General features: G+C 38.6%; 1 protein-coding gene and 1 long non-coding RNA gene across 3 annotated transcripts; both read right to left on the reverse strand.

The window, feature by feature from the left end:
• Positions 1-20,892: 20,892 nt before the first annotated feature.
• On the reverse strand, positions 20,893-49,317 carry LOC5579058 (WD repeat domain phosphoinositide-interacting protein 2). 2 transcript variants are annotated; one of them, XM_001657208.2, is made up of 5 exons: positions 48,853-49,315; positions 34,809-34,972; positions 33,834-34,748; positions 22,988-23,112; positions 20,893-22,699 (listed from the first exon to the last, which is right to left on the reverse strand). In XM_001657208.2, the coding sequence occupies exons 2-5, from the start codon at positions 34,874-34,876 to the stop codon at positions 22,536-22,538; spliced, it is 1,272 nt and encodes a 423-aa protein (XP_001657258.1). In that variant the 5' UTR covers positions 34,877-34,972; positions 48,853-49,315; the 3' UTR covers positions 20,893-22,535. The 2 variants fall into 2 exon arrangements, with proteins under 2 accessions (XP_001657258.1, XP_021697434.1); XM_021841742.1 differs by having other exon boundaries at positions 22,564-22,699; positions 22,931-23,112; positions 48,853-49,317.
• A 433-nt stretch (positions 49,318-49,750) lies between these two features.
• Positions 49,751-50,462, reverse strand: LOC110675105. The gene is made up of 2 exons (XR_002499284.1): positions 50,094-50,462; positions 49,751-50,017 (listed from the first exon to the last, which is right to left on the reverse strand). It is a non-coding gene; the product is annotated as an uncharacterized LOC110675105 (long non-coding RNA).
• Between the last annotated feature and the right edge of the window lie 1,403 nt (positions 50,463-51,865).

Here is a 51,865-nt window from a genome sequence, read left to right on the forward strand (position 1 = left end):
TGCACTGTGTTTTAATTCCTCGTTTTCATGCGCTTTTTGAATAGCGCCCTAACCGTTGATTTTAGCGATATAGTTTGTTCGGAGAAGTTTCTTGGTATATTAAGGCGCAACTTTTGACGAAAAAAATTTTGTGATCAATCCACCTAGCAGTGAGATAGAAAAACTATTTTTTCAAAACATTTAGATAGACATATGGTGTCTTCGGCAAAGTTGTAGAATTGGCAATTTGAAACAACTTTGTCGAAGACACAATTTTTCTATCTCTTATACTTTTTGAGATATATGCCGTTGTATGTGAATGACCCCTAAAAATCATATTTTTTATCATAACTTTTTTCCAAGATTTTTAACATTTTTTGTGTTTTCTACAAAGTTGTTTGTCATAGAAAAACCCGTGTTTTTGCTGAACATATCATCACCCTATCTTTTGAAGTAACAAAGTTATTCATGAATTACTCTTTTTTCAAGGGGTAGTTTAGGCCTCTATAACTGGCTTCGGCGCAAAATGGCGCAGACAACTCTTACAAATCATGAAAGAACCATATCTCCCATTTTGGCAGTTGATAAAAACTTTTGTCTATAAGCGTCTTTGCATGAGTTTTTACTATCAAACAAATAAGCCTTATTAAAACGAATTCGACTGATAATTCTTTTACTTTAAGAGATAGAGAGGTGCAATGTTCAGCAAAAACACGCGTTTCAAGATGTTTAACAACTTTGTAGAAGACATGAAAAATGTCAAAAATTTAAGTAAAAAGTTATAATCGAAAATGATTTTAAATTATTTTTTCATACAAATTTGTGTACTTTAAGTTAAAAAATTCGTAACTCTTTTACAAGATTTTTAACTTTTTTCATGTCTTCTACAAAGTTGTTAAACATCTTAAAACGCGTGTTTTTGCTGAACATTGCACCTCTCTATCTCTTAAAATAAAAGAATTATCAGTCGAATTCGTTTTAATAAGGCTTATTTGTTTGATAGTAAAAACCCATGCAAAGACGCTTATAGACAAAAGTTTTTATCAACTGCCAAAAGGGGAGATAAGGTACTTTCATGATTTGTAAGAGTTGTCTGCGCCATTTTGCGCCGAAGCCAGTTATAGAGGCCTAAACTACCCCTTGAAAAAAGAGTAATTCATGAATAATTTTGTTACTTCAAAAGATAGGGTGATGATATGTTCAGCAAAAACACGGGTTTTTCTATGACAAACAACTTTGTAGAAAACACAAAAAATGTTAAAAATCTTGGAAAAAAGTTATGATAAAAAATATGATTTTTAGGGGTCATTCACATACAACGGCATATATCTCAAAGAGTATAAGAGATAGAAAAATTGTGTCTTCAACAAAGTTGTTTCAAATTGCCAATTCTACAACTTTGCCGAAGACACCATATGTCTATCTAAATGTTTTGAAAAAATAGTTTTTCTATCTCACTGCTAGGTGGATTGATTACAAAATTTTTTTCGTCAAAAGTTGCGCCTTAATATACCAAGAAACTTCTCCGAACAAACTATATCGCTAAAATCAACGGTTAGGGCGCTATTCAAAAAGCGCATGAAAACGAGGAATTAAAACACAGTGCAGTGTGGTGTACCGGTGGAGGAAGAAACGAAACCTCTAAACGAGATCCCAAACCCGAAATTAGTGTGGGAATAGTGCGGTGAGGCAATTTTGCTGTCCCGCTGAATTGAAGTGTCCGCGGTGAAGTGGTGTGAGCGAAAGGCGTCCAGCATGCGGCGGCATAGGCCGTCGTACCGTTAGAGAACGTAGGCTATGCAGCCCCTGGGGATAAAAAGGTAAGTCTGCATGCTCTCTTTGGCCTTTGGTAAACCATTAATACTACGTGCCATATTAAGATTTAATTGAAGTATGCCTGCCGCATGAAATTATCAAAATGTTCCTTACGAGATCCTGGTGACCCCTGGCTGGGTCTAGGGGTTGTCTAACTGGATTCTGGAGAATCCTTACGTTTTTTGACTCTTTTGTTTATAATATCAGCTTCTTAGAATTTTCAGTGAATTCTTGGAAATTGAGCGAAATTTGGGAATTCCTATCGGTAATTACTTAGGGGTTTCTCGCGGGAATCTGAGAATGTATATAGTGGATGCTGTGCAAAATCTGTCGATTCCTTGTAAACTCCTAAGATTTCTAAGGCAGCCTGTGAATTTTTAGAAGAATACTGCGGATTCTTAATTGTATTTTGAATATCTTTGGTAAGATCTTGAGGATTCTGAATAGGTTTCCAGCGGAATGTGGGGATTGCTAGTGGCACTCTGGAAAGTCCTTATGAACTTTTGACAATTTCGATCGGAAACTTGAGAATTTTCGGCAATATCGCAGTGCAAGTTTAAGCACTATCTTCAAAATTATCAGCAAGCTCTTGGGTAAATGTGAATTCCTATCTGGCTCCTAAGTAAGATCCAAAGAATACTAAGATAGTAGTTTCAGATGGATTTTTCATCCATATTTGAAAGACAATATACATCGTCTTAAACCAAAGGCTGCACTTATATTATACAACGAACACACGGAACAACCATTCAATGAAGATGAAGAATTAATGATTCCTGAAATTGAAAAGATTCCTCCGACAAGGGGCGAACCTTCACGAAATCGAACCTATACTCCGTAGTACAATACGCTTAAACGATTGACGCCACTGACCTCGCGGCTACGAAGCCCACATTTCTATGGAAAATCCTATTGAAGGTTTTGTTAATATTATGTTAAAAAAATATAATAGTTTTTTATTGGTACAGCAAATGATTTCAGCTGTCTTTGTGCACTCTTTGACTGTAGTCAATCATGTGATATCAGATACCTTAATATGCAAGAAATTTAATTTAAAATAATCATTTTCAAATTATCGAATATTTTGAAATTTGGCGCTTGGGATTAAAATAGAAACCTTTTTTTCTTTAAGTTTACTTAAGTAGAATCATTCAGTTTTGAAACATCTAGAACTTTTTTTTTTGTAAATACGTTTCAATGAAATTTCTGTATTCTTACACTACTTTGAGGAATTGTTCTGTTCTTGAACAAAGGTCGCTTACGCGATTATTGTTCTACATGACCTAGGTATAGAAATAGTATACATAAAGTTTATAAAACATCATTGAAGATATTTCAGCTATAAAAAATGTGTAGAACGCCTGTCAAAATAAATCTGACGAATCTTCAGATTTATAACATAGTCCTATCCTACGGAAATCTACTTCGAAATGGACCGTTCGGAAGTCTGGTCATCATTTGGTTCCATAATTATGATGGAACAACGTCAAAATGATATTTGTGAAATTGAAAAAAATGGGTTCCGATTTTGGCACGGTTCCGTTTTTGGCAACTGAAAATTTCGACTTTGTTGCCAAAAACGGAATCCCACTGTATCAACTTCCGAAGAAATTCCTGAAAAATACTTAGAGTAAGACTTATACTGCCGTGAATCGCAAGTCAGTCCCATCTGTAAAAAGTAGGCATTGAGAAAATAGGCTGTGAAGTTTTCAAACTCGTTTTCCATACGAATATTCAAAAAATTCCAGGGGATTGGAACATGTTTCAATCTTAATGAAACTTTCACAACAAATTTTATTATCTTATTATCTCATTAGTGCAGCTAAAAGAGCATCGAAAGAGATGTTGAAAACTGAACTCAACTCAATTTTGACGAAAATGCAGATGGGACTGACTTGCGATTCACGGCAGTGTAATGCCAAACAATAAATAATCATATACATACAGTAAACTTGAAGTCTTTAGCACGTTTGTTTGTTAAGTGATTAGGAACAAATTGCTGAAGACATCAAGATTTGACGCAAGTTTTTTTTACTCGCCCACTTTTTCTCTTAATGCATTTTGGTTTTTCAAATTCAACTTTATATGTTTTTAATCAATACCCAATAATCAATCCCGGTTTCCTATTGGGCTTTTTTGTGTTCCTGCTTGGTCTCTTTTTGGTCTCTCTTAACAAGTATAAGGTCTAAGGCACTTAATCACTAGCAGCAGTTTATTCTAAAGTAATTTTTGGAATAGACTTTGGTTCTAATCCATAGGGCTTCATTATGTATCCTCCATAATAAATCAAATAATCGTTAAGATTCAAATAATTGTATTTTATCGATTATATTGCAATGCGGTACAGAATAAGTTCAGTTACAGTTTGTAATTATTATGAATCATAGAAATCACTGTTTTAAATTTCGAGTCAGTTCCAAAATTTTGATCAATCCTAATCGGGCATAATAAATGGTGTTCTCAACCATCAGCAACGTGTAATAACGCAGATAGTAATACTCCCTCGAATCCAGGAAAACGCGAATCCAATAAATCAAATTTTGCACCGCACGAACGCTTATATCCCATGCCATTATCGCTCCTTGGCGAACTCGTTCCACGTTCCCTGGGGCAGCTATTGCTCCGGCTGCTCCCACCACTTTTTCCTTCGCGGTAAAGAGTGCGGTTCTCCAGTTGAGGTTCCTCAGAAGCTCAATCCATGTCGCAACGGATGCTTTCGCTTGATCCAATCGCTCTGATGGCTGATGTTCCAATACTGGGGGTGGACTCTTTTGCACCACTTTTGGTTTCGGTGGAAGGGGATTCGAACTGATCGGTTCCTCAGGCGGGGTAACGTGTTTCTCCACGCTGGACAGCGACCGGGAGGGCGCCACTACAAACAGCTTTTTCGATGAGGAGATACTGGCCTCGGATTCGCAAGATCTCACGCAGGCGGGATTTTCCGCGGAAGGTGACGATGGCTTTCCAGATGGGTCGCGATTAGGATTGGTAGAGCAGTTGACTGACCATTGGGACCACTGCTGTAACGGGATGAAGCACAAGGGACGCGTGACGGAGGCGTTGTTCGCCAGCATTTGGTACTGGTTGACGATCGCCAGAGGCTTGTGTGTCCGAGCGAGCATGGTGGCCATGGGAATCCAAATTCCAGGTATTAACGGCAGCGTAGTGATTTTGGTAAAAAGGATTTGTTCAAGTGAACTTGGAATTTTTTTTTTTGGGCGTTACGATAACGCAACAGATTATTTTAAGGAAATTTGACGGACATTGTTATGTTGAAAAAGTCATGGCTTGCCAAGAAGCTGACAGTGATCACCAAACTGCGGCCCTGTGGGTGGGTTTGTGGGGTCCACGAGGCTATTTTCGTTATAAGACACCGTCCACAAACTACGTAACGATCGAAGGAGAGGAAATTTTTTCTCAAAATTTTCTTACAAGAAAACGTTACGGAGAGGGGGGGGGGGGGGTATACAATTTTAATTTTAAGCTTTACGTAATAACGTTTCGAAGTTTACATGCACACGACGCACACGACCAACACGTGTCAAATGGGCAAATTGAAATTAAAACTGCGACAGGAACCACGTGCTCCGGTGGGGACTCACGGAATTAGGTAATACGCTGAATTACGTCACTTTACGGCAGGGATGCCAGGTGATTTTTTCCAATGTCTCCCAATTGCATGTAAAAATGTCTTCCACTTAAAACTATTCAATTATCATGGTAACTTTATAAGCTCTATAAATTTTCGGGTTAAGGCCCAAGTAGAAATGGAGCAACTGTGGAAACTGAACAAATCAGTTTTTTGCTTCAAAACCCCCAATTCTGAAAAAATAAATACACACAGCTGTTTTACTTTCAAACTAAAACTGTTGTATTTTTTTATTTGTTGATTTTAAAGCAAAAAACTGCTTTTTCAGTTGTGAAATTTAGCCAATTTCTAGCATACTGTTTTAAAACCATGCTTGTTAGGCAATAACTAACCTGTATATGGCTTTATTTTCAACCAGATTTCAATTTGATCGGCAGTCTCCTTAATTATGAATAATTATTCTTGAGAATTCATCTGGAGTTCAACCCAAAAAATGGTCTAAGAATACCTTCACAGAATTGCTACATGAACCCCTAAAAATTAGAGTGCCCATTTCCCGACCATTTTGCTCGTCCCGGGATTCGGGACAACAATCTATGCTTGTCCCGGGAACTCCCGGGATCCCGGGATTTCTTAATTTTTCAATGAAACTAGCATTTTGGTTGAAATGGAAGTACAAATTTAACAATACATTTTTTTAATGAAATAAACAGATAATGTAACTTTTCAAAATAATATGTTAATTATAGAAAATCACATTTCAGATAAGACTTTCTTGTTCTGATTAAATAACCTAACAAAAATAAAAACTTAGCTTGACTAATTACGGTTTTTCTATGGATTTTTTCAAATTCTCTATAACACCTATGAATGGAAGTATGATAAAAGCTTAAGTCATAATTTTAAAGCAATTTGCTTCTAACATTTGAAAAGTCATAAAAACTTTAGAACAAAAGAAACGACTAAAGATCATTGAAGGTATTGTAGATCATGCTAAAAATTACTGAAAACTATTGACTGAAGTTTACTGCCGTGAATCGCAAGTCAGTCCATCTGCATTTTGGTCAAAATTGAGTTGATATCAGTTTTCATTATATCTTCTAATGATTTTTCAGCTGTACTAACGAGAAATCACTTTTTGTTCAGTAAAATTAGAAAAAAACACCAAGTCGAATTGTCCCATAATGAAAAAGTAAACACATGTCAGTCTCACTGCAGATTTTCGCATCGTGTAACACAAAAATGATAGGTTATATGGTCATCTTTGTATTTTTCTTGGAATGATAACGGATTTTATTATGAAAGTTTCATTGAGATCGGAACATGTTCCAATCTCATAATTTTTTTTTGAATATTTGTATGGAAAACGAGTTTGAAACATTCTCAGTCAATTTTCTCATTGCCTACTTTTTACAGATGGTACTGACTTGCGATTTGCGGCAGTACACCTGTTTCAAATTGGTTATCTCAGAATAGGCTTATAAAAACGGTTAATGTTGAAAAGAAAAGCATTAAAACTTTGCAACTAGAAAAATTAAAAATATGTGTTTCTGATTTGGTAAATTAATCTTTTTATGAACAATAATTATTCGTTTATTTTCTTTTTCATTATGCTTCTCTACTTTATCAAGTAAGGTTGATAGTGAGAAAAAATGTCATTGTTTTTCATTAAAATTTAGTGGTTTTCATCAAATTCTACGTACATTTCGGGAATCCCGGGATTCCCGGGATGTCAGAAATAAAATCCCGAAATTTGTCAAATCCCGCGATTTTTTGTCCCGGGATGGACACTCTACTAAAAATATATATACATTTATTTATTCACGTAATTCTCCAGTTATGTTTCATAAAATGTATCTAAAAGAATATCGAAGGATTTTTCCAAGATAATATAAATGTATTCCTTTAAGCGTTAGCGTTAGCGTTAGCGTAGTTACGGTATACTTCGTAGATTGGATACTAGCAACATTCATGTTTCTTTTTAATAATCTCATCCTGACTACTTTCAAGAACAAGGCAGGGGAGTATACCTTGTTCAAATCATAAACAAGAATACTAAAAGCATGAATATCGCTATTCCCGGCCACGCCCGTCTTTACCGTAACTTGGGATAGGGGAAGGAAATGTTGATGTAGCACTTACTTAATGAGAGGCCACCGACTCAGCGACACCCTCATAAGTGCTACGGAGTTGGAGGTTGGGGAAGGTATATTGTCAGGATTCGCCTAGAAAGCTGGCGATAGACCATAAATATTTGTTGTTTAAGCGTTTTCAAGTTAATCTTTTGAATGCCGGCAATCAAAAGATAAAACAATAGCTTATTTATAGTATAAATAGTATTTCGCGAAATGCTTGTCGGTTGTGCAGTAATATTTTTGCTCAATAACCAGTAAAAAGCAAAACCGATCCCTCCAGGGTCATCGGATTGTATAAAATAACGAAACGCGTAAAAAAAAATCACGCCTATTGAAAAACTGTACTGGGTGGTACTGTATTTTTAGATAATCGAAAAACGAAAGGAAGCGCGTTCGAACTAAACACTCTAGGATAACACAGTCGGTTTTTCTGCTCAAAATTATACGAAAAGCAGAATCGATCCCTCCAGGGTCATCGAACGGTTAAAAAGCATCCACAACCGATTGTTAGTTGCGTAACACCCGCCCGGACAGAATGCGCAATCTGAACATAATTATCAAACTCCGAAAACAACATTTTCCGTTCAAGAAACGATCAGAAGTTCCACGACGCGGACAAAAACGATCCGGAAGGCTCACAAAAGAAAAAGTATCATACTGGAACAAACTCAAATGTATTCCTTTAAGCATTGCAAAAAGGATAAACACGCCCACCTTTTCCTCCAGCAATCTTCAGAAATTCTAGCGAAAATATAATAATTTTTCATGGGTTTTTTCAGAATCTGGCAAATTTCTCAATCGGTTTTACAATAAGTAGTCCATGTACTTCTCTATAAATTCTTCTCGCGATCTTAAAAATTTCGTGAACAGTTTTCAAACAAGTTACCCTAGAATTCCTTTTAGCATTCTTTAGGAACTATTTGTTTCCTAAGGGATTCCTCCCTGAATTTCCTGCCATAGATTCCACCATGGAATGTATTCGCTAAAGATTTCTCTCAAGGTTCCTGATGAAAAGCATTTAGGGATTTGTCCACAGATAATATATGAAATATCTCTGGAAATCCTTTTAGTTTTTTTTACACTTCAATCGTCTCGCCGTTGTATATTGTATAACACTGTTTAAAAAGACCTCGTTTTTTCCGGAAGAACTGCCAATAAATTTCCGGTGGAGTTCCAGATGAACTTTGGAAGAATGGTTGGAAAAACTCTGGAGAAATTCCCTAAGAAACTGTGGAGGAACTCTGGAGTAAGAATGAAGGAACATTCGAAGAAACTCCAGATGAATTCCTGGAAGAATCCCGGAAGAATTTCTGGAGAAACTACGAGAAGAATTTCTGGTGAAATCCAAGGAGCTCCCAGTGGAGCACGAAAAGAATTTCCGATTGAGCCATCCAGAAATTCCTCGGGATATTTTTTCCAAGAATTCCCTCAAGAACTCCTCCGGGATTTTCTCCAGGAATTTCTCATGTGATTTCCAATAGCAATTCCTCCGTGGATTTCGTCATGGATTTGCACCAGGAGTTCTGGTTCAATTTCAGCATGAATTTGGTCCAGGATTTTCTCTGGGGATTTTGTCTAGAAATTCATTAAGGAATTCCTCTGAGGATTTTCTCCAGAAATTCTTCCAGGGATTTTTCCAGAGATTTTTTTTAGGAAATTTCCTCCATTAATTTCTCTAAGGATTTAAACCAGAAATTTCTCCGATTATTTTCTCCATGAATTCCTCCGGGGATTTCAAGGATTCCTCCGGCGATATCCCTAGGAAATCCTCCGTAAATTTTCTCCAGAAATTTCTCAGAGGATTTTCAATATCTATTACTCTAGGCATTTTGTGCAAAAATTCTTCCGGGGATTTCCTTCAAGAATTTCTCTGGAAAAATCCCCAATTGGGTCCTAAAATGTTCAATGAATTCTCGTTTTAATTCAATTTCGTATTATTGAATAAAAACGAGAAACGAGAGCATGTTCTTGCAACTACTTTAGCAAGTTTTCCCGCTCAAATAACGGCTATATCATTTTTTAACTTCAATTTTAAAAATGGTTCCAAATATCAACCTTGACACTTGTGATCTTGTTTGACATTCACTTTTTCGACAAAAATGCCACAGGGCATATAGTTTTAACACTGGGGTTGTTCCTATCTGACATTTCGGAAGGGACACGGAAAACAAAATATACCCAAAATTCGAGTTTAAACCAAGGGGTGTGACAAAATGTCAAAAATCATAAAAAAATGTTTTTTGTACTTAAACCAATGAAAATCATTTAAAAATTGAGTAAACATGTGTTTCTGCCCTAAACTTAAGCGTTTGGTAATAAAATTGAGACAGGGCTTTAGGACCCTATTCTTCTGAGGATTTTGTCCAGAAATTCCTCCAGGGATTTCGCCAAGGAATTTCTCTGCGAATTTCCTTCAGAAACTTCTCTGGCAATTTGCTCCAGGTATTCCTCCGGAGATTTTCTCCAGAAATTTCTCCGGAGATTTTTTCCAAGAATTCTTCCGGGGATTTTCCCCAAGAACTCCTCCGGGGATTTTCTCCAGAAATTCCTCAGGCAAATTGCTATTCCTCCAATAGCAATTCCTTCGGAGATTTACTCCAGAAATAAACCCCGGACGCCCTCAAGGGGATTTTAGTACTTTGGATTTCCTTCATAGCTCCTTTGGAATTGTTGCGCAGTTCTTTCAGGAATTCCTCCAGTTTATTTCCGGATTTCCCCCATGAATTTCTTTTCGAGTCCTCCAGCAAATCTTCCGGAGTTCCTTCGGCAGTTCCTCCGGAATTCCTCCTGGAGCTTAGGAGGAACTTCAGAGGATATGCTGGATAAAATCCAAAAGAATTGCTGAAAGAACTCCGGAGGAATTACCGGTGAAGCTCCAAAGGAATTCCTGAAGGAACTCTAAAGGAATTCCTCCAGAAACTCTGGACAAAGTCCTAGAGAATCTCCAAAGGAAATCCTGGGGGAATTTCGAAGCAATTCCTGGGTGAAATCAAGAGGAGTTCTTGAAGAAACTTCAGATGTGTTTCTGGAGGAATTGGAGGAGTTCCTAGAACCACTCCGGGGAAACTGCTTGACGAACTTAGGAGAAATTCCTGAAGAAACTAAGGGGGAAATTCGAAGCAATTCCCACTGTTGGAAAGGAACACTGGAAGAACCTTCCAGGAATTACGGAGGAACTTTCGAGGAATCGCTGGAGGAACTCCAGAGGAATTTCTGGAAGCAATCTAGAAGAATTGCCTGTGGAAATCCGGAGAACATTCTGAGAAATTGCTGGAACAAATCCAGAAAAATTGCCAGAGAACATCTGAAATAATTCCTAGAAGGACTTAAAAAACATGGAGAAACACTGGATGAATTCCTGGAGGAAGTCTAGAGAAACTCACTGAGATTTGTTTTAGAAATTTCCTGAGGAACTCTGAACAAATTCCCGGTGGGAATGTTGTGATTTTTTCGAAGCAACTTCAGAAGAGCTCCTAGAGGAGCTCTGGAGCATTTCCGAAGAAATCATCCGTGAAACCCCCATGATTCGATGTTCCATTTTTCGATATCGACACATGAAACCATACAAAAACCCATACAACTTTCCAAAGCATTTCTGTTCCACGACTCGGTATTTTCATGAGTCGGTGGTCCTTTCAGATATCGACTGAGGGAGGTTTGACTGATCTTGAGGAGCTATGGAGAATTCTTGGAGATATAAAAAAATCCAGGACGAACTATGAAGGAAAATTTGAATGAATTCCCGGTGGAGCTTCAAAAGGAGGCATTGTAGGAAAAAATCTCCGGATAAATTCCTGGTGGAAATCCCTGAAGGAATTCCTTTAGCAAATCCACGGAAAAAAATCTGATGGAAATCTCCGGAAAATTTTCTGGAGGAATTTTCTGAAGTAAATCCCTGGAAGAAATGCTATTGAGAGTCCCCTGAGAAATTCTTGGAGAAAATCCCCGGAATGAATGTTGGTGGATATCCCCGGAGTAATTCCTGAAATCCCCGGAGGAATTCCTGGAGCAAATCTCCAAAGTACTTCCTGGAGGAAATCTTTTGAAAAAATCTCTGGAGAAAATCCCCGGAGGTGTTTGTTAATGAATTACTAGATGAATTACCCAGATGAAATCTCTGGAGAAATTCCTGGTGCAAATCCTCAGAGATATTCTTCGGATAAATTCTCCGAAAAAGTCTCCGAAGAAATTTCTGGAGAAAATCTTAATGGATTTCTAGACGAAATCCCTAGAGGAATTCCTGGACGGATCAATTCTGGAAAAAAATCCCCGGAGGAATTGGTGGAACAAATTTTCGAAAAAATCCCCTGGTGCAAATCTCCAGAGAAATTTCTGAAGAAAATTCTAAAAGGGATTCCTGGAGGAAATCCCCAGAGAAATTCCTGCAGCAAATCCCCGGAGGTATTCCTGCAGCAAACTCCCGGATGAATGCCTGAAAGAAATCCCCAGAGGAACGTTCCTGTTGGAAATTCTGTTGGACAAATTGGAGGAACTTCAATAGAATTCCTGGAAGAGCTCCTGGAGATATGTGTAGGCGAACTTCGTTGTGAATATATAAATATATTCCCGTAGAAATTCGTAGTGAAATTCTTGGACGAATTCTTGAAGAATTTCTCGGATAAATACCCTGATGATTCCTAGAGGTATCCTGTATGAGTTCCTGAAGGATTCTTCAAAGAAATACCCGAATTAATTGCTGGAGAAATAGCTGGAAGAGGAATAAATATTGTTTAAAATCAGCTCCTGTTTTTACTTACCTCAAATGAGTAGGAACTAGGATATGGTGGCAGTATCAGCGAGAAAAATCCGAACTGATAATCAAACATGTATCGAACCAGTTTTGACAGGGTGTCCATTCAAAATCAATTTTCAAATTCCCGGATTTTTCCCGGATGCCTAAAAATTTAAAACCGGATGACATCATGGATAATTGTTTTCAAAATACGGATTTCGAGGCAGTACCTTCAAATTCATAATATTTTTGTTTTCACTTTAAAAAAACTTTATGCAGTTCGATAATATCAGACACCGTTGCATTGGTCAATATGTAGATTGTCGTGTATATATTGTCGAATAAGGGAAAATATTAACAAGTTCTGAAATATTACCTATAAGAGAATGTTAACTACAGTTTCATAAATATTGTAACAAAGTAAAGGATTATTTAAACCTATATCCCTTAGAAGGGTTTTCCGAATTCTCCAGCTGCTTGCTATTGGATGATAAATATTGAGTTTGAAGAAGTAATCAAAACATTTTCAACTCTCCATTTTTTATACAAACTGCTAAAAATTTTGAAGGACTAAAATTTATCAAAAAGTTCTCAAAAAGCTGTGGTTTGAAAACAGCTTCAATTTACAAACAGTTTTGGACAAACAGATATACAGTTTATTGAAAAATCTAGACCAAGAAAAGATTTTTAGCAAACTTTACAGAAAATTGTTTATTGTAACTTGTGCCAGGTCTTTGATTTTTTAGTAATCATCAATTCACTTTTCTTACCAGAATAATCACTTGTTTATTTAAAAAAAACCCTTGATGAAAATATTTGGCACAGTAAAAATAACCTTTCAATTCTTACAGTGCTTTCATTCGAAAGGGTGAAGGATGCCGTACATAAATTAAAAATTAGCAAAATAAAATTTTGAACATGATTCTGAAGCTTCCTCTCAGGTATAGTACCAATGAATTACATAGATTAGCCAATGTTGAAACATTGGAATAAATGTCAGGTCTTGTGTTTTCAATCCAGCTTTTTACGAGCGTTAATGGCCGCCACAATCAGGCTCGCTTTCTGGTAGGGATCAAACGATCTGACATTTGGGTTGGGTCGTTTGACAGCTAATCGATAAGTTTTTGATCGATCTTATCGATTTGCTATCAAACGACCCAAGCCAAATGTCAGATCGCCTAGTCCCTACCAGAAAGCGAGTTTCTTTGTGGCGGCCATTAGCGCTCGTAAAAAGCTGGATATAGAGAATTATTTTATCAAATTAAAATAATGTCAGACGACTTTTTTTGAAAGTTGTTTATGTTGCTAGAACATATCCGTGCGAAAAATGTTTGTTTTTGACACAAAAAATCTATTTTTACACTAGTGAGCGGAAATAGGGGCATGAGCGGATACTGGTGCACTGATGGTATATTCAAATCGCGATAACTTTTTTGTTTCTTGATATTTTTGCACCATTTCTTTCCATTTTCTCAAAATACTCTTCTATTTTTGGATTCTGTGTTGGTATTAATCATTGGTTATATGGTTTTGAAGATATTCCGGTATTCCATGGGATACCGACATTTCCCATTCAAAATTTCTTTAGCCGCCATTCTAGTTTTAGTCAATTTATCAAAAAAAAAAAAAAAAAAAATGCGGACTACACAATGTCAGGTAATAAGTAGCTTCTTTAAAAAAAATCATTCAAATCGGTTAATTGTCTCCGAGAAACCCAAAAATTACAATATGATGTTTATGAAGTTTTGAAGATCTTGGCACGGCCGTGGTACCAAAAACAGAAAAGCTCGTTACTCAAAAACGGTTGCAAAGATTTATTTTATTTTCCAACTCGTCAAGTTTAGTTTCGAGAAGTGAATAACCGAACATGAGAAAATAAATTGTAGCTTGAGATATTCCCCCAAGGAATTTTGGAATATCTCCGGATACCAATGATCAAAATCGATACAGATTATTGAAAAAAAAAGTTTTAAAAAGAAAAAGACAATTTACACCGTCTTCAGCTCAAGGCTGCACAGACTGAACGATCACAAACATAAGGCAACGGACAACACGAAACACCCAGTAGCCCAATGATGAATTTTTCGTTTGACGAAAAGTTTCCACCGACTGGAGCGGGAATCGAACCCACACTTCATGGCACAATACGACTGAACGACTGACGCCGCTAACCGCACGGCCACGAAGCCTACTGAGAACTTGTGCAAAAATGGTGCAAATATATTGAGAAACAAAAAAGTTATAGCGACTTGAATATTTCTTTAATGTAAAAAATGAGGCTGCTGGTAAAGGGCTTAATCCATCAATTATTTCGCTATGTATTCATACTGGATCTCACAAGCAATTCGTTATGAAAAACAGTAAGAAATCGGTAAATCTACAGAAAATCATAAGAAATCTCGTCAGGGACCTTACAAGGACTGTATATTAATTAAGCTAGTAATCCAAACAAGGCATCACCAAAAATCAGTATAAGCGTCTCTAGTTATCCACCAACTAGGAATCCCTTATGAAACCCAGGAAAGCCCAGGATTTCAGTAAGAAACCACTCAGATCTCATAAGAAATTCCACAAAAAGAAAAACAATTCAGTTTTTACCAACTGGATTTTTTTTAAGAATTTCATGAAAAATAAAATCTTCTAGAGAATTCACTAAACTTAACCCTCATGGAATCCGCTAATTATACGCCTCGATTTCCGTTAGAATTCTTGCAAAGATATTATCAAGAATATGCCATGAATCTTATTGGAAATTTATCAAGCATCATACCAAGACCCTTGCCAGAAATCTTTAAATACCTTTATAGAAACATTTTCATGGATCCGATTATATCCCATAAAATTTTTAATGAATCTGCTCAATATCTTCAACCAGAAATTCACAAAAGATCTAACAAGAAACCGGTTAAAATTGTGAGAATTTTTTTTCCCAGATATCTCCTGAAAATCTGCTAAAAAACTAACTCTATCAACTAACAAAAGACCATTATGTCAGTTATGATACAAATTGTTAAGCAGCCATGTTTCCCTTACAAAATTTTCTAGTTTCGCCCTTAGTGCTTTTCCCGGAGTGTTTACAATTTCCCGGGTATTTCCCGTATTATTCCCGATAATTTGGAATTCCCGGGTTTTTCCCGCTTTTCCCGGATTTTCCGGATGGATGGACACCCTGGTTTTGGAACAGTTAAAATCTTGGTCCAAATCCGACCAAAAATGAACCTGCTCCAAGAAATAGACCCGAAAACTGGTATAAAATAAAATTGGAAAATATTTGCAACACCGGTGCAAGCTCCAATTTATAACATGGTTTAACGATTTGGACCACCGGTGAAGTTGCCCTAGGTTGAAGGAATTCTGGAGGAGTTTCAGAAGAAACCAGTGAAAAAAATATTGACAGATATCCCAAAGATTCCTGGGATAATTCCAAAAGCAACAATTGTAGCAATCTCAAGAAAAAATCATATAAGAATCTGTTTACTTTTTTATGAATTCGTAAAAAAAACATGAGAAATACTAAACTTAGAGAATTTTCAACGGAATTCGGAGAGGGATCGCTATAGTTTGATTTAGACGTGCAATAATCTTTTAGAAGGGCTTCTTGTAATTTCCAACTCATATGGTTTTTTTTTTCAAATCTAGGAATTTTAAAAATGCTAATAATTTAAAATTGTCTTCCAAATGTTTTCAAAAATTCTGAAAAGTCTTCCAATAATCTTCTGTCTTCCAAATGTCTTCCACACTACTCAAATGTCTTCCAATGGAAGACATGTCTTACAACCTAGCATCCCTGCTTTACGGAACAAAGCGGTCGTCTATGCTCTAGCCATGCGCATGCTCTATATGAGCCCAGTTGGTACTGAATGGTTGTAATCAGGGTTGGGAAAAAATCTGAAATTCACTCTACAGTAGCCAAACAAAGCCAATCACAGTCAGCGAAGCCAGTGAAACTCACGCCTATCGCTGCTGTAGGCAAAATGCCTTGAAAATTGCAAAACACTCGTTGCTAAGGGCAACCCAAAACTACTGTAGAAATTTGTTCTATTTCCCGCTACATTTCCCGCATTTAGAGCCTTCAATGACACTAATGATTTAGAAAATTTGTGCACCCAACAGAGGCTACTTGATGAGATTCACGTTTTTGAACTACTGTACTGGGAGAGCCACGTGATTTTCGCGAAAATTCAAGCCTACTACTATTACCATTCCCAGCACTGTACTATGGTTCGAAGGCGGTCAAAACCTCAAAAATCAAAGTTGTTTACTCCGAACGGAATTATTTTTCTCGACTTTCTTAACATATTGGTGGTTGAAATCCAAAGTTTGAAGCGGATTCATTGAGTTTTGAATTTTATACAACTCTTTGAGTGGACCGTGGACATGATTTTTAAAGAAAATTAATAATTGCGCTTCAAAATTCACCAGCTGTTTATGATTTTAAAGAGAGCTCAAATCCCATGGTATCTTCAGAGAAGTTGTTTGTAGATACATAAAGTAAACCTGAATTGAATAAAAATTTCCATTGAATATATGCAAAGTAAATTAGACAACAAATTCTTCAAAAAACATTTTTTTTTATAAAAGTACCCTAAGACATTAGTAGCCCACGAATGCCCGCGATGAGAATAAGTTCATTTGAAAGCTAAAAACAAGAGCTTTAAAGTAGGGTACAAATTATTTTGCGAAAACTTGCGATAGACTACTTTTGACGCGTTTGAAGGTTGCACGGAGTGCAATTTTAGATTAATGTTAATAATCCTGTAATACGCCAGTACGTGCATTGCAATCGTAGTAGCCATGAATAGCATTCCGAGAAAAAAAAGAATGGACTAATGCACGAGTCCACTAATTTGTCGTTTGAGCGGTGCCGAATTCACTCGTTGCCATGGTCACATAAATAACACGGCACCGTTCAAACGTCAGATAGTGAACCCGTGCATCGGTCCATAACTTGCACCTATCTTTTTCTTCCTATTCTTTCTGGCGAACGTCCCAACTGGGACAAAGCCTGCTTCACAGCTTATATTTCTTATGAGTACTTCCCTGCCCATACTCGCATAACAGTCCCATTTGAATTTCCGTCACTTTTGAGTTTACTTCATGAATCATGTTAATTATTAGTGTACTTCTTGGTATCGTACTCAAAATTGTGTGTTTGTATGGAAAAAATACGAAAAAATACCAAACCATGTGCGTTCCATATTGAAAGTACCCGCATAACAGTCAGTCCCACTACTAGATTACAACGAAATTCAAGCAAACTTATTCCTGTTATGATTTTTGTAATATTGCATCATAGTTTTCATCCGATAAGAAAAAAGAATACTAAAAATGACAGTGTTTTAAACCATCTTTATTCCATAAAAATATTGTTCTTGTTTGACATGACTCGATTCTTTCTCAGAATGTATCTGGTGCGATAAATGATAGAAACATCTAAATGTTAATCCTTGCGAGAGGCTAAACAAAAAATAAAATAAATAGCTTCTCCAAGGCAAGCCTACAGCTGTCATTACTCTCGTCCTCTGACCAATTTTGAACGAAATCTCCGGTATGTTCATCTTCCACCGACATGGAGGGTAAGGCTTATTGGGCCAACATGGGAATACGCGCATCACAACTGGTAAAGTCGACATGTCAAACTGTGTGAGAAGAAATAAGAAGTCAGCATTATGTATATCTAAGAAATGTCCAACAGCTGTGCCGCAATCAGATTAACCAAAATAAGCTGCTGGAATATATATGTTTCAAATCCAACATAAAGCTGCTGCAGGTGAATCCAGAATACTTTTCTTATTGGCCGGCCGCAACGCTTCCAGCAAACCCAGGAATGTCTTCAGTACTGTCACACCACCGTATAGTTTAATATTTTGTTGGAACTATTGAAATTAAAAGTTGAGAGCCCTAACGGTAGCAAAAGAAAAAAGTGCCTTGGAATCTGTAGTAAACTTGGCATTAAATGTGTCAAGGTGCGCGATAACAAAGTAAGCGAGCCCCTAATAATGGGACTGGTATGCGGGTATATTTGAATTTGGTGAGAAAAGTACTCGGATAACGTGTCCCACTAGCTAGTATCTTGGATTTGTACATTGTAAATAATCGCATTAATAATATACTAGTTGTTGAACATTTTCTTATACTGCATTGATAATGTGACGAGTAATCCCATCTGATTTTTCTGCTCCCAGCAGCGGCGTTACGAAAACTTTTTCAATGATGTTCAGATGCGTTTTTCTCGAAATGATGGTTTTCCTAATGGGACTGTATTGCGAGTATGGTCAGTTCCGCAGTTATTAACTGAGAACTTTCTTTGCCAATTTTTGCATGTGTATATCGTCTGGCAGGTACGATGATATTTTTTTTTTTTTTGCTGAATAGCTGCGCGTTTACTGCTACGGCTCTCTGCGTCACTATGCATACAATATTTTGGTATCATACCTTAATAGAACATTGTCCACACCTCTATTTGGTATTATTTATTTATTTATTTATTATCGTCAATCAAAGTAGACTACATGTTAACACTTAAATCTATATACTGCTGTATCTTACAGAGTTAAAGTATATTCTTAGGTTACTACGCGACATTGTTAAGTCTGTTGTTTCGCAATGTTGATTATATAAACTCATCATTCGGTTTAGAGGAGAAAATTTTGCATAATTAGTACGACGGTGATTAATAAAAAACAAGTTACGATTCCTCAATTGCCGGGAAGGAGTATAAAAATTTAAACTGTTTAATAGGTTAGGAGAATCAATACGATGCGAAACAATATCGTTCACGAATGAAACCATAGCGAATTCGCGGCGCTTTTTCAATGTCTGAATATCAATGAGCATGCATCTTGATTCATAAGATGGAAGAGGGAAGGATGTCCAGCCCAATTTACGAAGAGCATATAACAGAAATTGCTTTTGAACTGATTCAAGACGTTCTTCATGCGTCTTCATAAAAGGAGACCATACAATACTACAATACTCTAATATAGACCTCACGTAAGCGACGTACACAGTTTTAATAGTGTATGGATCATTAAAGTTAGAACCAAAGCGTTTGATAAAACCGAGCATATTTGTTGCTTTATGTATAATGGCGTGGAATTTACGTGGACACCCCGCACATGTCCACAATACCGAGTCGGCAGAAGCGTCCAAAGCACAAATTTTGCAGTTCATGACGTACGCAAAAAATAGAATAATTAAAACAAAATCGAGTCGCGCGCGGGTTTCAGCGAATAAAAAACACGTCTACTTTGATTGACGATTAAAATGCAACATTATTATGGTATTGAAGTGTTTTTAAAGAAAATGAAGTGCTTTTAAAATAAATTCACCAAATAAAATAACACAAATTATCTCTACATGGTCGAACGAAACTATTTCCTTCGAATACAGCCTCCAGATAAAATTAAACAAATTGGAAAAATCATTCTCTACGTGGATTTGCTTTTGTTGCCTAAGTAAGTATGAAAACAGACTAAGGCTGTCCATTAACCCCCTCGTAGTCATTTGCCCATACACAAATTTTAAAATTTGTGTGGACCGTGGTCATTAACCAGAACCCCCCTTCCCCCCAATAAATGTCCACGTGGTTTATGGACGACCCCTATAGACTTGACAATCATGCTGAAACTGATGGAATGGATGATACTTGCATTGAGGAAGGGTTAGGTCTGAGATATTCATCGATAAATTTGCATGAATTTTAACAATTTTTCAGACTTCACATGAGTTGCAACATATATTTTTGAGTGGTTTTTCTAAACACAAGTTCACCATAGTGATGTTTTTTTACAAGTTTGAATAATCGGCATATTAAAATATAAAGTTATAAATTTATACGAGATGAACAAATTTGCTTATGATAGTTTTTGTGTAGAGCTTTCATATTTTTGGATAAATCGTTTATAAGTTTTCGTCTAAAATTTCACTTTAATCAAGTTGTTTTTACTATTGAAGTTGTGGATGGAAAAAAAAATACTCAAAACTTTATGTTGCAATTAAAGTTATGCCTGACACGCTGTGAAAATTTCATTTAAATCCGTCAGTAACTAACTTAGAACTAGCCTGACCAAGGAAGATAGAAAAAATAGCAAATGTATTGTTCAAACCTGGATATTCTAACTATCTGTACAAAACTTGAAACATTTGAAAATAAAAGCAAAGACAAATTAAAGACCTCCATGTCCCTTGTAGTTGCCCAACCGAGGGACCAAATGCAGTACTAGAAGTGGTACCCAATCTGAGCCCGAGTGGGACGGACCTGATAAAAGTCCATAATACTTAAATAAGGCATAAAATATGTCAAATATATGATTCCAGCTATTTTAAAGAGAGTTTGAGGTTTTGGCCGACATTTGTTCTAGATCGAACCACTGTGCACTGGTTGTAATGAACATTTCCACTAATTATAAGGCGAATAATTAAGTTTGACGTGTTTTCAAGAAGCATTTTGGAAAAATCTCACTTGGAATCTCTTCAGTAAGCATAGGTCATTGAACTCCAAGACATATATTTCCATTCATGTTTCAACAAATCATATAAAATATTAAATAAAAATATAGAATAACACATAATAGTAATGATTTTCAATTAAGTCATATAGCCAAAGAGTTTTCGGATATCAATCAACTAGAGAGATAGAATGACTTTTTATATCTTTAATCATTTAAATAATCATATATGAAGTACAACTTACTTTCGCTACTACTTAAAACATTTTTTCCTTGCACTCTCTTTTTGTTTCCGTTTCATTCTTCGTCACTTGGCCATACGCTTCAAGGGTAGCATTCGCCGCACTCTCTGGCACAAATATGTGTATTCCGTTTTCTGTACTCTGTCTACCCTACGGAGGGTATTCCAGACATCCTCACCGTCTGAACATCCTCCCTCCTACACGATACGTAGATCTTACAAAATTAAAAATCCTAAGCACAATCAATAATCCTAGGCGTATATAAGGGGAGGGACTGACCGGCTCAGTCGTTTCATTTCATTTCAATCTTTCAAGAAAGTGTAGAGAATATAAACGATCTGCGAATCTTGTTGGCTAAATACCTATTGATTAACGCCAATAAACGATTCCTATTGATTAGGCGTCGCTCTGATTCCTCTGTGGGAACTTTTTCGAACCACGCAAATGCCGAAAACTTTATTTCGTCGGCTAGATATATATATTTTTTGCTGTTTTCTTCAGTATTTGGGAAAGTCGTCCCCTAGATGCCTAGACGCATATGCCGATGGGCTTCTACAATATCACAAAGTAAAAATCTGAATTGTGTTACGGGTACCTTTTCACCTATTTACGCTATTGCCAGACACTCGCATAGATACTGATTCCGCCTACGAACGTTCGAAAGTTGTAGATGTGTATGCCTTCAACGTCGATATGAATATAAAGTGTTAGGGTTTTGATTTACCAAATCGGAGCGAAGGCTAAATCTATAAAGCCGTTTTGAAATTGGTCCAACGTAAAATTTGACGCAATCAAATCGAAAGTGTTGAATGGCATATAGTTGCGAAATCGCATGGAAGCTTATTATAGACTATAAGTGCAATGTACATTGAGCCAGGAACAGAATTTAGCCTTACAAAACCTCTAGCTTTTTTGGGGAGTGCATTTCTTTCTGGTTGATGTCTTTGGAAACCTATCGTGGATCCATTTGCACTTCAATTCAATTGATAAAATATAGTTAGAAATTGTTGCTGCATAGGTGGCGTTGTGATGCGAATTTCATAGAAGAACAAATGAATTCAAGATGGATCTTCAAAGGCACCAACCCAGAAAAAAATGCACTCCCAAAATAACAAAAGGTCTTGTCTGATTTTCTGCTCATTAGCGGTGCAGCACAGAGCTGGACATTTTTTTCCTACAGAAAGGACTGGAAATGTTCAAACTTGTGGGATAAACTCTTTATTTTCGTAAATCAAAGTTGGGTAAAACATTTATCCTCCAGCACGAGGTATGAAAATAATATAAACTTTAAAAATATGTTACACTCTGGTTTGCTTGCGTAAATGGGAGACATATCCTATTACCGGCACTATTGATTGACTTCGGCAGGTGGGTTTTTTGAAAGCTATTAAAAACCCCAATACCAAAGCAAATCCCGGAGGTGCCCAAGTAGGTCTTTACCCCTTTTCCGGGGTATTAAATCTGCTAAGCGAAGATCAGTACCTTGTATCTCCCTAGAATCCTGCATGAAAAGCCGTCACACACTTACAACCTAGATTCGCCCCACTACAACACGTCGTCTCAATTCGCTGCCCATCGTCGCCGTGGTCCTTTTTATTGCTGTTGGTCGTCCTCGATCGATCCCCCGGCGGCGGTGGCGGTGTTCGTTGGCTGGCCACTGCTACCGCCAGAGGCTGACCCACCTTTGACGGCGGCCGCATAGCTGGCACCACTGCCCCCCACTGGGGAAGCATTCGGAACACCAATGGGCAGGGACTCTACCGAGAGAAAAGATACGGGAGGTAACGGGCAAACTACGATATGGGCGCGGGTTCGATCGATTGGATGATAAGCGTTTAGGAAATAAAAGGATACCGAAGAGTGATGCACAGAAAAAAGGATAGTTTTAGATTGGAACAGGTGTGCCAATTTTGAAGAAACAGACAGGGAAGGATGCGCGCAATGTGTGTTGGTGACTGTTGATAGGTAGTAGTGATGGCTTTACGGACCTCGCGGATCGGTGATGTGAATTCAGTTGTTGACTTCGAGAGGAACGCTTTCATTACCTGGCCGGGTGGTGTTTGCGGGTTCGATGGTTCGGAGATCGTGCTTCTTGACAAGCTGACACTCACCGCCCTCCAAGGGAAGCTGGTACACGTACAGATAGCCATCTTGCGACGCTACCAAAAGTCTGAAAAGAGAAGATCTTTGTTAGCAACCGGTTTTATTTTTGAGAACCTACCCACTCTTACAAGCCTAACTTAAAACTTCTACGTTCTAGATATAGTAAGGCGGGGCAGTATGGTCATACGGGGCAATGTGGACCACCTCTCACTTCAGCTTTAAAAAATAATGTTGATCCCGAAAATCGTTGGACCTCATAAAGCAGGGTTTCTCAAACGGTGGTCCGTGGACCCCTATGGGTCCGTGACGAGCTCTCAGGGGGTCCGTGAAGCCATTGAGAATAAGTGTCGTTTCGGACCACCCTATGTCACCATAGGAAAAAAGCTCTAAATCGATCAATTTAAGAGATACAAAAAAACTTTTTTTGGCAAAGTTGCTTAAAATTGAATGGTCTACAACTTTGCGGAAGCATGTATAGTATAATTTCTACAAATAAGAAAGTTAGTTACACAATTTCTATGAAAATGTGGTCCACTCTAATTTTTAATAACACCAAACAAAGGAGCTTACTAACACAAACAACTTTGTAGAAGACCGTTTTTATCTAATATTTCATTCTAAAGCTCAAAATGCATCTTTCCGCGTAAAACTGATTCCTGGACCATAGTGCGGTGCGGTCTAACAGGTACGTACAGCCTTCCAAGTGAGTGTAGCGTGTTCTCGGCGGAGACCTACGCCATATAAATGGCAATGTCGATTGCAAATGTACGTCGCGATAGTAATTCTAACGGATTCGGCAAGTTGCCTGCAGGCCTTGGAAGCAGGTAAATCCAAGCACCCTTGGATCCAGGAAATCGAGTGTCGCGAGAATAAAACCGGTCTGACCGAGGCTGACCGACTAGCCAACGAGGCTAGAAGGAAACCGGCCATCGATATAGCACTTGCAGGCGAGGATGCACTGAGAGCCATCAGAAAATCAATACGTCAGCAATGGGATAGACAGTGGTACGAATCCCGAGATGCGAAGTTGAGAGAAGTGAAGCCTGACACAGTTCGCTGGAGAGATCACGGTAGCGCAGCCGATCAACGTGTGCTATCTTGACAGAGAATCGGCCACACGCGACTCACACACACCTTTTTGTAATTGTAATTGCTCAATCCACACCCTGGCAGACAATTATCCGCCCATCTAGACACGGGCTGGGTGAGGACCTACCAAGCCTCCCCCGTTAACATGTCCTATACCGTTTAGCACACCGGGATCTTCCACAAGCAGGCGCCGGAATTAAAGCGGTCCCACAAGCTTCAGATACATTAAATAGATATAGTCCCTCTGGCACTAAACCGAATAGCGGCCTTCATATCATCACTAGCACTGCCTATCCCGCACGCCAAACAAAATGCCGGAAGTAGCGTGCCGTGTAGAACATCCGATGTTCTACACAGCACATCACCTCCGACACCATGCTCAACGTACAGCAAAGACATCGCTAATAAAATGCGGAATGCGTCATTCGATTCAGTGCCAGAGGGACTATAAATGTAACGAAGAGGAAATGAAAAGATAGTAGAGATGGTTTAGTTGTTGGATTGCTGAAACGAGAAGAAATAAAGTCATTACGTTAAAACGTGGTTTTTATAGTTGAATAAATGTATCGATAGTTTCTCATCTGTTTCTTTTCCGTGTCGTAGTTGCGTCGATTCTATCCACCTCGAGTTTTGTCGTCTCCGCTCGAGCAATGAGGACCGCGATGAAATGAAAATATAAAAATATGACCATTAGTGTTTATCTATTATTTAATGTGGTTCTCATTTGCTTTTAAATACCTAAGTAACATGTGAACTCTGCCTCTATCAGAAAATTCCAATGAATTATATTTTATTCTCCTGCACTTTCCCTAACACAAAGTATTCCTATTTAGTAAGACATTTACAAGTGCAAAAGCGCAAATAAAAGTGTGGGACCTCATCGAATCATGTTGATGCCCTCAGAGCACTCATTCTTCGATTTGCGAAAAATGAGTCCGCTGAAAACACCGACCCGACTCGACGCAATCGCGCACCTCTACCAACGCCTCCGCACATGTAAAAACTTCTGCGATAAACCTGTGGTGTGAAAGAAATGCGCAATATTATTTTAATTTCAATCCTAACTGCATGACCCGTAGGCTCTATGCGTATGATTGTTCATTATTTTAGCTAAATATACCAGTTATTTCTGTACATCAGAAGAAAAGAAAAACGATTAAGAATATCTTGCAGCGTAAAGTTTAAGTGATCAAATATTAATCCTTTCTTCGAACCTAATTTCATTATACATTGGGTTAAATTTTATCAATTTATACATGTGTATTCGAAGAAAACAAATCACGAGCATTTATTACCTCGCAACACATTCCTAAGTGATCAGATATTTATCATTTTCTACAGCCTAATTTAATAATACCTAACCTACATTGGGTTGTAACAAAAATTTGATCTTGGGATGTAGATTTGCCTCCTAATCATTGTTTCGACAATAGTCACATGCTTACTATCCCTTATGGCAGTGTTGTTGATTCTATTGTCTATCGCTCATCAGTTTCGCGCTACCCGGCAGGGACTTGGTCCTATGTACCCAATACTCTGCTGTGTCTTAACTTCACGCAATACATTATGTAGATGTGTGATACAGTTTGCGGAATATTATGATTTATCACTTCATCCAGATGAAAAATTCTGTTATGGTACCATATTCACATATCAGATAACTCCCACCTGGAACGATGTAATACATCGGAGACATGTAGATTCAGATGTATGTAGACGATCTATGCCTAGTTCGGCTCTGATCGACAGGCAATCAGTGTATTCAGTTTTTCAACTAGCTTGAAGCGATGAACGTATCAAGACAAGCTCTCCACTATATCTGCTAGCAATCACCGGTCGTCGATAGACATTTCGGTTCTTTTCTGCTAAAGAAAGACCCGATTGTATGCCAAAGACTATGGCTCATGCTTTTCAATACAGCTGGAAAAACAAGAACTACACCCAGCACCAAATAGTACGTAACTATGAGGCGGACCGGAAGGTTTGATGAGCAATCCCCACCAACGTGTGCTATCTTGACAGAGAATCGGCCACACGCGACTCACACACACCTTTTTATTGAAAAAAGAACCTCCGCTCACATTTTTGAAATTTTTACAAGATACTGAATTGTTCAAAAAATTATAAGGTTAATTGTTAAATTGAATTTTAAAGTCCGACACGAATGCACCCTTCTGGTGTAAAGCGTCATAAATACACAAACAAACAAACAAACAAACCTTTAAGGGTCCACGAGACGTTTATAAAGCTTCAAAGGGGTTCGCAGCACCGAAAAGGTTGAGAACCACTGTCATAAAGTATGCCTCAACTAGCCACCACCGTGAAAACCATGCAAAAATCTGATTTTGTACTTCATATATTTATGAAAATCTGCAATGTAAATGCTACTACGAAAATCTTATAAGATTTTGGATGTAAAAATTAGCTTTGCATAAAGTTTTATTGATGGTTTTCATTTTTTTTTTTACAGCAGTTCGTTCTTCGGTAGCTGGTCAAAGCTTTCTTATCACGATAATAGACAATCAATACACGTCATTTTTGCTGTTTTAGAATTTTCAACTGGTTAAACTTACTTAAACGACAATGTTTGAAAAATGAAGCTCTTTGAACAACGATTTATTGAACTGTCAGCAAAACATACAATTTCATTATTGAAATCAGACTTCAACCCAGTTTTTGTACAAAACTCTCTCATACATTTTGTCTTTTTCTACATTATGTCTTGCAAACGGTTTTCAATTAAAATAATGAGATTTAGGTAGTTAACCCTCTCTTTCCCATGGTAGCCATAGCACAGGTGATCCACGTTTCAAATCACAATAAAAAACTTTGAAATTTTCTGGGGCCCAGATACACGCAGCTATTCAGCAAGACCAAACTGATTAGCTTCATCGATGCAGATTGGGGAGAAGATATGGACACTCTACGATCAACTACGGAATACGTTTTCATGTTTCATGCTCTATCATCGTGCGAGGCAGAATATATGGCGTTATCACGAACGATTCTAGAAGCGTTTTGGTTGAGAAATATGCTGAAGCAATTTTTTGGAGAAGATTTTCTGTGATAATCAATCTGCTATCGCCAAAAAGCCAAAAATGGAAGCTACAACCCTAGGACAAAGCATGTGGATATGGACCTGTACATGGGTTCACTATTTGACGTTTTAGTGGTGCCGTGTTATTTATGTGACCATGGAAACCAGTGAATTCGGCACCGCTTAAACATCATATGGACCGATGCACGAGTTCACTGTTTGACGTTTGAGCGGTGCCGAATTCACTGGTTTCCATGGTCACATAAACAACACGGCATCGCTAAAACTTCAAATAATGAACTCGTGCATTGGTCTATTAGTGAACTCATGCATCGGTCCATGGAGCGATGCACGCGTTTACGAATTTGACGTTTGAGCGGTACCGAATTCACTGGTTGCTATGGTCCCATAAATAACACGGCACCGCTAAAACGTCAAATGATGAACCCGTGCATCGGTCCATTAAAAGTGGTTCAGCGGTAATCAATTATCAATCCTCTTGTACAATCCGGAGTCTCTACCATGAAAAGGATCATCGGAATCAAGGAATAGGGAGGAGTGTTAACATCAAGTAATCCATGTCGATCTTAGTAACCGAAGTTTGTTAGGGTAATTGATCCATTAGTTGCGGGTGTTCCTATAGTTACGGTAGTGTCGTTAAACTGATTTAATTGAATTAGCTGCAGATCCGACACCTCCGATTGACGTATTGGCTTATCGATACACGAAAAAGCTGAAAACATCGTTCAAATTGCTTCAACATGGATGAAATATCTCCAAAACTGCTTAAACTTTTCTCACCTGTACCAATAGTTGCGGTAAAGTGTTCCTATAATGGAGGATCCCATAAGAAAACAACAGATACCGCAACTATAGGAACACAAATTAAAAATTTACCTCAACTAAAGGAACAGTGTACCAATAGTGGATCGATCCTCTCTGGTGACAAGATGCAAGTTGGTTAGCATTTTTACACTTCAAATCGCTTGGCAGCGATGCAATCTTGCGTCCTGAGGTGAGGCACGAACGCCTCTTCCACTGTCCGACGGCCATTCCCGTCCGCAAAGCCAAGAAGCATATGAGAACGTGTGATAATGGTCCTGCTTCTCTGCACATCGGCTCTCCTGATAGTACCTTCGAGCTCTATGTTGAACAGCAAGTTAGGAAGAGCGTCACCCTGTTTCAATCCATCTAAGGTTACGTACGATGACGAAATCTCGTCCACGAATCAGTCTAATCAGCTTCGCCGGAAAGCCATGTTCGGACATAATTAGCCACAACTTGTTTCTCTTCACTGAATCGTACGCTGCTTTTAAAACTACAAACAGGTGATGACTCTGCAAGTTGTACTCCCGGAATTTATCTAGGATTTGACGCAGGGTAAACATTTGATCCGTCGTTGATCGGCCCTCTCGAAAACCAGCTTGGTATTCGCCGATGAAGGACCTTAGCGGTCTCAATCTGTTGAACAGAATTCCAGACATGATTTTATATGCCAAATTAAGTAGTGTTATCCCTCGGTAATTGGCGCATTTCAGGCAATGCCCTTTTTTGTACAAAGGGCATATGAGACCATCTAACAAACTAGTAGGCATCTGTTCTTCCTCACACATCCTCGAAATGTTACGGTGAAGGAGTTCTTGCAGCTGCTGACTTCCGTGTTTGAAAAGTTCGCCCTGGAGCTCGTCCTTCCCAGCAGCCTTGTTGTTCTTTAAACCATTAATAGTTTTCTTTACCTCATCTAGCGTTGGAGGTTTCACAGCCTGGCCATCGTCATCGATTTGGATTCTGCTACTACATCCACTTCCGTTATCTCCGTTCAACAATGACTCGAAGTACTCTTTCCACCTGGCGGCCACCAAATCCGTCAGCAAGTTTCCTTCACGGTCGTCGCACATGGCGGGAGAAGGCGCTGTTTTTCTCCGCACACCATTGATAGATTCGTAGAACCGTCGACATGACTGACCCTATATTCCGGAACCATTTTTACAGATGGCCATATTTCGGAAGTTTTCCAACGTTTTCCAATTAGTGCGTCCACCGGCATTCGAATTTCAATTAGTTTTAGTTCCCGGTAAAATCATGAACATCAATAAAACTTTGGATCACACAAAAATACCAGCGACAGGAAAAAAAATGTTTTTGAAAATCCATAAATCAATATTTGATACTGACATGAAATAGTTCTGGTGATGACTTAACTTAAAATTTAGCCTGAATTGAAAAAAGGCCGATTCATAATTTTCTCCCGAAAATTTAGCTCAAAATAGTAGAAAAAAGTAACTTTAGTGGCTCCAAAAAGGAGGCTTTAAAGTTTCAAAAAAGTGACCAAGTCGACAAAAAGTGATTCGCTACCAACCTTGATGTTCAAGCAAGTTACTGAAACCTGAGACGAGACTCGCGAAGACGGTCTTCTTTTTATGTGATTGCTGAGATTTTTTCTTATTCCACTTTGTGTTTATGCCAATCATGCGCAAGCCGTTCAAACTCTCACATGCGTTTGCATCACATCGAACCATAAATAGCCTTTTCAGTGAAATTTCATGCCAGCAAACGTAGCAGATATTATAAAAAACTAATCTTGTGTTTAGATTTATCAGCAACTTTGGAAAAAAAAACTGCTCCATCGACTGAGGTTTTTAATAACAGTTTATTGTGAATACAATACTTTTCACTTTTGCAGCCATAAAAACGGAGGGCTGCATTTGACGTTTCGTGACAGCGGAATCTGGGCTGCATATGACGTTGATATTTTTCCTCTTCGCGAGTCTCTCTCAGACTGAAACTAGACCAAATTTGCCGTCTATGCGTCTATGCGAGAGTGCCAATTCGAGTCCATGGGGTGACGCCTACAGAGTAGTAGGTAATGGCTAAGACCAAAGGTTCCATAGCATCCCAAGAAAAGTCGCCCGAGTTGCTGCGATCGATAATCGATGTACTCTTCCCGCACCATCCCATAAGCCCAAGGCCCTCAGCGCCGTATGCGGCAGATGAGGGAGAGTGACGAACGAAGAGCCGGCAGAAGTCGTGAAATCTTTCGCGTTAAACAAGGCACCGGGACCCGATGATATCCCGAATGTTGCTTTAAAAGCGGCAGTGAACGCAGATCCGGACATGTTCATGTTGTAATTTGGACCAGTCTAGTTTATGTTGACGATGTTTATCATCATTGCCTTGCGCTGACCTTGTGATTCGCATGTATGTTGTTCTTTATGTTATGTATGTTTTGTAATAAACCGACCGCCGCGACGAGCAAACGTACTTTGTGTGCCTTCCGTGTTTTTCCCGTGACGCGTACCTAAATTCCCCTGGTAGTTTTGTCGGTACCACTGTGTACCTGGTGGGCATCTCCGTGGTCAAAGCCTTCCCACAGTTCAAAACCACGATGCAACGCTGCATTGATCAAGGAATTTTCCCGGATGTATGGAAGCGACAGAAATTGGTGCTACTACCAAAGGCGGGGAAACCACCAGGTGACCCGTCGACGTATAGACCTATCTGTCTACTAGATACGATGGGCAAGTTATTGGAGAGGTTGATTCTCAACAGGCTAGTACCGTATACGGAGAGTGCGGACGGCCTGTCCAACAACCAGTTTGGATCAGGAAAGGACGCTATCCAGTCGGTCGTTCAGACAGCTGAGGTGACAATCGAGCATAAAGGGAGCGGGATCCGTTACTGCGGGGTTGTCACTCTGGATGTGAAAAATGCGTTCAACAGCGCAAGCTAGGAAGCGATATCCTACGTACTTCACCGCCTCAAGGTACCGGTGCAGTTGTGTAAGCTTAAAGAAAGCTATTTTGATGGTAGCATTCTACTGTATGACACAGAGGAGGGGCAGAAAAGCGTTCGAATTACCGCGGGAGTACCTCAAGGTTCAATCCTGGGCCCGCTGTTATGGAATGCGATGTACGATGACGTACTGAGGCTGCCCCTTCCGACGATTGTTAAGATTGTTGGCTTCGCCGACGATATCACCCTAGTGGTCTATGGTGAATCGATGGAGGAAGTAGAGTTGATAGCAGCGCACTCTATCTCCATAGTTGAGGAATGGATGAAGTCTAGGAAACTAGGACTTGCCCGGCACAAGACTGAGGTGGTGGTGGTCAACAACCGCAAGTCCGAGCAACGGGCGCTTATCTCGGTAGGTGATTGCACCATAGAGTCCAAGCGATCCCTTAGGCATCTTGGGGTAATAATCAAATGACAAGCTCAGCTTCGCTAGCCACGTTGAATATGCCTGTAAAAGGCATGTACGGCTATTGCGGCGCTTTCGATGATGTCTAACAGCTCTGCTGTAATTGCCAGCAAACGCAAGCGCTTAAAGATAGCAACGGTATCTAAAGACGCCGTGTGCATCCTAGCCGGGATGACGCCCATCGGGCTCATCATCAAGGAAAATGTTCAATGCTTCAACCTAAGAGGTACAAGAGAAGTCCGCAACGCGTGTAAAGAGGCAACGCTCAGAGATTGTCAGCAGCAATCGGATAACTCCACTAAAGGTAAATGGCTAATACCAAATGTGTCAGATTGCTATAAAAGAAACCATGTTCAGATACTCAGAATCTCCTGAGTGACCCAATTGTGCTGATGTGGAGGAAACCTCGGAGCATGTCGTATTCGATTGCTCGCGTTTCATTGTTGTAAGAGATCGCATGCTTATTACATGCGGAGGGGACACGTCGCCCGACAATATAATAGAGAGAATGTGGGCGGATGCCGAGTGCTAGAATAAAGTTACTACGGCTGTCACTCACGTTATGCTAGAATTGCAGCGCCGACCAAAAGTCGGCTGCAGAGAATTAGCCCTGCCAAGGCTAGGGTTTAAGTCGGCTAGGAGAAGCAGTTTCCCTAGGCTACTTCTGCTACACGTGTTGTGCTATATGCAGTGGCCCCTCCCCGAAGAAATACCGTAAGGTGGTTCCGGGGAAATAAGGGTCTGAGGCCAAGGGTAATGTCGATGCACTGTAAACCAGCAGTTACATATATGAGCAGTTCAAAAAGAATTGCTCAAGTACAGTGCATGGGCTGGTTTTAGCGGGTCGTCGTTGGGGTGCGTCATCCCCGCACTCCCTGAGTTACCTCCTCAGGGGGTCTGTTTGCAGATTTCCCCCTTGTAGAAAAAAAAAAATACAAACTTTATTGATTGGTAAAATTTTCCCAACAGGGGCTGTCCATTTATTACGTAAAACAATTTTGGTGGTTTTTGGACCAACCCCCTCCTCCCATAGTAAGATTTTTTATATGAAAATTGAAAATATTTTTTATGACGCGTAAGAAATCTCAAAACCACCCTCCCCCCATGAAACCTTACGTAATTAATGGACGACCTTCTCCTGTAGATTCAAAATATCTAGGACTTACATTTTTTGAGTTTGACTTTATATCATACATATTAGACCTATTCGTATTTTCAAAAATGTCTGGAAACTCCCCAGTCAACCAATACTTTGATTTTTCATTACGAAATGAACTTCTGGCCAAAATTTCACTCAATTTAGAGTAAATTTAGGTGTGCTTCAAATCAATTATGTGTTTTTGGGCTATTTTCAAGCTTTGAAAAATCATAACTACCGAACAAAACATCGAAATTTATCGGAAATACCTCTACATAGTAGTTTATCCAATTCTACGAACTTTTGCCGAACACGATTTCAAGATTGGAGCAAGTTTTAACCTAGTTTGGTTGAGGTTTGTATCTCAAGGTTCTTGAAAATCTCTTTTTTCGGGAAGTGTTTTCATTGAAAAGCATGCCTGCATGAACAGTTCGGATTTTGAATTTCCAGACATGATGACTATGTATATCTTAAGGTCAATCCCGTTCAAAGTTACCATTTATCTTACGAAGATAAGTTGTAAAAAATAGTTAATTATGAAGCACATTTGTAAATACACTGTGGGTGAGCCAAGAGCACCACCGTGAGCTTCAAAGTACACAAAAAATGAACACGTTAGCACTGCCTTTTCTCAGTCGATGATGATGATTGTTTTCAAATCGTTCTAAATGATCAGTGAAATGCGATCAAAACAATCATCACTCGGAAAGAAAAAGCAATGCTAACTTGTTCAATTCATTCGTTTTCGGTACATGTGTCATGCATGATTAAACTATCATCAGGTTGCGCTGCGGTGTTCGATCTTTGGGCATTTATTGTAATTTATTGCCTTAAGCAACATGTAAGCTGTTGATGGTCAATGAATTCATAAATGTATTATGTTTGATTCCCGTTGACTAGGGCCTGAAAAAAATAATGTCAATGGGTGTTTTATATACCATGTATATTGAGAAAACTGTAATTTCTGGGTACTTTGGAGAACAAATTTGGATCAAACAATGTTAAAACTCAATTTAATCATATTAGCGTGTTCGACAAACTTTGAAAGAATATAATTAGCTTTCAAATAGTGGTAATAGCAAGTGGTTTTGATTTTCCACATGCTAGTTATGATTTTCCAAACCTTGAAATAACCCCAAAAACACATTTTCAACTTGAAGCATACTAAAATCTTTATCAAATGAGCTGAAAATTTGACCAGACATTGTTCTTAACATGAGAATTCCGAATACTGCTTGACCGGTAGATTTCCAGACATTTTTTAAAATATGAACAGGTCTAATACATATGTATAAGGGTGGACTCCCTTAACCTACGCATACTCACTTTAACGTTTTCTGGATTGTGGAAATAACACAGGAATGTCTGAGACCCGCCACTGGAAGCACGGCCGAGGCAAACGCCCTGCCCTGCGTGAATACATCCGTCACCTGCGAGGGCAGAGCCAGCGGTAAATAACTGCTCACCGCCCTGCTTATATATCCCATCCAGTGATCCCTGTTGCCCTGGTCATCATTGCTCTCCGGAGTGGTCCTTTCCAGTTTGAAAATATGAACCGTTTCCGTGTTGGAACTGCAACACAGATACTTCGAGCAGGTGCTGAACGCAAGCGATGCTATCGAGACGCACCGTTTCACACCTCGGCGAAATTCGAACAGTTTCGAGCCATCGTTCACGGAGAACACCCGGATCACCGTGCCCTTCTCGCTGGCCGTGGCAATTTCCGTACCTGCCTGGCTAAACGCAATCGCAGCCAGAGGCGAATCGTGAGCGGAGATCATCGTTTTGGCGTGTAGATTAACGGCGTCGAATATTTGAACTTCTCCGACCGTGGCACTTCCCGGGTAGGCCAGGTAGCAATGGTCGGAATTCGATGCCAGGGCGCACAGTCCAGTCTTGTTTGGTGGGGTGTCTCGGATGGTGTGGACCACTTTCATGTCGCGAATGTTGTGAATGTACAGACTTTCGTCCAAGCATACGACCAGTCGGGATCGGTTCAGCTTCACGGCCAGAATGGTGTTCGAGTACGAGTAGTTGCAAATTTCCGTACCCTTCTTGAAGTGGCACACTTTCAGCTTTCGGGGAGCGGATAGGGATACGACGGCGACCAGCGAGCTACAGAAGAGACGTTCGACCAGACGAATTTCTTCACCATAGCTGGAATAGATCTGATCGAGGTTGTCCTCCACTGAGTTCAGCGCGAAAAGACTGTAACCATTTTTGGATCCAACTGCCAGGGAACTGAAAAAAGACGCGATGGTTTTTTTAGATTGAAAAGATTGAAATCGAGAGTAATCTTACGTGCAGTCCTGATTGAAATTGACGAAGAATCCACCCTCGTCGATATCAGACCGAGACGAGAGGCTCATTTTGGGGATTTATCGTTGAACTCGGTGAAGATGAATCGTCTAAGTAACCTTATTCTACTATTTACAACGTTAACGTGATATATATAAACTCGATATCTGTAAACGAAAAGAAATTATGCATTTATATTGTTATAATCGATTTTGATTGTATATTCCTGCCCTTGGGTAATGGAATCGAAAATGATTGATCAAGTGACGACGTATTGTTGATATTGTGGAATCACTCAATTGCTTATATTCTAATCGCAAAAACTTATCGTATAAATAATAATTAATTTTAAGCTAGTCTAATTGTTTAAGTTATACAGGAGATAGGCAAAATGATTGAGACATGCAAAATTTTGTTCAAATTCAAATGCTAATAACTTTTTGAAAAATGAATGAAATTGGATGCACCTTGAAGCATTCGATGGCAAATTTGGTCTAGTTTCAGGAATTTACATGCATATTGCCCACCGGACACCGGAGATGTTCCGAATTTTCCGAGGTCATGTCCAAATCACATTTTTTCTGTCGCTTGTTATTTTGTGCGGTGTGGCGGTCTATAGATGTAAAATTTCCCCATGAAACTAGATCCAATTGATGATTGAATGCAGGTGGACGCATTAAAAATTCGTTGGATATCTCCCGAGATATGGCCATTTCCGTAAAACTTGTCCCAGGAAATATCTAGGAGAAGGTGTCGACCGTGATTGTTTTATATTCTACAGTCGACTCTCCACATCTCGATGTTCTACATCTCGATATCTCTCCCTATGTCGATGGTTTCTTCGGTCCCTTCATGCTTCTCTCTCCATATCTCGATATCCTCTTTATCTCGATATCTCCATATCTCGATGTGTTTCTGTTGATTGTTTGTTCCCAATTTCCTCTCCATATGTCGATATGAACATTATCAAAGGTTACTAGACCAGATTTAAGTGATTCAAAACAATTTGGAAACTCGAAACGAAGTTTGTTTGTTTATTATTTTCCTAGTAACGGAGTGATTTTCAATCTAGTGTTCATTAAATTAACCTTCCTGTTGCATTCAAAAAAAGTTACACTTAAGGCATTCCGGGTCATATTGACCCGGATTTGGCACAGTAATATCGCAGGCATTTTTCAACCAAATTTCAATGTTTTTATACTCAAAATAATCGTTAGTTCATAAATTTTTCGAATCTGGGCCGGACACAAGGATTGATCGGGTTTGGCCGCTCAGAATCGACGCCGAACAGATCAAGGTTTGGCCATTTTTGTAAGGGCATGCTTTTCACGATAGGGATCGTGAAGTTTATCTGTATTGGTTTACAAATGGATGCATATGTAGAAGCTTCCTATCAGAACTGAAATTATTGCTACTATCAATCATTTGGAGCATCTAGATCTGTCTGGTGGCCACGGAACAGGACTCAGAGCTCCCAGACAGACACCAGAGATATCCGGATATGTGGTCAATTTACACTTTCCGCAGAACCTAAACATGCGACATATCAAAATTTGCAGAATTTTATGAATAAAAAACATCTAAGGGAATCTTAGCTGTCATAAGCCATATTGACCACGTTGTGGCCACAGAACCGGTTCCAGAGGCCCCAGCGAAGTGGCCAATTTTCGAATTATGTACAACCCAGCCATGTGACATATCACAATTTGCAGAATTTCATGAAAAGAAAACTTCAAGCAATAATAGCTATCCTGAGCCAAAATGACCACCTTGTGGCCACGGAATCGGTTCCAGAGGCCCCGGTAAGCTAGCCAGCTTACGGATTATGTACAATCTAGCCATGCGACACATCAAAATTTGCAGATTTTCTTGTAAAATACACTACAGGTAATCCTAGCTGTTTTAAGCCAAAATTGCCACTCTGTAGTCACAGAACTGGTTCCAATGGTTCCGGTAAATTGGCCAGTTAACGGTATATGTACAATCGAGCTATGCGACATATCAAAATTTACAGAATTTGGCAAGTTTGGAACTCGCTTGGCCATGTATATTGGCCAACGAGCGCCGGAAGTGTTCCCGGTTCCCTGAGGTCATTGCCAAATACATTTTTCATGTCGGTTTTTATTTTTGTGTGGTGTGAAGTTCCCTAGAAACTATAACTTATAGAAAGTTAAATGCCAGCGGACGCATACGGATTCGTTGGAAATCTTCCGAAATATCACCATTTCCGTAAAACTTGTTCCGGAAAATATGGTCAGTCATGTATTTCCAATCATGTATATATTATCCGGAGCTTTATCCATGTAAGCATCAAGCTTCAAGATGATGCTCCCAGCAGTATATTCAGTATATTTTAGACGCACTGACTACTCTATAGTAGGTTCCGGGTGCCCTGGGGGAAGTGGTCAATTAGGAATATGAGCATCAAACTTCCGAAGGTATTTCAGAACCACCAACTGCCATGATCAATATATAGTAGGTTTCATGTGCCCCGAGGAATGTGGCCAAATATAAGTATTAGGTATCAATATTTTAGAAGGTGATGCTTCTGAAAACACTTCCAGAACGACTGGCTGCCATTGCCACTGTATAGTACGTTCGAGGTACCCCGATAAAAGTGGCCAATTCCACCCATGCACGGCATAATATCAAAATGGGTAACAAACTTGAATATTTTTAAAATTCATGCTACCGGAAGCAGTTTTAGAATCACCGTCTACCATGAACAGTAGGTTCCATGTGACCACTATAATCCATAATAACCATTCTATAGTAGATTACAGAAGCTTCTACACAAATTTCCAATTCGGAACATGGCCACATCCCCTGGGGCTCTTGGAACCTGCTATAAAGTGGTCTAGCAGGCTGTGATTTTGGAAATGCTCTCCTTAAAAAAATCTTGAAGTTTGATACCCATATTGAAATGATTCCAGACAAGTTCCTAATTGGCCACCAGGAACATACTATACAATGGTTAAAGAAATAAGTTGCTTTGTAAATACTTCCAGAAGCATCAACTTAAAAAATCTTGATGTTTCATACCCATATCGATGAGTTTTCGGACATGTTTTGAATTGACCACATCCCTCGGGGCACCTGGAGCCAACTATACAATGGTCGTGGCAGCCGGTGGTAGTGAAAATGGTTCAGGAATCATCAGCTTTGAAAACCTTGAAGTTTGATGCCCATATTGATATTGTTCCAGATATGTTTCTTATCGGCCACTTCCCCTGGACACCTGGAACCTACTATAGAATGATCAGTGCATCTGATGGTTCAAAATATACTGCTGGACACATCATTTCAAAGTTCGATGCCCACTTGTATATAGGTAGCTTCGGATAATATTTATATGATTGGAAATACAAACATCACTGACTATATTTTCCGTAACCAGTTTCACGGAAATTGTCATATATCGGAAGATTTCCAACGAATATTATTGCGTCCGCCGGCATTCAATTTCCCATTAGTTCTAGTATCTAGGAAAATAGTAAACATCTGTATAACCTCACACCTCACAAAAATATCAAGATACATGAAAAATGCCATTTGGACATGTCATTGGGGAGCTGGGAACATCTCTGGCGTCTGGTGGCCAATATACATAGCCATTGGCCAAGCAAGTTCCTGAAACTAGAACAAATTTGCGGTCGACTTCTTCAAGATGCATCCAATTTAATCAATTTTCCATAAGGTTATAAGCATTTGAATCTAGGCGAAATTTTGCCTATCTCAAACATTTTGCCTATCCCATGTACCTTTATTGAACATGGTTAGCCTGCAAATTGGCCACATAACCGGGATCCTTGGAGCCTCCAGAATCTATTATATGGCCACCAAGTACCCAAGACTGCTAAGTTTACTTCAGCTAATTTATTTTATGAAATTCTTCAAATTTTGATCTGTCGCATAAAAACGACTCTCCAAAACTCGATGTTCAAGATACAGTGAAACCTCCATGAGTCGATGTTCCATGACTTGATATCGACTTATGGAACCATACTAGAATCAAAATTTCATGGTAGCTATGATGGTCCCCTCAAACAGCTTTCCGAAGCATTTTTGTCCCATGACTCGATACTTCCATGAGTCGATGGTTCTTTCCAATATCGACTCCTTGAGGTTTGAATGTAGAATTATCGAGTAATAGAATATACCGACACAAAAAATCACAAAATCGGAAGAACAAATTCTTGTACAGTGGGATTTCGTTATTGGCATGCTCCATTTTTGAATCACTCCCCTCCCGATACCTTCTCCTATGTATTAAAATTTATATTTTTTGTAAATATTATTATGTCTTTTTATTTAGTCATTTGAAAAGAATGCGAGCTTCACGCTTACTTTTAGGAGTACCTTACGCGCTTATTTAATTTTAGATAGTCGTATGTTCGCAACGTTTCACGAACTCATTAATCTCTATGAGTATCTCAACTAGAGTTCCAACATCTTTACTCAGGCATACACGCTGTATTACAAGCCCACTTGAGTATGCCGGTAGGTGATACAGTTAATATAAGTATGTTTTCTTCAGATTTGGAACAGCTCGTTTGAACAAAGCAGTATTGTCATAAGAGGAACAAAAAGTATATAACTCACCATTTCAGCTCACTGTTATTTTTATTGTGCAATGACAAAAAATTGTCAAATCATGGCCCAGGGCTGCTCAGATTACCTCGGATGTTTTTTTTTAAACGAAATTCTGCCAATTTTGATATGTCGCATGGCAGGCTTCTATGGAAATTTCAAATTGGCCACTTTACCGGGACCTCTGGAACCTACGGAACCGATTATTTGGCCACCGAGTAGTCAAATCATGACCCAGGGCTGCTCAGATTACCTCGGATGTTTTTTACACGAAATTCTGCAAATTTTGATATGTCGCATGGCAGGATTCTATGGAAATTTCAAATTGGCCACTTTACTGGGACCTTTGGAACCTACGGAACCGATTATTTGGCCACCGAGTAGCCAAAGCGTGAATCAGGGCTGCTCAGATTACCTCGGATGTTTCTTACACGAAATTCTGCAAATTTTGATATGTCGCAAGGCAGGCTTCTATGGAAATTTCAAATTGGCCACTTTACTGGGACCTCTGGAACCCACGGAACCGATTATTTGGCCACCGAGTAGCCAAACCATGTCCCAGGGCTGCTCAGATCACCTCGGATGTTTTTTACATGAAATTCTGCAAATTTTGATATGTCGCATGGCAGGATTCTATGGAAATTACAAATTGGCCACTTTACCGGGACCTCTGGAACCTTCGGAACCGATTATTTGGCCACCGAGTAGCCAAAACATGGCCTAGGGCTGCTCAGATTACCTCGGATGTGTTTTGTATGAAATTCTGCAAATTTTGATATGTCGAATGGCTGGTTTCAACGGGAATAGCAAATTGGCCACATTTCCGGGGTCTTCCAAGAATGGCTAAACCTTGATCCGTTTGTCGCCGATTCTAAGCCGTTAAACCCGGTCAATCTTAGTTTACCACTCAAATTCATAAAATTCATGAACTGACGGATTCTTTTGAGTATAAAAAGATTGAAATTTGGCTGGAAAACACCTACAAAATTGCAATGTCAAATCCGGGTCAATATGGCCCGAATGCCTTAAGTGTAACTTTTTTTGTGGCGCCCTTCAGAAACATGCTAGAAATTTGATTTTTTGCCAAAACACAGTTTTCCAGAAAATAGGAAAAGTCACAAAGTTTCAAAGCGCTAGGTGGTTCCGTTTAAAAGTTACAAGTGCTCAAAAGTCAGTTTCGGGTCATATTGACCCGAATGCAACAGGAAGGTTAATGTTCTTTGTCTCGATCTCTCCCTATCTCGATGGTCCCTCCGATATCGAGATGTGGAGAGGCGACTGTATTTTGTTATGACTATATCGGTCATGCGACTCAATGCTAAAGGGAGTCTGTGGAAGATTTTTTCAAATGATAGAAATGAATAGGTGGATAGGCGTCGCAAGGAAGTGACAAGATTTAAATTATGTTAGGTGGTGAAAATTTAGCAAGCCATTTTAAAGTCAGTAAGCATCGAAGCGTCCTGTATTTTGCCTAGCTTCTCTACTGAAAAAGGGTTGGCTCAAAGCTTTGAGCTTTGCTACCAACCAGGAAATATCATCAGTCACGTTTGTATTATAGACCATATCAATTTGCGTAACAAACTTCAAGATTTTTGAAGCTGAGGCTTCCGGAGGCATTTTCAGAACCACCAAGTAAATTCCTGAAGAACGACCAAGTAAATTCCTGTAACTAGACCAAAATTGCCATCGAATGCTTCCAGATGCATCCAATTTCATTCATTTTTCAAAAAAGTTATTAGCATTTGAAGTTGAACAAAATTTTGCTTGTATAATAGCGTTATTATATTTTACACTTTATTTATCACACTTTCAGTATGAGTTTAGTTATTGTCGTATGATCTAACAACAGATAACTACAAGTAATGCTGGAGAGACTGGCAGGGCCTAATACCAGTCTCTACTAATACTCAAATCGCTAACAAGACTGGGAAACCAATGATACCCTATACTGCCCATATTCGCATAACAGCCATGTTTTCCTATATCCAGCTTTTTACGCTTTTGTAGCAAGACTTTGAATCACCCCTTTTTGACGTTTATTGACTTCACTATATTTTTTATGGTTGAATCGAAGCAAACTTTGCGATTATGAAAATGTGTCATGTTGATGCAAAATAATGTCAAAAAATGGATCTTTAATTGAGGAAATGAAAATCAGTTTGGTTGAGGTAATTAAAATACAGTTATTAATATTTTTGCCATTTTAGGCAGTAAGCAGTTACCAAATTGACTGATTCCTGTTAATTCTCAATAATGAGCTATCCATAGAACTGAACGAGTGTTAGGAGATGCGAGTGGTCTCTGTGTCTCACAGGTCATTGAAATTAGACTTTTATGTTTGGTTTACTAACGATGTAGTAATTTTTACTTAATTCCCTGGGCTTGGAATTATATTTTTGCAATTTCCCATCGTAATAGGCTGTTAGTTATCACGCCAGTCTGTCATGAAACGGCCTACTTTCCTGCACAGAATTATGCAGTGTGGCAATAGTCATTACACAACTGAAACCAGTTGTGTAATGAATATTACGCATTACATAACTGTTTCAAGTTGCGTAACGAATCATTACACAATATTTTTCAGAAATTTCATTATAATGGTGAATGCAGCCCGATATGATTTATGATACCCTCAAGTGGTCTTCTACGAAATTGCAAAAAATGTTGTACGTAACTCGTTGCAGAACGAATAGTAGTGAAAGCCGATTTTTACACAAAATGCTCAACTTTGCCATGCTGTAACTTTGTTTTCCAAAGAGCAATCAGCATGAAATTTTGGTAGAGAACTACAAATATGCTCAATTTCATTATCACATAATATTATTTTTTCACACTACCGGCTAAAGCTAAGTATGCTGTTCCGCTCAAGAAAAGTAATAATTTCTGCCCAAGAAATTTCCTACAGTGAGCTCCATTTGAATTGACATTTCTTTTCAACTGCATACTGCGATCAAAGAAAAATGCTTTTCTTGAGCATTTCTTGCAAGAAATTTCCCACGCATCGAGATAGGAGATCACTTTTCTGTTGAAGTGCATACTTCGCTTAAAAAGTTGAGCACCAGGTGAAATCACTCAAAATAATAGGGTCCTAAAGGCCTGTCCCAATTTTAATGCCAAGCGCTTAAGTTTAGGCCAAAAACACATGTTTACTCATTTTTTTAATATTTTTGTTTAAGACCAAACAACATTTTTTTTTCGATTTTGTCACATTCCTTGGCTTAAACTCAAATTTTGGGTGTATTTTGCTTTCCGTGTCCCTTCCGAAATGTCAGACAGGAACAACCCCAGTGTTAGAACTAAAAGCCCTGTGGTGTTTTTGTCGATTAAGCGAACGTCAAACATGATCAAAAGTGTCAAGGTTCATTTATGGATCCAATTTTTAAATTAAAGTTTAAATATGATGTAGTCGTTATTTGAGCGGGAAAAATTGCTAAAATAGTTGTAGTAACATGCTCTTTCGTGTCAATAAATAAAAACAAGATTTCATTAAACATTTTAGGACCCAATAGTAGTTTTACTTTTGTAAATTTTTATTCTGTAATAATTCTGTAATCAATTGGCTTGTTCATACATGTATAGCTTGAGTAGAAATTATTGAAACGATGAAAAAGAAAATAAAAAAAACACTCAAAATACCTGCCAAAAATTCATGCCGATTGCTCACAGGGAAACTAAGTTGCAGCATGCCAAAGTTGAACATTTTGTACGAAAATCGGCTTTCCCTACTATTATTCTGAACACAACTGTACGTATGGCATTATTGTGTCAAGTCTTCCTCAATTCTTTTCCGATGGTGTACATGTGGTCCGCACAGACTATTACAACCATTACCTATCCCTGTTCCCGGCTTTGGACTGACTTGCACTCTCATTGCCCCACAAAACGCTGCAAATCGAAAGTGGAAAAGAATAATGATCAGGTTGAAAAAAGTGGCTCGTTCTAGTCCTATTATAAAGACAATTTACACCGTCTTCAGCCAAAGGCTGCACAGACTGAACAATCACTAACATTAGGCAACGGAAAACATGGAACACCTAGTAGCCCAGTGATGAATTTTTCGTTTGACGAAAAGATTCCACCGACTGGAGTGGGAATCGAACCCACACCCCATGGCACAATACGCCTAAGCGACTGACCTGACGCCGCTAACCGCACGGCCACGAATGTGACAAGAATTACTGAATTACTGCTCGCATTTCTGTATGTATTTTTTTCATTATTTTTTTCCAAGAATTGATTCAGGTATTTGCCCAAAGTTTCCTTCAGATATTACTTTAAAGATTTTTTTTCAGGAATTGAGAGTGCAAAAAGTGCTTCGTCACACAAAGTTTGCGGAAGTTGATACTTCTACCAAAATTCTCGTTTGGAACATCTTTTAGAATTCAATCATGATTTCCTACAAAATTGTCATTCAATATTTCTTTAAGATTTCAATCAGAATATTCTCGTAGAACATGTTCAGGACTTTTTCAGTACTATTTTTTCTACTATTGATCCCTTTACGAACCTTGTTTGGACCCGTGCCTTCGATTTTTCGTTGGACCCGTTGGCGAAAGCTAGCGGTGGTAATCCTTCTTGGACACCGTCTTGGGAAAAAACCTCTCGAAGGTCACGTCTTCTTTCGTTTATTAACTAAACATGGTATCAACAACAAACAAAAGGAAGGGTGAATCTCTGAATTCACTACTTCCTTCCAAAAAAGTGGGTTTTAAAACTGTCACTACACGTGGCAAGAATGGAAGAAAGGACGTTTCCCCGGAATGCGAACTTTCTTCCAAGGGTGAAATGAATAATTGTATCGAAATGAGCAATCAGTTCGATGCTCTAGACAAATTTTCCGAACACCAAATCGAAGCAGCCTCTAGCCCAGGCTCTTTGATTCAAGTGAGGAAGCAAAGAGTGCCGCCTATCGTGGTCAGTTGTTCCGAATTTGGGGGATTTAGGCAGGAGATCTTGAACTCCATTAGGGGAATCAAGGTTTCCTTCCAAATCGCAAAGAAAGGAGACTGTCGCGTTTTGCCGGAAACTATTAAAGATCGTGAACTTCTTCTCAGACATCTTGAAGAGAAGAAGCACAAATTTTTTACTTATGACGACAAAACTGAACGTTTGTTCAAAGTTGTCTTGAAAGGTCTCTCAAGTGACTATAAATCACCTGAAGAGATCAAAAATGGAATAAATGATATACTTGGATTTTCCCCAGTCCAAGTAATCATTATGAAAAAGAGAACCCAATCTGGCATTGTTCGGAAAGGGCTTTCTCAAGAATTTTATTAAGTTCACTTTAACAAAAAAGAACTAAATAATATTAAAGCTTTAGAAAAAGCAAAACTTATGTTCGATGTCCGTGTGACATGGGAACATTTCCAGAAACCTGGAGGAAATTACCAGAACCCCACTCAGTGCCGTCGGTGCCAAAAGTGGGGTCATGGTACAAAAAATTGTCGCATGGATGCTAAATGCATGATTTGCGGAGGTTCTTCTCACGCCAAAGACGTCTGTCCAGTGAAGGAAGATACCACCAAATTCATATGTTGTAATTGCGGGGCTAACCATAAGTCCAATTTTTGGAATTGTCCTTCACGCAAAAAGGTCATTGAGGCTCGTGCCAGGCAGATGAAAGATAATATCCGTTACGATAACGGTCGTTTCCGGAATTTGCCTGGTAGAGTATCGAACAATGCTCATTTTTCAGTTAACGATCGCTTGATCATGAATCATACCCATCAGGAAGATCATAATCATGCTCATTCACAAACTAATTTTAATCCGTCGGGTAGCCGTTCGAATCTTTCAATTTCGAATGTATCTACCCACGTTAAATCCTTTGCCGATATCGTAGCAGGAAAATCGAAATCCTTCCCTGTTCGATCCATGGATACCCATTCTGCTTGTTTCAAATCAAATGGATAAAACCCTACCGCCGCAGGTAATTCCGCTTCTTCGTCTACCGGAAATTCCAATGGGAAATCACATGACATGTCTGCCTCTGATTTTAATTTTCTAACTGAATAATTGAATCTAATGATTGATGCAATGTTCAAAGCCACCACTATGACTGAAGCAGTCCAAGTAGGTGTAAAATTTACAAATCAAATTGTTATTGGATTACGTTTTTCTAATGGATCCAAATAATAATTTAAATATTTTAAATTGGAATGCTCGTTCTCTGAATGGTAAAGAGGACGAGCTGTTTAATTTTCTTACGGTTAATAACGTGCATATAGCAGTTATTACCGAAACGTATTTAAAACCTGGATCTAAACTCAAAAGAGATCCTAACTTTTTTGTTTATCGTAATGATCGACTTGATGGGGCATATGGGGGAGTTGCAATCATCATTCATAGGCGTATAAAACATCAACTGTTTTCATCATTTGAAACTAAAGTTTTTGAAACTTTAGGTGTTTCTGTTGAAACACAGTTTGGTAAATATACTTTCATAGCTGCCTACTTGCCTTTTCAATGCTCTGGGCAGCAAGTTAATTTGCTCCAAACTGATTTGCGTAAATTGACTCGCAATAAGTCAAATTTTTTTGTCATTGGTGACTTTAATGCCAAACATCGGTCATGGAATAATTCTCAAAGTAATTCCAACGGCAGAATTTTATTTGATGAGTGCTCTTCAGGATATTTCTCAATTCAATACCCTGATAGCTCCACATGTTTTTCCTCTTCTAGAAATCCATCTACGATTGATTTGGTCTTAACCGACTCTAGTCATCTTTGTAGCCAACTGATTACTCATGCTGATTTTGATTCTGATCATGTCCCTGTTACATTTCAAATATCCCAAGAAGCGATTCTCAATCCTATCAGCTCCACTTTCAATTATTTACGAGCCGACTGGAATATATATAAAACGTATGTTGACTCTAATCTTGATGTTAACATTTCTTTAGAAACTAAACTTGATATTGACAATGCTCTTGAAACTTTAACAAATTCCATTGTTGAAGCCAGAAGCATTGCAATTCCAAAATGTGAAGTAAAATTTGAATCCGTGATTATAGACGATGATCTTAAACTCTTGATCCGTCTTAAAAACGTGAGGAGAAGGCAATTTCAACGCACTCGCGATCCTGCTATGAAAATTATATGGCAGGATTTACAGAAAGAAATCAATAAACGTTTTGCTCAATTAAGAAACAAAAATTTTGAAAATAAAATTTCTCAATTGGACCCTGGCTCTAAGCCCTTTTGGAAATTATCTAAAATCTTGAAAAAACCTCAGAAGTCAATACCGGCATTGAAAGAGGAAAACAAATTATTACTAACTAATTGCGAAAAAGCTCAAAAACTTGCTATGCAGTTTGAAAGTGCGCACAATTTTAATTTAGGACTTACTAGTCCAATTGAAAATGAAGTTACTCAGGAGTTCGAAAATATTCTCAATCAAGATAACGTTTTCGAAAATAACTGGGAGACTGATTTGGAAGAAGTGAGAACTATTATTAAAAAATTCAAAAACATGAAAGCTCCTGGCGATGATGGAATTTTCTACATCCTCATCAAGAAACTTCCAGAAAGTAGCTTATCATTTTTAGATGATATATTTAGCAAGTGTTTTCAATTAGCATATTTTCCTGACAAATGTAAAAATGCTAAGGTTGTTCCAATTTTAAAACCAGACAAAAATCCTGCAGAAGCTTCTAGCTATCGTCCAATCAGTTTGCTTTCCTACATCAGTAAACTTTTTGAAAAGGTTATTTTGAACAGAATGATGGCCCACATCAACGAAAATTCAATTTTTGCCAATGAACAGTTCGGATTCCGCCATGGACATTCGACCACTCATCAACTTTTACGTGTAACAAATTTGATCCGTTCCAACAAATCTGAAGGCTATTATACTGGTCTTGCTCTTCTAGACATAGAAAAAGCATTCGACAGTGTTTGGCATGAAGGTTTGATTGTAAAATTAAAAAAACTTTAATTTTCCAACATACATTGTTAGAATAATTCAAAGTTATCTGTTAAATCGTACACTTCAGGTTAGTTATCAGAACTCCAGATCTGAAAGACTTCCTGTAAGAGCTGGTGTTTCTCAAGGCAGCATTTTGGGACCAATATTATACAATATTTTCACATCTGACTTACCTGAGTTACCTCAGGGATGTCAAAAATCTTTGTTTGCGGATGACACAGGCCTCTCCGCCAAAGGACGAAGCCTGCGTGTCATCTGTAGTCGATTGCAAAAAAGTTTGGATATTTTTTCTTCATACTTGCAAAAATGGAAGATTTCTCCTAATGCATCCAAAACTCATCTAATAATATTCCCACATAAACCAAAAGCTCTTTATTTGAAACCTTCAAGTAGACATGTTGTCTCGATGAGAGGGGTTCCAATAAATTGGTCAGATGAAGTTAAGTATCTAGGGCTCATGCTAGATAAGAATTTAACTTTCAAAAATCACATTGAGGGCATTCAAGCCAAATGTAACAAACATGTAAAATGTCTCTATCCCCTTATTAATAGAAAATCAAAACTTTGTCTTAAGAACAAGCTTTTGATATTCAAACAAATTTTCATGCCAGCCATGTTGTATGCTGTACCAATATGGACTAGCTGTTGTAATACCAGGAAAAAAGCTCTGCAGAGAATTCAAAATAAAATTTTGAAAATGATTCTGAGGCTTCCTCCCTGGTATAGTACCAATGAGTTACATAGAATATCCAATGTTGAAACATTGGAACAAATGTCAAATAAAATAATCAATAATTTCAGGCAAAAATCGTTACAATCTTCTATTGCCACGATTAATGCGTTATATGTTTAGGTTAAGTTAGGTTAAGTATATTAAAAACGTTTTTTTTTCTCTTATAAGCAGGTGAAATCAACTCACCTGTAAAAAATCTAAACTGCTACGGCAAATGAAATGTAATATGTTGTTAACAAAATGTTAATTAAATCTTAAATTTGTTTTACCAAATTAGGATGATAGTGTTGTCTAATAACACAGAACACCTAGATATAAGAAATAATGAATGTAATGTTTGGAATGATACTAATAAAGAAATTAAAAAAAAAAAAAGATGCTCCAGTGGCACAGCCGAAGAACATTCCTGCGAAAAGTTTCAATGGCTGCAGCGGGAATCGAACCCACACCCCATGACACGACACGCTTAACTGCCTGACGGCACTAAGCGCTCGGCCACGAGGCCCACAATAGTCTTTTTAGTGAACAGGACGAAAATAGAGACCAAGTCGGACACTCTTCCCTGTAGGATTTTGGAACTGCTCCACAAAGAATATGAGGCGATAATACTTCTCTTGCTTTTCCTGTTCCTTGTCAAGAGCTTCGAGCAGCAGTTTCAAGGTAGCAATCTCTTGCTGCTTGCTGCTAACATTGAAAGAGAACACTGATAGATAGAGGCAGTAACGATTGTTTTCATTTTGATTGCGCATAAAAACGCATCAGCCACAAATCCCTATAAAGAGAATTGCCCCTTGTACCTGCTTTTGTGCGTTCCTCCTCCGGATTCCACTCCGTTTGTCGCAGCGGTGGCGAAGTTGTCCCTTTTTAGCACAATCGAAACGAAACGATTGATAAGCTTTTTGGCTAGCCGAAAAACAGCTGATGAAATTAACGTTCTTTCCTCTGGCCTGGGCTCAAAATGGTTTCTTTCTCGACGACGACAGCTTCGAAGACGGGGAAAAAGTAAACTTTTGGTTTTTATTCCGATGAATTTCACTTCCTGCTCTTAACGTTCCGCACCGTATCACGAACGGTTTGTCTTGACCCGTTCGAATGCAGTTTTCCAAGATTTAATCACAAATTTAATGGCTCTGATTTGGCCAATAACTTTCGAGCGAGAACACTTCCTTTTTGCGACGATACGAAAAACAACGACGACGAGCCTTTATTTTTATTTTTTTGCGATGCGATGTTTGTGTTTGTCTTCTTCTCGTGAGCGTTTTCCTCCCTCGATCGCGCTTTGTTTTCACTTTTTGACACTGATCGGACTTGATTGCTGTGACGTTTTCAAAGTCGAGGGGTTTCGAAAACGAGCTCAACTTGCCATTAGGTCTACCATGATCAGAGCACGATTTCAGTGTTGGACGATTTCAGTGTTGGATAGCGGGCCAAATGTGGAAAAAGGTGTTCCACAATATTGAACAGAACGCTGCGCTTCACTACACGGATAAATAATTTCACACTAAAATGCTTAAAAGTTATACTAAAACCATATTCGGTCTATTCACCCCTTGGAATGCATATAATCGCTTTATACTTTCATAAGTATAATCGGCGTTTAAGATGCAAAATGCTTAATGACGCTTAAATGATTATGATCCCGTTACGGTTTTGTTTACTTATCAGACTCAACCCAGAACAAAGGAAGGATCGAAATTAAGTTAATGAAACAAATAGATGAAAAGACATTTATTTCTATAAATATTCTGCTGAACATCCAACTTTACACATTCCCTGTAACGCGGCGTTCTAATATGAAGTTCCACACGCGACGATGATGACCTTGTTAGATTGTTCGATTGTGGTGCCGTTCCCAGTGGCTACAACCAACAGGTCTCCATAATTTCACATTTTTCCGCTTGTGAGGAACCTTCCTTTGGAATCGCTGACTGGTATCGGTCCACATCAGGTGAAATCTTAGGTCTATTAAGGAATTTGATGAAAAAGATAGCTATAATTTCAATTCTTCGGCATCATGGTGATTGAAGTGGAGACTTACTTTCAAATAGCTGAAATTTATAGTCTTTTTCACTCCTTCCTTGACTCCTTCTTACAGACGACAAAGTTTTCCCAGTTAACTTTAATAGTAACACGGAAGCTGAAAGTTCTACCAGTTTTCATTATGAAAAATCACAAGAAACTAGCAAAAACTTTTTTTTTTTCTAAACACGTGTGTTATCCTGCAACAGAAACTTTTAAAAATATCACCAAGTCCAAGGTATAACACAAGGTAGCTAAAAAAACATTGTAATTTATATTTTTCGAAAATGCATGGTAAAGTATAAAATAATAAGCTTTGACATGCTTAATATCCAAAAAAGTGAGAAATGTAATAATTGTTATTCTAATTAGCATTTCCAAAGTTCTCCGTGTATACAACGCTTGTCGACTTTTCCAGAATTCGTCGGAACGCTTTTCGGATTTCATGTTGAGACTAGGGCGATGACATATTGCAGGAGTAGAGAAGGGATAAAAGGAGAGAAGAGAAAAGAGTCAAAGCTCTCTCAATGCAAACTATATGGAAAACGCGCTTACCTGATATACTAAGGGTCTGTCTCAATTGCGTTATTAAAATTAGTCCGAACTTAAATTTGACAGTTCGGAAATTATTTCCCGTCCAATCAATCAATGAACTGTCAAATTTAATTTTCGTCTGGTCCAATTCGACAACGTCGCCGATTCAGAAAATTTCAACGCTAGTGCAGGCAAGTTAACACAAAATATCATCAAAATATTATTTAAAGATGAATTTCTAATTCTTGAATTTTCTTCTTTTCATGTTCTACTCTACAAGTTTGCAGCTGCTGACCCTTCTTCTTCGTCTTCTTGGCATTACGTCCTCACTGAGAAAGAACCTGCTTCTCAGCTTAGTGTTTAATGAGCACTTCCTCAGTTATTAGCGATCTTGAAAACTTCTTAAAATGCTTGCAGATCGTCGCAACTACTTCTAATCGTTTTGGTGTCTGCTGCGTGATTATTTTTCATTGTTCAAGGCATGGTCGCACAGCGTTTTCCAAGATCGTCGGCGCGAGAATTTTTCGCGCCATGCTTAAAGCTAAGTATAGACCGGTTTGCTACTGACAAGAAAAGGAATCGCCTATCTCGATGCGTGGAAAATTTCTCCCAAGAAATGGTCAAGAAAATCACTTTTTTCTGATCGTAGTACGCAGTTGAGAAGAAATGTCACTTCAAAGGGTGCTCTCTGTAGGAAATTTCTTGACCCTTTCAGTCAAGGAATTTCTTTACTTTTCTTGAGCGGAACAGCATACTTAGCTTATGCTGTTCCGCTCAAGAAAAGTAAATATTACTGCCCAAGAAATGGTCAAAAAAATTTTGTACAGCGAGCTCCATTTGAATTGACATTTCTTTTCAAGTGCGTACTGCGATCAAAGAAAAATGCATTTCTTGAGCATTTCTTGCAAGAAATTTCCCACAAATCGAGATAGGCGATTACTTTTCTGTTGAAGTGCATACTTCGCTTAAATATATAGCATAGTCAGGATGAGTACAAAATTTAGGATTGCCAAATATTATCCCCTCCCCCAACACATCAACGATTCTAGCACAGACAAACAGACGTCACACTCTCATCATTGTCCATCGACCACCTTTTTAACGGTCGATTCAAAAATATGGTAGGCGGCCAATCCGCCACCCGCAGCGCTCGCATCGTTTTTGTTCGCGTTTGACGTTTACACACTACCGCCATCTGTTGGCCCATCGGCCAAATACACAAATTTTAGCATTGGGCGTACATGTCCTCGTGACTAT

Source organism: Aedes aegypti, chromosome 2, assembly GCF_002204515.2.
Source record: "Aedes aegypti strain LVP_AGWG chromosome 2, AaegL5.0 Primary Assembly, whole genome shotgun sequence".
NCBI lineage: Eukaryota > Metazoa > Arthropoda > Insecta > Diptera > Culicidae > Aedes > Aedes aegypti.

Excerpts from the sequence above, each read along its gene's own strand:
- LOC5579058 (XM_001657208.2), bottom strand. The coding sequence starts at position 34,876 with ATGAGCCTCTCGTCTCGGTCTGATATCGACGAGGGTGGATTCTTCGTC. Across the intron at positions 34,749-34,808 it reads AATTTCAATCAGGACTGCAC|TTCCCTGGCAGTTGGATCCA; the intron begins GTAAGATTACTC and ends GTCTTTTTTCAG. Across the intron at positions 23,113-33,833 it reads ACAATCCAGAAAACGTTAAA|ACTTTTGGTAGCGTCGCAAG; the intron begins GTGAGTATGCGT and ends TTCTCTTTTCAG.